General features: G+C 49.3%; 2 protein-coding genes across 2 annotated transcripts in view; both read right to left on the minus strand.

The window, feature by feature from the left end:
- Positions 1 to 6,259: 6,259 nt before the first annotated feature.
- Positions 6,260 to 49,144, minus strand: MAPKAPK2 (MAPK activated protein kinase 2). The gene is made up of 10 exons (XM_054290825.1): positions 48,893 to 49,144; positions 16,108 to 16,247; positions 13,370 to 13,434; positions 12,158 to 12,237; positions 10,737 to 10,863; positions 9,264 to 9,339; positions 9,010 to 9,134; positions 8,656 to 8,741; positions 7,970 to 8,050; positions 6,260 to 7,278 (listed from the first exon to the last, which is right to left on the minus strand). Exons 1-10 carry the CDS (start codon positions 49,142 to 49,144, stop codon positions 7,135 to 7,137), a joined length of 1,176 nt encoding a protein of 391 aa, XP_054146800.1. The 3' UTR covers positions 6,260 to 7,134.
- A 21,454-nt stretch (positions 49,145 to 70,598) lies between these two features.
- DYRK3 (dual specificity tyrosine phosphorylation regulated kinase 3) overlaps positions 70,599 to 71,889 on the minus strand; it is a 7,964-nt gene continuing 6,673 nt past the window's right edge. The window contains exon 3 of the mRNA XM_054290823.1: positions 70,599 to 71,889. This exon is cut by the window's right edge and continues 2,183 nt beyond it. The gene's annotated coding sequence lies outside the window, so the exon portion shown is untranslated.

Raw genomic sequence — 71,889 nt, forward strand, 5'->3', positions numbered from 1 at the left:
AGCAACCAAACCATCTCCTTTGCTCCAGAGCTGGACTACAAAGTTCCTTTCCTGGCAGCAGCACCAGATTTACTTTTTTTTCTGAGCTGAAATTCGGTTTCCTGGCTCTTTTGCAACGCTGGGCCCAGCTGCTGTGACTGGCACATCTCACACACCATCTCCACAACCTGCTGGAGCTGATTTTCAGAGCTTTGCCTTTCCTGGCTGGAAAAGCCCAGAGCAGGATTCCTGTGGGCCTGTTACACTTGGATGGAGCCATTTCTGAAGAAAACCTCACTTTGAGTGAAAATCACATCTCCTTCTTCTGCTTTTCCAGCCAGATTTCCATCACAGCTGTCCTTTTACAGGCTGATGCCAATGGATTTTCAGAAATCCAGCATTTTCCGAGCATTAACCAATTTAACCATGTGCAGGCCAAGCTTTGCATCAGGAATTCCTGACATTCCCCTGATGTTCCTGCTCTAATCCTTAGTAAAAATACAACCATCAGCTGATTTTGCGCAGAATTTTTGCCTTTTTGAGTTGTGCAGCTTACCAGGAGGTGTTCCCAAGGTAGAAACCAACCCAAAGCAACCAAGCCAAAGCTTCCTTGGCCAAAAGGAGCCCAGGCACGGAAAAACAACCACCCTCATGGAAAAACAACCACCCTCAGCGCTAAATCAGGGCAATGAACAGTAAATAATCACAAAACAAAGGGCAGGAGTGAAACAGCAACCAGCTGAGGGCTCCTCATTGCCGTTGCACAACGCTCCTTCCTCCTGCGCATCCACACCAGCCACAGGACATTTTGTGCTCCTGGGGCTGTCCAGAGTTGACCAACACCATGGGAGCAGAGCAAACCACGGCTGGAGGAAGGGGCTTCACCCCCATCCTTGCAAGAGCAGCAGAAACTTCTGGTGAGCACAGATAAGAACAGAGATCTTCGTGATTCATCCCCTCCCCAGTGATCAGCCTGGAGCACAGCCAGATTTTTTGATCAAAATCACCCCAAAAGCAAGAAATATACATTTTTTTAATTTTTTTTTTCCTTAGCAGGAAGCTTGCTGCTAAAAATAAAGCAGGTGGGCTGAGGAGAGAGGGGTTATTTTTCTACTAACCACTAAAAATTTCAAATGTTGCACTGAATTGTTCACTCATTCCCCTGGAGTCAGCAGGTCTTAGGTCCCCCCAGGTTTCCATGCAGCTGACTCCTGCAAATCATTGTGGCCATCACCTCCCTCAGGTCTCAGACCAAGATTTTGGTTCTCAATCCAAGATTTTGCTCCTCAATCCAAGATTTGATATACTGGCTGTCCTTTGGTTGTTTTTCCCAAAGGTGATGGAACCACAGAATGATCCTGGAAGGGATCTTGAATCTCATCTCCTTCCAGCCATGATGTGTGAATCCATCCCATCTTCCCCAGCACAAAACTGAATTCCTTCCTGCTGCTTTTCCCATCCTTACCTGCACAGAGCCCCCAGAATCCCAGCACCTCTCCTCTTCCCTCTCCAGCCAATTTATTTACAGCTCCCTGTGAGCAGATCTGCCCCAAAATTCGGGTTTCAAACCCAAAAGCACCAAAACACGGCCCAGGGTGAGTAAAACTGTTCTCACCCCACCCACACTGCCCCAGCTATTCCTTTTAGCACCAGCAGCTTCACAGAAACAGCCCCGGGTTTCACCCACCCAGGCACCGAAAGCAGTGACACAAAGAGAGAGCCTGAGGCCAAAACCCCTCCAGGGGGACAATTCTGCTGGGGAGGGAGGGACAGGGGAGGGTGGAGGGGGTGACACCGTGGGCAGCCTTCTTCTCCAGGGGTTGGGATGTTCATGACCATCCTGGAAAGCTCCAGGACCACCCTGGAAAGCTTCAGGGCCATTCTGGAAACTCCAGAGCCACCATGGGAAGCTGCAGGACCATCCTTGGAAAATCCAGGACCACCCTGGGAAGCTTCAGAGCCACCATGGGAAGCTCCAGCATCATTCTGGAAGCTTCAGGACCATCCTGAGAAGCTTCATGGCCACCATGGGAAGCTTCAGGACCATCCTTCGAAGATCCAGGACCACCCTGGGAAGCTCCAAGGCCACCCTAGGAGCTCCAGCACCATCCTGGAAGATTCAGGACCACCCTGAGAAGCTTCATGGCCACCCTGGGAAGTTCAGGACCATCCTGGAAGCTTCAGAGACATCATGGGAAGCTTCAGGACCACCCTGAGAAGCTCCAGGACCACCCTGGGAAGCTTCAGAACCACCATGGGAAGTTCCAGGACCATGCTGGGAAGCTCCAAGACCATCCTGGAAGCTTCAGGACCATCCTGGAAGCTACATGACCACCCTGGGAAGCTCCAGACCCACCCTGGAAGCTCCAGGACCACTCTGGAGACCTGGTGTCCACTCTTGGCTTCAATCCAGTGCTCAGCTGTGGGGAGTGGAGAGGGAAATGAGCCGTGGGTGCCCGCTCTGCTCTTCCCTCCCCAAACACGCACAGAAAACATCTCAAGCCACACACCTTCCCACGGGGGTTGAGGTTTGTGTCAGTGAGCACCGTAATTTCCAAAACAGGATCTCTGTAACAAAAGAAACCCAAACCTCATCCCCGCCCTGAGGCAAACTGAGGGTTCACTGCCAGGATTTGCGTTTGGTGAGAGAATCTTTGTTTGGGTTTTTTGGTTTTTTTTTTCCAAAACGTGGAACCTGCGCAAGGCCGCGAGACCTCGGGGGATGGAAACTGCTGCGGGTGCTTCACAGCTTCCACACATCTGGGTGCTGTGTCTGACACCTCCGGGGGCTGCAGCAGCCACGGGAGCGGCAGGAACCGAGCCTGGGCAGTGCCAGGGACCAGCCCCCGGCTGGGCAGCCCCGGGTGTTGGGATATTTACCAGTATTGGAATATTTACCAATGGGAAAATGAGATATTAGAATATTTTCCAATGTGAAAAATGCAGTATTAGATTATTTACCAGTGTGAAAAATGCAATATTGGAATATTTACCAGTATTGAAATATTTACCGGTATTGGAATATTTGCCAATGTGAAAAAATGGGTATTAGAATATTTACCAATGTGAAAAATGCAGTATTGGAATATTTACAAGTATTGGAATATTAACCAGTATTAGAATATTTACCAATATGAAAAATGCAGTCTTGGAATACTTACCAGTATTGGAATATTTACCAATGGAAAAATGAGATATTAGAATATTTTCCAGTGTGAAAAATGCAGTATTAGAATATTTACCAATGTGAAAAATGCAATATTGGAATATTTCCCAGTATTGAAATATTTACCGGTATTGGAATATTTGCCAATGTGAAAAAATGGGTATTAGAATATTTACCAATGTGAAAAATGCAGTACTGGAATATTTACAAGTATTGGAATATTAACCAGTATTAGAATATTTATCAATATGAAAAATGCAGTCTTGGAATACTTACCAGTATTGGAATATTTACCAATGGGAAAATGAGATATTAGAATATTTTCCAATGTGAAAAATGCAGTATTAGAATATTTACCAATGTGAAAAATGCAATATTGGAATATTTACCAGTATTGAAATATTTACCGGTATTGGAATATTTGCCAATGTGAAAAAATGGGTATTAGAATATTTACCAATGTGAAAAATGCAATATTGGAATATTTCCCAGTATTGAAATATTTACCGGTATTGGAATATTTACCAATGTGAAAAATGCAGTATTGGAATATTTACAAGTATTGGAATATTAACCAGTATTAGAATATTTACCAATATGAAAAATGCTGTATTGGAATACTTACCAGTATTGGAATATTTACCAATGGGAAAATGAGATATTAGAATATTTTCCAATGTGAAAAATGCAGTATTAGAATATTTACCAATGTGAAAAATGCAGTATTGGAATACTTATCAGTATTGGAATATTTACCAATGTGAAAAATGCCTATTTTATGATTGGCTTCTCGCAAATATTCAAGTGAATATTTTATGGGTTGTGTTAGAAAGTGATGCTTTGTTAATTCTCTTAAGTAGTGTGTTAAATATAGTTTTAGGTTATAACAAAATGTCGAAATAGAAACTGTGCTGTGTAGGATACTTTTTTTTTAAAGAAAGGACTCACACTGAGATAGCAGCCACAGGACGCCTGAATCTTTCAGAGAAAGAGAATTTACTGCTCCATTATCAGGAGAAATGAACTTCTTCCTGCCTCACTCAGGCAGGATGACGCTGTCAGGATTGAGAGGAAGAAGCTGACACTGACCAGACAGAATCCTGTGTTTGAATGGAATTTATGCATCATGTGTGAGGTGTATGAATATGCAACAGGCTGTTGTTTTTAATGGTTAATCCTCTGTTAACGTGGGGCCTTTTTCGGGCTTATTTTGCCCAGAGTGCTGGTGCAGCTTCAGTGTAGATGTAGTGTAATATAGTATAGAATAATATAGTATAATAAAGTCATTAATCAATTAATTAGCCTTCTGATATCATGGGGTCAGATACATCATTTCTTTCCAGATGTTTTACAAGGAGCCCCTTCCTCATCTCCTGCAGCAGCGGCAGCTCCTGCAGCCCCGACACCGGGCAGGCACAGTGTCTGTCTGTCTGTCTGTCTGTCTGTCCCCTGCCGGCACCCGGGCATGGCACCCGCGGCCCCGTGTGCCACAGCATCACCCACAGCATCACCCACAGCATCCACAACATCCACACCATAACCCACAGCACCCACAGCATCACCCACAGCATCCGTAGCGCTCCACATCGTTCAAAGCACTCCACATCGTTTCACATCATCCACAGCACCCCACAGCATCCCACATTACCCCACAGCACCCCACACCACCATCCGCATCATCCACAGCACCCCCATCATCCTACATCAACCCACAGCACAACACATCACCCCACATTATCATCCACAGCATCCACAGCACCCCACAGCGTCCCACATTGTCCCACAGCCCCCCACAGCATCATCAAGATCCACAGCATCCCACAGCACCCCACATTACCCCACAGCACCCCATACCCTCCCAAAGCATCCATCATCATCCACATCATCCACAGCACCCCTCATTATCCTACATCACCCCACATCACCCCACACCCTCCCAGAGCATCCAATATCACCCCACAGCAGCCCACAGCATCATCCCATACAATCCCATAGCACCCCACACCATCCCATAGAACCCCACAGCATCCCGCAGCATCCACATCACCCCACAGCATCATCCCATACAATCCCACGTCACCCCGCAGCATCCACTGCACCCCACATCACCCCATCCCCTCCCAAAGCACCCCACATCACCCCATAGCACCACACAGCATCATCCCAAACAAACCCATAGCACCCCACACTATCCCACATCACCCCACATCACCCCATACCCTTCCAAAGCATACCACAGCACCCCACATCATCATCCACAGCACCCCCATCATCCTACATCAACCGACATCCCCCCACACCCTCCCAAAGCATCCCACATCACCCCATAGCACCCCACACCATCATCCCACAGCATCATCCTATACATACCCATAGCACCCCATAGCATCCACAGCACCCCACAGCATCATCCCACAGCGTCATCCCATACAATCCCACAGCACCCCATACTCTCCCAAAGCATCCTATATTACCCCATAGCATCCCACAGCATCATCCCATACAATCCCACAGCACCCCACACTGTCCCACAGCACCCCACACCATCATCCCACACCATCATCCCATATAATCCCATAGCACCCCACACCATCCCACAGCACCCCATAGCATCCACAGCACCCCACAGCACCCTATCTCCTCCCAAAGCACCCCATATCACCCCATAGCATCCACAGCACCCCACACCATCATCCCACAGCATCATCCCATGCAATCCCATAGCACCCCACACCATCCCACAGCACCCCACAGCATCCACAGCACCCCACATCACCCCATGCTCTCCCAAAGCACCCCATAGCACCCCGCAGCATCATCCCACACAATCCCACATCACCCCATAGCATCCTACACCATCATCCCACACAATCCCATAGCCCCCCACCCCATCCCACGTCACCCCACAGCCCCAGCCCAGAGGTGACACGTGCTGGGCAGGGATGTCCCTCTGTCCCCAAGCAAAGGGTTGTTGTGTCCCCAGAGAACACCCAGGGGGGCTCAGCCTTTCTGGTGGCAAAAAGAGCAATTTTAGGGCACAGGGAGAGAGCAGCTGGAGCACTGTGGGTTCCTCACAGCCACACAAGCAACAGGAGAGACTTTGTGACTCTTTAAGTGTCTTTAATCCAAAGGACTGAAGAGCAGACTGGGAAGATTAGTATAAGCCAACAGACAAAAACAATTTAAAAAAATTAAAAAAAAAAAAAAGGAGGGGGGGACAAAAACCAGTTTTGCAAAACAAATTAAAATTCCATACAGTGTCTAAAAAGATCACCTAAAAACTAAACCTTAAAAAATTGGTTTTCCCCATTCAAAAACATTTAACGAAGTGACAAAATAATAATAATAATAATCATCATCATCATCATCCATGGACTAAAGACTTCAGAGCAGCTGCAGGCCCACAGACAGACACACACCCCACACGGACAGACAGACAGGGAGGGCTGGGGTGCTGCTTTTTGGCTCCTGTGCTTGATTTGGGACCCTCCCCAGGACAGCAGGACAGCTCTCTGTCCCTGGAGCCTGTTTCTAGCCAGCATCCACACAGGGAACACTCTGTCTGGGTTTCAGCTCTACAGTAGTTTTTAAAAAATATTTATATGTTCTATACCCTAAAAAGGTCACCACAGGAGTTTCCATGTCTTTGGAAGGAAGGAGGAGGAAAAGAAAAAAAAAATATACATATATAAATCAGAACTGTTTCACAAAAGAAAAATAAAAATCCAATTATTGTCGGCGTTCACCTACAGGACAAAAATATCCCTGGCTGCAGGTGTGGATCTGAGGGGGGAGGATCTCACCACCTGCTCCAGAAAGGTCAGAAACACAGGTGAGTAGCTAAAAATAACTAGTCTGGTATAAATGTCTGAATTCCATGCGCTCGATAGAACAGTCTGTTTCTTTTTGTCTTTTTTTTTCCTTAAAAAATATATATATATATATATATTTATAGTTATTGCTTTCTGGAGGGCTGGTGGGCAGGGCCCTCAGTGGGGCAGCGTGGTGGGCTCGGGGGGGTTGGCTTTCTTCCTCCTCTTCATCAGCAGAGGGTTCGAGGAATCCTCGATTTTCTTGATCTTGATTTGTTCGTAGTCCACTCTCATGGTGGCCAGGGCACTGGTCATCTCCTCCTGTGGGGACACAGAGACATCAGCAAAGCCCCTCCAGGGTGAAATATGGTCTCCTCAGGCCTGGTCTCTGAGCTCCTGGAGATCTGTTTCACACCCAAATAGCTCAGCTACCTCAGAAGGCAAAAAATGAGCAGGATGGTGTGACAGAGTTCACTGGGGTTGTTGGATGAGGGAAGAGATGAGGATCTGACTCCATGTTTCAGAAGGCTGATTTATTATTTTATGATATATATATATTATATTAAAACTATACTGAAAGAATAGAAGAAAGGATTTCATCAGAAGGCTGGCTAAGAATAGAATAGGAAAGAATGATAAGAAAGCTTCTGTCTCGGACTCTCTGTCTGAGCCAGCTGACTGTGATTGGCCATTAATTAGAAACAACCACATGAGACCAATCCCAGATGCACCTGTTGCATCCCACAGCAGCAGATAACCATTGTTTACATTTTGTTCCTGAGGCCTCCCAGCTTCTCAGGAGGAAAAATCCTAAGGAAAGGATTTTCATAAAAGATGTTAACCCAACACAGCCACTCCATCACTACATCATGTCCCAAGTGCCACATTTATGCAGTTTTTGAACACTTCCAGGGACAGTGAACGAGCCTGGTCTGCAGCACCCAGGGGAGGACATTCCCCAGATGACAGAGGGGTGCAGAGCTTTGCAGACAGGGTCAGGGAGAGGTTTTACCTTCACATCCTCCCACAGGTCCTTCTCCTCCTTCAGCACACGGCTGGTGTGCAGCGGGGTCTGGGGCACCTGCATGGATTGCTGCCAGCAGAGGGGAGGAGCGTGAGCTGGGATGGATCCCATACCATCCCATTAACCCATCCCATGGATCCCATGGATCCCATGGATCCCATGCCATGCCATGCCATGCCATGCCATGCCATGTCATGCCATCCCATCCCATCCCATCCCATCCCATCCCATGGATCCAATGCCATCCCATGGATCCCATCCCATCAATCCCATACCATCCCGTTATCCCATCCCATTATCCTCTGGATCTCATCCCATTATCCCATGGATCCCACACCATTATCCCATGGATCTCATACCACTATCTCATCCCATCCCATAGATCCCATCCCATGGATCCCATCCCATTGCATGGATCCCATCCCATTATCCCATCCCATCAATCCCATCCCATTCCATCTCATCCTATCCCATCAATCCCATCCCATCCCATCCCATCTCATCCCATCCCATGATCCCATCCCACCCCATCCCATGATCCCATCCCATAGATTCCATCCCATTATCCCATTCCATGGATCCCATCCCATCCCACCCCATGGATTCCATCCCATCCCATCCCATTCCATGATCCCATGATCCCATGATCCCATGATCCCATGATCCCATCTCACCATGATCCAGGGGTGGTTCATGAACTCCGTTATCGTCATGCGCTGGGTCGGGTCTGTCTTCAGCAGGTTTCGGATCAGCTGCTTCACTGCAGGGGTTGGGGCAGGGTCAGGGGCCTGCAGCAGCTCCTGGGGGGCTCTCCTGAGCTCCAGCCCCAGCCCCAAAACCCCTGAGTGCCCTCCCGTGTGCCCTCTGAGTGCCCTCCCCTGTGCCACACACCTGACCCTGCACAAACCCTTCAGCAAAAGGTGCAGATGCTGAGAGGTGACCCCCGACCCAGCCAGGGGTCTGAGCTCCTCCCAGCCCTCCAAAGGAGACCTCAGCCTGGGCACAGGCCCCACAGGGACCACGGTTACCTTCCTCTGACACCTCGGACCACTCGGGGTTGGGGAACTCGTACTGGCCCATCCGGATCCTCTTCTTCATGCCAGGAGAGATGGCCAGCCCGTGGTTGGAGTAGAAGGGGGGGTACCCGCATAACCTGCACCAGGAGGGGGAACAGAGTCAATGTGGCACCCCAAAAACCTCCCCAGGAGCACCCACAGGGCACAAGGCAGTGCCAGGAGCAGGAGCTGAGCCCTGCAGGAGGGACAGGAACCCTCAGACTTACAGAATATACATGATGACACCCAGGGACCACATGTCACAAGACTTGTCGTACTTCTCTGGGCCCAGCACTTCTGGGGCTGGTAAAAACAGAAAGAAAATCCTAAATCTGAGTGTCAGCACAGGGTGAGAGGGCTCTGACACCCCATGGAGGTACCAAGAGCCACTGTGGGAAGCTCTGCCTGGAGCAGCCCCCAGCTCCCTGCTGCAGGGTCCAGGGAACAAAAGATGGCTTTGTCACTTTTAACAGGGGGCACACTCCTACACCAAACCCCAAGGCCAGCCCCCAGGCACTCACCTGTCGGGGAAAATGAAACGGGAAAACCTTATAAATATGATTGCTTGGCGAAAGATTTTGAGAATATGGAAACTATAAGTGAGATTGAAATGAAAGCAAGCTTTGAGATACCTCAGTTACTGAACAATGAGAAAACAATGGTGCGGCCAGCTGAAGGTGATCCCCTTTGGATGGAACAACACCCTCTGCTTGCAGACACGCCCAAGGCTCAGAGCAGACCCTACAGCTTGGCAGAAGGGCCCAAAGAGGAGCTTTTAGGGTTTAAAATGTAACACAGTGTGGTAATGTAATGATTCTTATAGGCTGTATGCAAATGCTGTAGGATTTGTATCTTGGACTAGATTGGTTAGTGGGAATCAGAATATTCAACACAGAAGAAGATTTATTGTATTTTAGTGGGAACCTTGCTCTCTTACCCTCTTATCCTCTCTTTTACTCTCTCATCCTCTTTACTACACTTTTGCCTCCTCTCTCTTTACTTCTCTCGGGCCTGCCCCGAGCTGTGGCTGGCAGCTCCCAGCAGGGCCCTGCACCCAGGCCCTTTGCAATAACCCACAAGTTCCAAAACCAGAAGAAGATTTATTGTATTGGAATGGGAACCTCACTCTCTTTCTTACACTCTTATCCTCTCATCCTCTCTCTCCCATCCTCTTTACCTCTCTCTTTACCTCGCTCTCCCTCTTTGGGGCCTACTCTGAGCTGTGGCTGGCAGCTCCCAGCAAGGCCCTACACCCAAACCCTTTGCAATAAACCACAATTTACAAGACCAGAAGAAGATTTATTGTATTGTAACGGGAACCCTGCTCTCTCATCCTCTTTAGCAGGCTCTTGCCTTCTTTCTCTTTAGCTCTCTCTTCACCTCTCTCCTCTTTGGGGCCTGCTCCGAGTTGCGGCTGGCAGCTCCCAGCAGGGCCCTGCACTTGGCCCTTTGCAATAAACCCCAAGTTCCAAGACCAGAAGAAGATTTATTGTACTGTAATGGGAACCTAGCTCTCTCTCTCTTTACCTCTCTCTTTATCTCTCCTTCTCTCAGTCCTGCTCCAGCTGTGGCTGGCAGCTCCCAGCAGGGCCCTGCACCCAGGCCCTTTGCAATAAACCCCAAATTCCAAGCCCTGGCTGCAGAGATCTCTCATCTCCATCCATCCCCAACCATCCCACCCCTGATGTTCCTCCACTCACCCACGTAGTAGGGCGTGTAGCAGGGCGTGGCCAGCGAGTTGTGCGTGGTGGTTTCCTTGGCGAAGCCGAAGTCGGTGAGTTTCAGCACGGCGTTGGGCCGCTTGGAGGTGTACAGGAGGTTCTCTGGCTGGGAACACACAGGGACAAGGAGTGAGCAATCAATGAGGGGGACCCCAACACCCAACACAGATTTCCTGGGGAATATTCCTCCTGAGGTATCCAGGATTTAGGCCTGTGCCTTAGCTTAGTGCTGAGCTCTGCTGTTGAACCCAGTCTGTGACCGTGTTCACAGGGGTGTTAAGATGAGGGAAGAGATGAAGAACTGACTCCATGTTTCAGAAGTCTGATTTATTATTTTATTATATATATTATATTAAAACTATACTAAAAGAATAGAAGAAAGGATTTCATCACAAGACTAGCTAAGAATAGAAAAAGAAGGAATGATAACAAAGGTTTCTGTCTCGGACAGAGAATCTGAGCCAGCTGACTGTGATTGGCCATTAATCAGAAACAACCCCATGAGACCAATCACAGATGCACCTGTTGCATTCCACAGCAGCAGATAACCATTGTTTACATTTTGTTCCTGAGGCCTCTCAGCTTCTCAGGGGTAAGGAATCCTACCAAATCCTAAGGAAAGGATTTTTGATAAAAGATGTCTGTGACACCAGTCCTCTCGGACCCACCTTGGGTCACAAGCAGGAAATCAGGGATATGGGATTGAGAGGAATGGTAGATTTGTCTTTACAAACAAGCTGTGGGGCTGCTGGTAGATAAAACCTCTGGAGCAGCTCTGCCCCTTGGAGCAGAGTGAGCAGGGGGATGTGGAAACATATCCCCACCCTGAAGGAAACAGCAGGTTTGGCCATTTTACCAAGATTTAGACATAAAAGGTAAAAGAAAGAGGTACCCGGACTGTCCATAACTCTTTGTTCTTATTGTCTCATCTTGAACTAAATCCTAATTGTCCAAATTTTTATTACTCTAATTATATTACTATTTTTATAACCATTTTATTACTATCAAACTTTTAAAATTCTAAAAACAAGTGATTGGCGTTTTTCACACTACACTAAAAAGATACTACACTAAAGAAATGCTACAGAAAAACCCATGGCTGTCTCCAGACAGTCACAACACAGCTTTTTTCTAATCAATCAGTCTAAACAGTTATTTTTTCTAATCAATCAGTCTAAACACCCATCTTCTTCACTAAACAATCCCCATAACACATTCCACACGTCCTAAACAACAGGAGCAGCAAGCAGAGATAAGAATTGTTTTCCTCTGAGCTTCTCACTGCCTTCCCCAGGAAAAATCCTGGGAGAGAGAATTATTATCTCTGTTCAGAAGATGTGAATGCCTCATGGAGCAGCAGGGCTGGGCCCTGGCACTGCCAGGGGGGCTCAGGGTGGTACCTTCACGTCCCGGTGTGCGATGTTGATCGAGTGCAGGTACTGGATGGCTTCCCCAATGCTCTTCATGATCTCCGAAGCCTCTGAAGCAGCAAAGAAACCATCAGAAGCCTTCAGAAGCAAGTTAAAAAGGGCACTGCTCCCTGGGGAGCTCTACAAACCAGCAGCCAAAGAGCCTGGCTGCGGTCAAAGGGGTTTGCTGTGCTTGCAGTTCCCCTGTCCATGGAGTCTGTGCCACTCCCCATCCCTGGGAAAGGAGCCTGCAGCTCCCAGAAGCTCCAGGGGAAGGGATGGGGCAGAGCCCAGCCCCTGGCCCTAACACCAAGGCGGGGCTTGCACTGTTTAGGACACCCAAGCAGCAAGGAATGCAGCTGGGAAAGGTTTCCCCTTAGGATGGGAAGCCAAGGGGGCAACGGGCTCAGAGTTTGGGGTGTGTGGCTGCTTTTCCTCGCCAGAGGAGGAGAGGGAATGAGATCAATGAGATCTGTGAGAACCATGAGAACCACAGCCAACAGTCTTAACTTTTTGAGGGAGGTGGGTGTTTCTGACAGGAGTGTGATGGACAGGAGTGTGAGAGCAGCTGAGAAAATACCCCCTAACCCTATTGTCAAGCAAACATGAAAAGCAGGGCCCCTTGCACCCACATCCCTCATTCCCTGAGTGCAGAACTCTGCTGGGGATTCAGAAGGGCATGGAGGGGACTGAAAGGCTAGCAGGGTGTTACACTGAGGGGATGGAGAGGACTGAGGGGATGGAGGGGATGAAAGGCCAGGGTGTTACACTGAGGGGATGGAGGGGACTCAAAGGCTCAAAGGCCAGGGTGTTACACTGAAAGGATGGAGGAGATGAAATGCCAGGGTGTTACACTGAGGGGATGGAGGGCATGAAAGGCCAGGGTGTTACACTGAGGGGATGGAGGGGACTCAAAGGCCAGGGTGTTACACTGAGCAGATGGAGGGGACTGAGGGGATGGAGGGGACTGAAATGGCAGGGTGTTACACTGAGGGGATGGAGGGGACTGAGGGGATGGAGGGGACTGAAATGGCAGGGTGTTACACTGAGGGATGGAGGGGATGAAAGGCCAGGGTGTTACACTGAGGGATGGAGGGGATGAAAGGCCAGGGTGTTACACTGAGGGATGGAGGGGATGAAAGGCCAGGGTGTTACACTGAAGGGATGGACTGGACTCAAATCCAGCAGGGTGTGGGCTCATACCCCGTTCAGTGAAGGCCTGGTCTCCCCTGTCCTGGATTCGGCTGAAGAGCTCCCCACCATCCAAGCTGCAAGAGAGGACCTGCTGTTACACACTGTGGCTTGCTGAATTTGCAGGCAACTTCCACATGGGAAGAGATAAGAATCTTGACTCCATGTTTCAGATGGCTGATTTATTATTTTATGATATCTATTATATTTAAAAATACATATTATATAAAATTATATATTATATTAAAATATATAAAATAATATATAATTATATAGTTATATAATATATTTAAATATATATTTTAATATAATATAAAATTATATATGATATTGAGATATATATTATCTAAAATTATAAATATATTATTATATAAAATATACATTATATAAAATTGTATATAATATTAAAATACATATTATATAACATTACATATTAAAACTACACTAAAAGAATAGAAGAAAGGATTTCATCAGAAGGCCAGCAAGGAATAGAAAAGAATTATGATAAAATCTTGTGACTGACCAAAGTCTGAGACAGCTGGACTATGATTGGCCATTAATTAAAAACAACCACATGAGACCAATCAAAGATGCACCTGTTGCATTCCACAGCAGCAGATAATTATTGTTTACATTTAATTTCTGAGGCCTCTCAGCTTCTCAGGAGAAAAAATCCTAGCAAAAGGATTTTTCACAAAATATATCCATGACAGTGCCTCCATCTCCCACCAAACCCTCGGCTGCTGAGCAGGAATCAATTCCCTTGTCCATGCAGGACTTTGGGTGGTGTTCTGGGGCGTTTCAGAGCCTCCTCCTTCCCGAAAGGAGCAGGGCAGAGGCTCAGAGCTGGGCGGGCGTGGCCGCCCCAGCAGCCACAAAAACACATTTACAGTAAAGGCAGCAAATGTGGCTTGAAATTGGTGAGAGCACTCCCAGCACACGTGGCCTCCTTTTGCTCACGAGCCAACCTCCTCAGCAGCACCATGACCCAGCACAGAAGTGCTGAGCAAAGCTCAGGGTGAGGCACCAGCAGTGTCACAAAGGCTCCCCAAGCTGGGGCTCAGAGGCTGGACGCCCCTGCAGCACAGTCAGGTCCCATGGAGGTGCTGGAGAACCACTGGTGGGTTCCCTCCCCACGTACCCTCAGGGGAAATGCAGCTCCCACAGAGCTCAGGACTGAGGTGTGGGAGAATTCTCCATGAGAGCAGGGATAATGGCACTTCCTGGCCCTGCCTTATCTGCCTGAAGCAGGAACAGTTTGGCTTTCTCAGCGCTGATAGCATCTCCCTGACATTCAGTGACATCTGCAGCAGCAATAGCCTGCAGCCCCTGGGACCCTGTGCTGCACAGAGCCTGGCAGGAGGGATCCAGAGCCTGTCAGAAAGGATTCAGAGCCTGTCAGGAGGGAACCAGAGCAGTCAGGAGGGATCCACAGCCTGTCACAGGGACCCAGAGCAGTCAGGATGGATCCTGAGCCTGAGAGGAGGGATCCAGAGCCTGGAAGGAGGGACCCAGAGCAGTCAGGAGGGATCCAGAGCCAGTCAGAAAGGATTCAGAGCCTGAGAGCATGGATCCAGAGCCAGTTAGGATGGAACCAGAGTATATCAGGATGGATCCAGAGCAGTCAGGAGGGGTCCAGAGCCTGTCAGGAGGGATCTAGAGCCTGTTAGGAGGGATCCAGAGCCTGTCTGGAGGGATCCAGAGCAGTCAGGAGGGATAGAGAGAAGGATAGAGAGAAGTCAGGAGGGGTTCAGAGCCTGTCAGGATGGATCCAGAGCAGTCAGGATGAATCCAGGGCCTGAGAGTATGAATCCAGAGCAGTCAGGAGGGATTTAGAGCCTGTCAGGATGGATCCAGAGCAGTCAGGAGGGATCCAGAGCCTCAAAACATGGATCTAGTGCATCAGGAGGGATCCAGAGTGGTCAGGACCGATCCAGAACCTTTCAGGAGGGATCCAGAGTCTCAGAACATGGATCCAGAGCCTGTCAGGAGGGATCCCGAGCCTGTCAGGAGGAATCCAGACCCTGCTCCTGCTGGAAATCAAATCCTGCCTTGCCATGGACGTTACCCCAGGGCATCCCTCAGTCACACTGACAGTCCTGGGCACTCTCCTACCCCTCAGCCATTCTTTCTTTCTCCCCCCACTGCCTCCCCTTGCCCATCCCTGGCTGCCCAGCGTGCCAGGGTGGTTCTCAGTGCCTGTTTCGCCGCAGGAGCTGCTCTGGGGGTGCTGTGCCACGTGCCCTGGCACCGCTCCTGCACCCGCTGCCCCCCCGGGCGATCTGCCAGCTTGCCAGGGGAGAGGTTTTGGCAAGGAAGCTGCATCAAATCACAGCTGCGGTTGGGATGTGGTTTCAATACTTTCCCCTTCATCCCTCCTCCTCGTCCCCAGGTTCATACCAAGCTCCTACCCAAAGCAGAGCTGCTGCTGCTGCTGCAGGCGGTGCCAGGGCGGCACCAGCGCTGCCAGCTCGGGCACTGCCCCACCACAGCCTGCCAGGAGCCTGCCAGGAACCTCCCCCAGCTTTTACTGGCCAAAGGCAGTTTGGTTATGACCCACCTGTGAGAACCACAGGCCTTGAGCTGAGCATTTTCAGGATGACTCAGAGCCAGCAGCCCTGGCTGTCCCCATCCCTCCAACGCCACCCTGCCCAGGCTGCCATCCCCCTGGCATCCCCAGGGCTGGAAGGTGCCCACCCCACTCTGGCAGCCCCCCAGCACCCTGCAGTGCCCACGGGCCGGGCTCTCACCACTCCATGACGATGAGCAGACACTTCCTCCCCTGGTAGAGGTTCTCGTAGACGTCCATGATGCGCACGATGTGCGCGCACTGCGACGCTCGCCAGTGCAGTTCCACCTCCCTGCGGGCCTTGGGGCAGTCCTGCAGCATCTGCGGGAGAAGGGACACCCTGTGAGCCCCGAGACACCCCCGGGCAGCGGGGTCATCACCCCCGGGTGGCTCTGTGACACGGGGACGAGCACCGGGCGCTCCCTGCGGGCGCACGGAGCGCTCTGACAATGCCTCCATCCCCATCTAGTGGGAACTCTGAGAAGCCGTTTGCCCTCGGCTTGCCCTTCCTGCCAAGGTTCATAAAAGCTTATTCGGGCTCCCTGCCACCTCCCAGTGCCCCACCAGCGAGATCTACTGCGCTTAGGAGCCATTCTGCACGCTGATACCTCCATTGCTGCACCCCTGGGTGCCACCAAGCATCCTCATCCTCACCCTTGCTGTGCTGTCCCCCATCATTTCCCAACCATCCACAAAAGCTCCCTCACCACAAATTCAGAACCCACCAGCACCCGTGCCTGGGGAAGGGACAAAGCAAACATCCAGATGTTCCCTAAATTACAGCTCTTTAATGAGCCCCCTGCCCTTCCCAGAGACAACTCAGGGTTCCCAGGTGCAGGAAGGATTTGTTTGTCTGCCATAGCCTATTAGTTATGATGTTTGTCAGGATAAACAGCCAGCCTTAATTATTGTGTTCCTAAATATAGAACAACAAACGTGTCTAGCTTGAGCCCAGCTCGTTTTCCTTCCTGTCTCCAGCAGCTTTGGGGCCGGGCTCAGCCTCTGGAGCAGCTCTGCCCCTTGGAGCAGAGTGAGCAGGGGGATGTGCACACACACCCCACCCTGCAGGAAACAGCAGCTTTGGTCATTTTACCAAGATTCAGACAGAAAAGTCATTTTACCCCTCTGAGCTCTCCCCAGGAGCAGAGGAGCATCAGCCCTGGGATGCTCTGCAGGAGCCAGGGGGGTTCTCAGTGCAAGGGGATCTCACAGGAACAAGGATTAACTCCCAAAATCCACACAGTGCCCATTTCCAGATGGAACACTCACTGATGGTGCTGCCCTGGCAGGGTACCCCTGCTCAGAGCAGCAGGCATCCCTTGCCATGGGGAAAGGCACAGAGAGGATGTGCCCTTCAGCCACCCACCCAAAGCACCATCCCTGGCTCTGGTCACACCTCTCCTTTCATCCAGTCACCCAAAACACCATCCCTGGCTCTGGTCACACCTCTCCCTTCAGCCACCCACCCAAAACACCATCCCAGCTTTGGTGGGGATGGAACACTCACTGATGGTGCTGCCCCTGGTGATCTGCATTCCTGCCCAGAGCAGCAGTTGTCCTTTGCCACAGGGAAAGGCACAGAGAGGATGTGCCCTTCAGCCACCCACCCAAAACACCATCCCAGGTTCTGGTCACACCTCTCCCTTCAGCCACCCACCCAAAACACCATCCCTGGCTCTGGTCACACCTCTCCCTTCAGCCACCCACCCAAAACACCATCCCAGGCTCTGGTCACACCTCTCCCTTCAGCCACCCACCCAAAACACCATCCCAGGCTCTGGTCACACCTCTCCCACCTCCTCTCCTGCTTCCCCAGGCAGAGGAAACCTGTGGGAACCTGTGGGAAACTGTTGGCACCAAACCACCAGAAGCTCTGTGCAAAGCCAACCTTTGCACAACTTGAAATTGCTCACACCAACAGCCTTGGGGCAAGGGAAGACAAGGCAGGAGGTTGGACACCCTCTCCTTGCTCCTCTATTACTTAATTACCCGAAAAACTGCATCCTGCAGAAGCCAAAACCATAAGCAAGAGTAACACCAGCCCCTGAGGAGCCATGCAGAGGGGGCTGCAGAAAAGCCTGGCTATTTTTTGCAGCCCCACTCTGAAGAGCCTTGGCATGGGGAGCCAGGAAGCTGAAGAGAAAAGAGAAAAACAAAACAATTTGCAATTATGCTGCAGGAAAATGGAGCAGCAGGAAGCAGCTAGTTAACATCATTCTGCACAAGACAAACAGCAGAGGTACAGCAAAATACATCTCGTTTTCAGAGGTCACTCTGAGTGCTTTTATAGGAGGTTAATTGGATTTCTAATGAAGCAGGAGGCAGCAGCAGCCTCCATTACCTGCCCCAGCACAGCCCTGAGGTTTGTTTTTGTACCCAGACAAGCTCTGGGAGCAAAGAGCTGCCCTGGTGCTCTCAGCACACCCAGCTGTGATCCAGCTGCTCCCTCCATCCCCTGCTGGCTCTGCATGTACAGGGGATGGAGGGGCCTCCAGAGGAGCAGATTCGGCCTCATTGAGGCAATGGTTTGGTTAATTTTGGAAATGTTCCTGGTGGCAGCAGGGTGAGGGGGAGCTGAAGGCCACATGCACTCCCCACTGCTGCTGCAGGAAGGATTGAAAAGTAGATTTGACTCTTAGGACCTAACTATCAAGTTGTAAGAATATTTCCTCTGTGATTTTAATGAACTCTCAGTATATTTTATGATATTAAGAATATTTTGTCTATGATTTTAATGAACTCTCAGTATATTTTATGATATTAAGAAAGCTGATAGGCCAAGAAACACGTATAGTGTATTGTAATTAGGAAATAGCTAATTTCTGATTGTGATGGTGTGAATTATAACATCTGCATGTCTCACCCTTGACAGACTAAAAATGGAATAAAAATTTTTAAAACACCTCTCAGTTGCCCCATCACTGGTTCAGAAAAGAGCATAATCCAACAGGCAAGCATATTTCCTCTATGATTTTAATGAATTCTCACTATATTTTATGATATTAAGAATATTTCCTCTATGATTCCAATGAACTCTCAGTATATTTTATGATACCAAGAAAGTTGATAGGCCAAGCAACACTTATAGTGTGTTGTAATTAAGAAATAGTTAGCTTCTGATTGTGATGGTGTGAATTATAACATTTGTGTTGTCTCACCCTTCACATGAGATTGAAAATGGAATAAAAGTTTTTAAAACACGTCTCAGTTGCCCCATCTCTGGGTCAGAAAAGAGCATAATCCAACAGGCAAGCATATTTCCTCTATGATTTTAATGAACTCTCAGTATATTTTATGATATTAAGAATATTTCCTGTATGACTGTAATGAACTCTCAGTATATTTTATGATATTAAGAAACCTGATAAGCCAAGCAACACTTATAATGTGTTGTAATTAAGAAACAGTTGGCTTCTGATTGTGATGGTGTGAATTGTATATGAAGGGTGCATTGTCTCACCCTTCACATGAGACTGAAAATAAAATAAAAGTTTTTCAAACACCTGTCAGTTGTCCCATCTGTGGGTCAGAAAAGAACACAATCCAACAGGCAAGCCATGGCATGTCAGGATCCAGAACATCCCTCTGGCTGTCCAGGATGGCAAAACCCCTGCCAGGGGGCTCAGAGACCCTGGCACGGAGCCCCAAACACCTGTGGGTTTGATTATGGAGCAAATTACCAACCTTGTATGAAGATCAGCAAGCCACAACAGTTTAAGCAGAATAATAGTGAAGTTATCACGATGTGAAAAAAAGTAGATTTTGGGGTTTCTAGAATGGGGGTTCAAGGGGCAAGATGGAAGGAACTGGTGTGCCCAGCCTTTCTCCTTCTCCTTCTTGGCCTCCATCTTCTGCTGTGATGTTGGATGAATCCAGGATGACACCGTCAGGATTCAGAGGAAGAAGCTGACACTGCCCAGGCAGAATCCTGTGTTTGAATGGAATTTATGCATCATGTATGGGATGTATGAATATGCAACAGGCTGTTGCTTTTAAGGGTTAATCCTCTGTTAACGTGGCTCCTTTTGTGCTGCCCAGAAAAAGGTACCTGGACTGTCCATAACTCTTTGTTTCTACTGTCTCATATTGTCCTCATCCAAATTGTCCAAATTATTATTACTCTAATTGTATTACTATTTATATACATATATATATATATAACATTTCTATTTATATTATTTATATTTATATCTATATTTATATTTATAGTTATATAAATATTTATATAAATATAAATTATATATTTATATAAATACACATACATATTTATATATGAATAAATAGATATATTTATATAAATAATTATATTAATTTGTTTATATTTATATAAATAAATATATATTTATATAATGCATATTTATATAAATATATATAAATGTTATATATAACATTTATATTTATATTTATATTATATATTACTATCTTATATTTATATATTACTATTTTTATTACTATTAAACTTTTAAAATTTTACAAACGAGTGATTGGCGTTTTTCACACTTCCAAAGAAGGGCTCCTCAAAGATCCAACTCTGCATTATTTCAGACAGAAAACGCTGCATTTCCTGCCTGCTCCTGCTGGAGAGGAGGGCTGGGCAGCCGGAGGGCAGTAACCGGATCCTTGTGTTACACAAGTGTCCCCGGGCAGGGCACAAGGGCAGCGCTGGCTGCAGAGGAAGCTCTGCCACCAACTCTGAGCAAACCGGGCAGGAATCAGAGCTGCATCCCCTTGCTGGGTGCTCCAGGTGTTCACATCTGCAGCCACTGCTGTAGGAGCCAGAATGAGAGATATGGGACTCCATGGGCTCTCCAAAATGCAGTTTATTCCATCCAAGATGTCACAGCAGTCCAGAGTCATGGGTGACAGAGCTGTGCCTACAGCTGTCAGCCCCAGCTGCAGGCAGGCCTGGAGACCCTTTGGTTTTGGTTACAATGCATTGTATACCTTTCTTTTGGTTACAATGCATTATATACTTTTCTTTTGGTTACAGTGCATTATAGACTTTTCTTTGCTCAGCATCTTAATACAGTAGAACCAATCTGTGAAAAATGCATGTGTTTTATGATTGGCTTTTCGCAAATATTCAAATGAATATTGTATGTGTTGTGTTAGAAAGTGATGCTGTGTCAATTCTCTTAAGTAGTGTGTTAAATATAGTTTTAGGTTATAAAAATTGTTAAAATAGAAACTGTGCTATGTAGGATATTTTTTTTAAAGAAAGGACTCACAGTGAGATAGCAGCCACAGGACACCTGAATCTTTCAGAGAAAGAGAATTTACTGCTCCATTATCAGGAGAAATGAACTTCTTCCTGCTTTGAAGGCGCTGTCAGGATTTGGAGGAAGAAGTTGATAACAGAATCCTGTATTTGAATGGAATTTATGCATCATGTATGAGGTGTATGAATATGCAACAGGCTGTTGCTTTTAAGGGTTAATCCTCTGTTAACGTGGGTCCTGGTAGCCGGACTGTCTGTAACTCTTTGTCTCTATTGTCTCATATTGTCCTAATTCAAATTGTCCAAATCATTATTACTCTAAATATATTGCTATTTTTATAACCATTTTATTACTATTAAACTTTTAAAATTTTAAAAACGAGTGATTGGCGTTTTTCACACAATCTATACCTTAACTATTATCTATAGCCTGTCATAACTACTATAATTACCATATTCATGTTGCTATTCTCCAATCACTAAAAGTCAGTACATTACAGTTTAAGCTAGAAGTTGTTTTTCAGTTTTCTTGCTGTAGAAAATTCTGAGACCTTTTTTCTACTTGCCACATTTGCTGCCTTGTTTGCCTGTGCTATCTTTCTGCTTGGTAAAAACATCTTCTTGTTTGGGGTGAGTTTATCCTTTGCTCTGAGCCATAAAAACCCTTTCTAACTAACACACCTTTTGCCTCTTTAGTTATCCAGTAAAACTGGCTCAGCAATTCTTTTCTTCTCTATCAAAACTTGCTTCCATCTCTATTCCTTCATCAGACTCTACAGTTAAAAATCTTTCTGCCAAGCACACATATCTGTGAGACTTTCTTGTCAAACTTTCATCCTTCCCAACACACTGCACATGTCCAGACACCAGCTCATCATCCCAGAGCATGCCAGTGTCCCTTCAGCCTGGCAGGGGACAGGGGACAGCCAGGGGAGCTCTGCCCCATCCCATCCCTGCTCCCCACTGGGGCACCTCCCTGCAGGAAAGGAGGGAGAGCAGGGACAGAGCCACTCCACCCTGCTGCTGGCAATTCGGGAGGAAATTCAGCTTTCAGCCTCATTCCAGCCCCCCTCCCAGCAGCCTGACACCTCTGAGATCTGGGCAGGCAGCGTTTGCTGCCATCCCGAGCCTTGGCTCAGCCCTGCTCCCCCAGGAGCCTTTCCATGCTGCCAGAGAAATTAGTTCTGTGCTCCTCTAAACACTTCATTAGCTTCATTAGAGCTGCCACAGTGCTGCCATCAGAGGGTGGCACAGCCCAGCCTGATGTGCTCAGGACCAAAGGCTCCTCACGAGCTCCAGCAGCACCTCTGGGCTCTTCCCACATTGGAAAGAAACCCTGGAAGGAGATCCTAAAAACACAACAGCGCATCAGGGTTTCTGCAGGAAAACAGCATTCCCTGAGCAAACCCAACCTCAAATCCTGCCTCCAAAAATCAGCTTCAGCTCCAAGGAAGAGCTCAGCACCACACAGAGCAGAATTTCCCCCCATCACCTGAGGACAAGCACAGCACAGCACAGGTGGGAAAGGAAAGGAAAGGAAAGGAAAGGAAAGGAAAGGAAAGGAAAGGAAAGGAAAGGAAAGGAAAGGAAAGGAAAGGAAAGGAAAGGAAAGGAAAGGGGGAGGGAAGGAAGGAGGGAAGGAAGGAGGGAAGGAGGGAAGGAAGGAGGGAAGGAGGGAAGGAAGGAAGGAAGGAAGGAAGGAAGGAAGGAAGGAAGGAAGGAAGGCAGGCTAAAGCAGGGGCTGCAGCTGCCCACGCTCACGTTCTCTCTCCAGCGTGTCCTCAGGCACCACTGATTCAGTCTCGCCGCCCCCTCCTGGGATGATGCTCCATGAGTCACGACAGACAGGTTGGAAAAGGAAGCTCCCTCCTCCCCAGGCAGGAGGTCGCTGAGGACACTGTCCCACTGTCCCTCCTGTCCCTCCTGTCCCACTGTCCCTCCTCACTGCCATCCCAGCCCCAAACGCTGCTGCCCCTCAGCAAGCCAAGCACACTCAGATGGGCGAGAGGGAAAACTCACCTCCCACGGGTAATTTCCATGGAAAGTGAGGATCAGGCTCCCACTGGGGCGTGTGTTGAGCTGTCCATTTTCCAGCACTGCCCCATGCTCACCCCAGGCTCTCCAGCTGCTCTTGCAGGCAGAGTGGTTTTATTTTCGTGTGTATTTTGATCCCACCTGATTTCCTCAGTCCCCAGCAGAACAGCACCCACCCCTCCAACAGTGGTAGCCCCAAACCACCCCCAAAAGCCCCCCTTAGGACCTGTCTGCAGCTCAGGGGTTAAAATAAACTCTTCTGGAGTTGCAGTAAGAATAAACCTACAGTGAAGACAGGCAGGCTGTCATCCCCCAAATTATCAGCAGGGAAGCAAAGCAGAGCTTCCCCCAGCCTGGATCACACACACACAGCCTTTGGATTCCCCTGACCCTGCTAGCACAGGGCAAGGAGCATTTTTTCCTAATAAAGCAAAAGGGTTTCTCTTCAAAGGATTTTCCTCTTCTAATCTTCCCCTGCAAACTCGCTGCCAACTGGCGTCAGCTGCTTCACACATTTGTGGGGCTGGAAGCTCTGCACAGGCTGTTCCCACCTCTCCCTGCACTCAGCTGAGCCTGTAATGCCAGAATATTTTGGGAACTCACAGGTAATGAGCCCAAAGCCACCCCAGACAGGGCTGGGAGGGAGAGGGCAGCAGAAGGACACGGAAGCAGCAAAGCTCGGTTCCGCTTTTGCTGTTTATGAGCTACTAAAGAGAAATAAAATCACGAGCCCCAGAGCCTCTGGGAGGAATTGTGTTACCAAACAGAGGGAAATTCATGGTTGAACCACAAGGCAGTAACAATTAAAGGTGCAGCTCAGGAAGCCTCCCCCACATCACCGTGGCTCTTACATAAATCTTTACATTAACCCCATCCCCGCTGCTTCCACCCACCACAACCTGCCCTGCTGCCCTGGTGACGGGACTTTCCCAAGCTGGGCTTCATTTCTGCTCTGCCCACGCCCCAAGAGCCACAGAAGGAGTCTGAACCCCAACAGAAGAGGTGAAAGCCTCATCCTCACGTTTGTTTTGCCTGGGGAAAGCCAGAGAGCAGAGGTGACGTGTCTGGAGGAGGAGCACACGGGTCCAGCAGCATCCTGCCCACAGCGTGCCCTGTCCTGCCAGCCCAGGTAAAAAGGGTAAGAGTGCAAAGTTCCCATTACAGTACAATAAATCTTCTTCTGGGCTTGGAACTTGGGGATTATTGCAAAGGGCCTGGGTTCAGGGCCCTGCTGGGAGCTGCCAGCCAAAACTGGAGCAGGACTGAGAGAAGTAAAGAGAGAGGTAAAGAGAGAGAAGGCAAGAGAGTGGTAAAGAGGATGAGAGAGTAAAAGAGAGGATAAGAGAGTAAGAGAGTGAGGTTCCCATTCCAATACCATAAATCTTCTTCTGTGTTGAATATTCTAATTCTCACTAACCAATCTAGTACAAGATACAAATCCTACAGCATTTACATAGAGCCTATAAGAATCATTACATTACCACACTGTGTTACATTTTAAACCCTAAAAACTCCTCTTTGGGCCCCTTCTGCCAAGCTGGCAGGGTCTGCTCTGACCCTTGGGCCTGTCTGCAAGCAGAGGGTGTTGTTCCATCAAAGGGGGATCACCTTCAGCTGGCCGCACCATTGTTTTCCAGCTGTTCAGCAACTGAGGTATCTCAAAGCTTGCTTTCATTTCCATCTCGCTTATAGTTTCCATCTTCTCAAAATCTTTGGCCAGACAATCATATTTATAAGGCTTTCCTGCTTCATCTTCTCCAACAGAGAGGGATGGGGCAGTGCCACCAGAGCTGGGTGGATACTGAGGAAACGACCCAGAGGAGCACAATCAGCTCCATCCTCCAGGTTCTCCCGCCTCGGGGAGAATGGAAAGGCTGGAGAAAGGATCCCAGTGAGAGAGAATTGTTTATATTGGAAACAAGACAGCAGAGGCAAGCGAGGCTGAGCAGAGGTGAGCTGACAAACACACAGACACACACACAGACACACACAGACACACACACACACACAGAGACACACAGACACACACAGACACACACAGACACACACACACACACAGAGACACACAGAGACACACAGACACACACACACACAGAGACACACACACACAGACACACACAGACACACAGAGACACACACACAGACACACACAGACACACACACACAGACACAGACACACACACAGACACACACACACAGACACAGACACACACACACACAGACACACACAGAGACACACACACACAGAGACACACACAGACACACACAGACACACAGAGACACACAGACACACACACACACAGAGACACACACACACACAGACACACACACACAGACACACACAGACACACACACACAGAGACACACACAGACACACACAGACACACACAGACACAGACACACACAGACACACACAGACACAGACACAGACACACACACACAGACACACACACAGACACACACACACAGACACACACAGAGACACACACAGACACACACACAGACACACACAGACACACAGAGACACACACAGACACACACACACACAGACACAGACACACAGACACACACAGACACACACACACAGAGACACACACAGACACACAGAGACACACACAGACACACACAGACACACAGACACACAGACACAGACACACACACACACAGACACACACACACACACACACAGACACAGACACACACAGACACACACACAGACACACAGACACACACACACACACACACACACAGACACAGACACACACACACACAGGCAGTTCTTACACACACACAGAGGCAGCTCTTACACACACAGAGGCAGCTCTTACACACACACAGGCAGCTTTTACACACACACACACACACACACAGAGGCAGCTCTTACACACACACGCAGCTCTTACACACACAGAGGCAGCTTTTATACACACACGCACACAGGCAGTTCTTACACACACACAGAGGCAGCTCTTACACACACGCTGCTTTCACAAGGAGCCTCTCTCACCCCCCAGCATTGCACAAGCCCCTGTGCTCCCCTGCTCGTGGGGTCCCTGCCCGGTGGGCGACGCTCAGGACCCCCCACCCCACAGCCCCCCCTGCCCGGGGCATCTGCTGAGCATTTCTGTCCCTCGGTGACAGATGCAGCAGCCATTCAGCCTTTTCAGGCAGCAACAAAAGCCTCTCGAGGCACACAAAGGAGGGCAGCAGAAGAGAGGCCTGGGTTTAAATGAGAGCCACCTGCCAGGGGCCCGTGCCCCCCGTGTGCTGCAGAGCCCATTTCCCAGCAGCAGAAATGTTCCTGCAGATGAAATGTCCAAGTGGGGATCCAGGAGCAGCACCCTGGATGCTGAGGGAAGGGTGTCTCAGTGTGGCAGAGGCTTTGGGGCAGTGCACAAACTTCCAAAAACACCAGAGGGGAAATTTCCCCCCTGTTGGTGTTACCAAGGCTGGGCTCGAGGCAGAGCAAGGATCACTGAATGGGGATGAGGGGATGAGGCTGGAGGGAGGAGATGGAGGTGGGTGGGAAGGGGCTGTAAAATTCCCGGGGAAAAGTCAGAGCAGGTAAATGGCAGCCAGGCAGCAGCACGAAGCATCCCCGCTGACTCACAGCCAGCAACAGGCTGGGGCTGGTGTTTAAAGGAGACAAATAAAGAGTGTTGGCTTCATTTCTCTGAGAAAAACAAAATTAGGGGCCTATTCAGTTCCTATGTTTTTGTTTTGGGAGCCTCCTCTTCCTTCCAGCCCCCAGCAGCAGCCAGGGCTGGGTTTGGCTGACTCACCCCTGCTCATCTCCTCAGGAGGCTCTGGGTGAGGAGCAGCAGCAGCCCAGGCACGAGCCACGGCCACGAGGTGCCACGTCCTGCTGTGCCACATCTGGCTGGAGTGACAGAGCCACCACCCTGCCAGGACCTCCCGGGAACCCCACAGGGACAAACGGGGTCATGACAGCCAAAATGCTCCAGCCCTGTCTAAAGACATCCCAGATGTCACTGCCCACCTGGGCGCGAGCAGGGAAGGGACCCCACTGCCTTGGGGCCAGAAGGAGCCACAGCCCAGCCATGGATGGAGCCATTCCGGGCAGGGATCTGCAAACCAAACCCCTGATCCCAGCCATGGATGGAGCCAATCTGGGCAGGGATCTGCAAACCAAACCCCTGATCCCAGCCATGGATGGAGCCAATCTGGGCAGGGATCTGCAAACCAAACCCCTGATCCCAGCCATGGATGGAGCCAATCTGGGCAGGGATCTGCAAACCAAACCCCTGATCCCAGCCATGGATGGAGCCAATCTGGGCAGGGATGCTCAGATCTGCAAACCAAATCCCTGATCCCAGCTCTGACTGGAGCCATTCTGGGCAGGGATCTGCAAACCAAACCCCTGATCCCAGCCATGGATGGATGGAGCCAATCTGGGCAGGGATCTGCAAACCAAACCCCTGATCCCAGCCATGGATGGAGCCAATCTAGGCAGGGATGCTCAGATCTGCAAACCAAACCCCTGATCCCAGCTCTGACTGGAGCCAATCTGGGCAGGGATGCTCAGATCTGCAAACCAAACCCCTGATCCCAGCTCTGAATGGAGCCAATCTGGGCAGGGATCTGCAAACCAAACCCCTGATCCCAGCCATGGATGGAGCCAATCTGGGCAGGGATCTGCAAAGCAAACCCCTGATCCCAGCTCTGAATGGAGCCAATCTGGGCAGGGATGCTCAGATCTGCAAACCAAACCCCTGATCCCACACAGCTCTGCAGGGCCTTCCATCCACACAGCACACAGTGAAAGGGAAATAAGGAGCCAAGGGAAGGGCAGAGATGTTCCCAGCCACACTCAACACCTTCACCTTCCCCCTCTGCAGGGCTGAGGGCTGGGGTCAGCCCCTCCTCTCCTTGCCAGATTTGCTATCAGAGCTGCCAGCAGCACGAAGGGAAAAGCACACATGTGCTTTTATGATAGGAAGTGGTTGATATTTGCAGGTGTGATTAACACTGAAGTAAACACTGATGTAAACCATTAACTCAGGGCTGACCTATGGCCTTTGTGCTTCTAAAAAAAACCCCTTATCACCAGCACTGCATGGTGCTGCCTCCCTGTACCCACAGCCAGGGCTTCCCCTCATGTCAGAGGGACCCCAGAGCATCTCTCTGGGTTCTGGTCCCACCAACCCCAGGGACAACCCTGCCTGACCTTCCTGCTGCCTCTGATCCCAGCTGTGACCGTGCTCACAGGGGGTTTTGGATGAGGGGAGAGATGAGGATCTGACTCCGTGTTTCAGAAGGCTTGATTTATTATTTTATTATATATATTATATTAAAACTATACTAAAAGAATAGAAGAAAAGGTTTCATCAGAAGGCTGGCTAAGAATAGAATAGGAAAGAATGAGAACAAAGGTTTGTGGCTCGGCTCTCTGTCCGTGCCAACTGGGCTGTGATTTGCTATAAATTACAAACATTCAACATGAGACCAATCCTAGATGCACCTGTTGCATCCCACAGCAGCAGATAACCGTTGTTTGCATTTTGTTCCTGAGGCCTCTCAGCTTCTCAGGAGGAAAAATCCTAATGAGAGGATTTTCCATAAAAGATGTCTGCGACACCCAGGGACAGCTCTGGATGCTCCACACCTACATCCCAGAACTGTTTTTATTTTTGGATGTGTCCACCCATTCCCCGAAGGTTTCAGTGATTTTGGGGAGAGGCCCAGACCCACCACACCTGCAAGCACAGCAGCCAGGAAGCCCTGCCAGCAGCAGCCCCACAGCTCTCACTGCTTCCCAGCAGCTCCTGGGCTTGAACTCTGCCCAAAAATGAAATTTCTCAGGGTTCACTCCATGGGCAGGACAGAATTGAGGCTGACAGCCACCCCCCCAGCACGGGGATCCTGCCTGAGGCCTTTCAACACAGATCTTTGCCAGAACTCAGTGCATCCCTCTGGGTGTCCAGAGCTGCTCAGGATCCCGTCAGGGGGCTCAGAGACCCTGGCACACAGCCCAGAACACCTGGGGATTTGATTGTGACCCCTGGAGCAAGTTACCAGCTTTGTATGAGGACCTGAAAGTCACAGAGGTTTGAATGGTGTAATAACAAAATGATCACAGGGTGAAAATATAGATTTTAGGATTTTTGGTATGGGGGTTATGGGGACAAGATGGAGGAATCGGAGCATGTCTAGTCCTTCTTCTTCTTGTTCTCCATTTTCTGCAGTGATGTTGGCACTTTGGGACTGGTTTAGAGTAGAAGCGCACTGTCTAACATAGGTGATAGGTATTGGGAATTAAGTGTAAATATGTTATACGTAGTTTGGAGTATAAAAGGACAACTTAGAGTGCCTTTGGCTGCCCTGCTGAGCAGACCTCGATTGGGCAGAAAGAAAATTTTATAGATAAGAATTAATAAACAACCTCAAGACCAAAAAGTGAAAAGTCCAGACTCGTTCTTCAGTTAAACAGAGACATCCTGCACATCTCGGGGCAGCAATTATCAACAGCAACCCGAGAGATCTTCATGCAGCATAAATAAATACATGTATGTTTAAAGAAAGGCAAAAAACCAAGCTGAGACACAAAGCTGCACCAAGGCCAGCCCCTCCTGAAGAGGCACTGGGAGCAGGATGGCCTTGGGATGTGATTCCTCCAGCCTGAGCAGGCTTTCACTGACGCACCCGCCAGGCTGGGTGACGACAGCCCCGTTCTGCACCAGCCCATCTGCCCCAGCTGTTTGTTTAACACAGCTTCACCCCTGCCACGGCTCTGTCAGCACAGGGCACAGCAAACACCGTGCTGAGATAAGGGCAGTCAGAGCAGGGATGCAGAGCAGAGCATCCCACCCTGGCAGCAGCCAGCAGTGCCAGGGGGGCTGGAGCCACGCTGAGCCCACAGCAGGCACCGTGCCCGTGCCAGCTGGAGGCTGCCAGGCTGCTGGGAGCAGCAAAAGGCTGGGCCAGGAGCAGCTCAGGGGTTTCATAACAGGGCTTTGTGTGTGCAGGTGCTCGGAGAGGCAGGGGCCACCAACAGCCCTCCTCCTCCTCCTGCTCCTCCTCATCCTCATCCTCCTCCTCCCCTCACAAACTTCTGTCACCACCCAATGCCCAGGGCAGGGAGAGGGGCAGTGTGTCAGGAGAGGGAATGGCAGTGATGGGGCAGAGGGACAACAGGGGACAATCCAGAGCTGGTCAGGGACACAGCCCCCACCAGCCTCTCCTTTGCCATCTCCCCGAAGCTCTCAGTGCAATCTCCAGGGCTCCCTCCTCATCCTCATCCCCTCACAAACCTCTGTCACCACCAGCCCTGATGCCCAAAGCAGGGAGAGGGGCAGCCATGTGTGTCAGGAGAGGGGATGGCAGTGAGGGGACAGAGGGACAAGAGGGGACTAAACCTCGCTGGGTGATCCAGAGCTGGTCAGGGACACACAGCCCCCACCAGCCTCTCCTTTGCATCTCCCCAAAGCTCTCATTGCAATCTCCAGGCCTCCCTCCTCCTCCTCCTCCTCCTCCTCCCCTCACAAACCTCTGTCACACTCTGATGCCCAGGGCAGGGAGAGGGGGAGCCACGTGTGTCAGGAGAGGGGATGGCAGTGAAAACTCAGAAGGACAATCCAGAGTTGGTAAGGGACACGCATCCTCCACCAGCCTCTCCTTTGCATCTCCCCAAAGCTCTCATTGCAATCTCCAGGCCTCCCTCCTCCTCCTCCTCCTCCTCATCCTCCTCCTGCTCCCCTCACAAACCTCCGTCACCATCAGCCTTGATGCCCAGGGCAGGGAGAGGGGCAGGAGAGAGGGAATGGCAGTGAAGGAGCAGAGGGACAAGAGGGGACAATCCAGAGCTGGTCAGGGACACACAGCCCCCACCAGCCTCACCTTTGCTCCTCTCCAAAGCTCTCAGTGCAGCCTCCAGCCTCCCTCCTCCTCCTCCTCCCCTCACAAACCCCTGTCACACCAGCCCTGATGCCCAAAGCAGGGAGAGCAGCAACCATGTGTGTCAGGAGAGGGGATGGCAGTGAAGGAGCAGAGGGACAACAGGGGACAATCCAGAGCTGGTCAGGGACACACAGCCCCCACCAGCCTCTCCTTTGCCATTTCCCCAAAGCTCTCAGTGCCATCTCCAGGCCTCCCTCCTCCTCCTCCTCCTCCTCCTCCCCTCACAAACCCCTGTCACCACCCAATGCCCAGGGCAGGGAGAGGAGCAGCCACGTGTGTCAGGAGAGGGAATGGCAGTGAAGGGGCAGAGGGACAACAGGGGACAACCCAGAGCTGCTCAGGGACACACAGCCCCCACGTTGCCACTTCTCCAAAGCTCTCAGTGCAGTCTCCAGCCTCCCTCCTCATCCTCCTCCTCCTCCTGCTCCCCTCACAAACCTCTGTCACCACCAGCTTTGATGCCCAGAGCAGGGCAGTGTGTCAGGAGAGGGGATGGCAGTGAAGGGGCAGAGGGACAAGATGGGATGATCCCGACACAGATCCCTCACCAGGCTCTCCTTTGCCACCTCCCCAAAGCTCTCAGTGCAGTGTGCAGGCTGTCCCTGCCCCACAGGGCTCCCTCCTCATCCTCCTCCCATCACACTGAGTTTGTACAGCCCCAGCAGCCAGCAGGAGCTGGTGGAAACCCCCGTTTGTCACCAACCCACCTGGGTGAAGGGCCAAGCAGCACCCCAAACTCGACATCCAGCACTACCTAAGGCTGTGCACTTCTGCAGCAGGCAGGATTTTAGGGGAAATCCTGAGCTCTGAAGCAATGCAAAAAACCTGAGAGCCTCCTGTCAACCCAGCAGCCACCGCGAGACTCCTCCAGCCAGCAGGAAAACACACACAGTTGTGTTTCTATTTTAAAAAAAGCCCTTCTGTGCATCCTGCTGGCACCACATGAAAGCCCTCAGGACACAGTGGCTATTCTCAGCTCCCTGCAGGCTTTTCCAGCCCCAGGAGCCTCCACAGCACCTGTTGGCAGCAGCAGCAGCCGTGTGGCCCCAGGGCTGGAGAGCTTTGGTGGGGCTGGGGCAGAGCCTGGAGCTGCAGGGTCACCTCAAGGCACCATCACCTCCAAACACCTCCAGCAAGGGTGCAAAACTCACTGCAAAGTGCACAAACTTCCAAAAATACCAGAGGGGAAATTTCCCCCCTGTTGGTGGTACCAAGGCTGGGCTCGAGGCAGAGCAAGGAGTCACTGAAGCATGGAGTGGTTTGGGTTAAAGGAACCCTAAAAGAAGTCATTGAATCATGGTTAGGGTTAAAAGGAACCCTAAAAGGAACCCTAAAAGGAGTCACTGAATCAAGGTTTGGGTTAAAAGGAACCCTAAAAGGAGTCACTGAACCATGGTTAGGGTTAAAAGGAACCCTAAAAGGAGTCACTGAAGCATGGAGTGGTTTGGGTTAAAGGAACCCTAAAAGAAGTCACTGAATCACGGTTTGGGTTAAAGGAACCCTAAAAGGAGTCACTGAACCATGGTTAGGGTTAAAAGGAACCCTAAAAGGAGCCACTGAATCATGGTTTGGGTTAAAAAGAACCCTAAAAGGAGTCACTGAATCAAGGAATGGTTTGGGCTAAAAGGAACCCTAAAAGAAGTTACTAAAGCATGGAGTGGTTTGGGTTAAAAGGAACCCTAAAAGGAACCCTAAAAGAAGTTACTAAAGCATGGAGTGGTTTGGGTTAAAAGGAACCCTAAAAGGAACCCTAAAAGAAGTCACTAAATCATGGTTTGGGTTAAAAGGAACCCTAAAAGGAGTCACTGAATGAAGGAATGGTTTGCATTAAAAGGAACCCTAAAAGGGAACCCTAAAAGGAGTCACTGAATTGTGGTTTTGCTTAAAGGAACCCTAAAAGAAGTCACTGAACCATGGAGTAGTTTGGGTTAAAAGGAACCCTAAAAGAAGTCACTGAATCATGGTTTGGGTTAAAGGAACCCTAAAAGAAGTCACTGAATCGTGGTTTTGCTTAAAGGAATACTAAAAGAAGTCACTGAATCAAGGTTTGGGTTAAAAGGAACCCTAAAAGGAGTCACTGAACTATGGAGTGGTTCGGGTTAAAAGGAACTCTAAAAGGAACCCTAAATGGAGCCACTGAATCATGGTTTAGGTTAAAAAGAACACTAAAAGGAGTTACTGAAAGAAGGAATGGTTTGGGTTAAAAGGAACCCTAAAAGAAGTTACTGAAGCAGGGAGTAGTTTGGGTTAAAAGGAACTCTAAAAGAAGTCACTGAACCATGGAGTGGTTTCGGTTAAAAGGAACCCTAAAAGAAGTCACTGAATCATGGTTAGGGTTAAAAGGAACCCCAAAGATCATCTCATTCCAGCTCCTGCCATGGGCAGAAACACCTTCCACCAGACCAGGCTGCTCAGAGCCCCATCAAACCTGAGCCAGTTCTGTACTCTTATTTTTTCAATGTACAGCAAAACCTCGTGTGGGGAGCTCACAGAGTCACTGATACCCCCATGACGCTCAGCCCCCCACTGCCTGACAGTGTTTAACCAGCAGGCTCCTTGATTTCCTCCCAAATCCCACAGGCAGCAAAGTGGTTTGGACTCGTTTTGCCTGCTCGATTAAAAGGGAAGATGGGATAAAAGGATAAAGGCACGGATATTTAAACAAACCAACAGAAAAATCTCCTCCTGCAGCTACTGCTGCTCCCTTGGCAGACAGCCTGGACTCCTTGGGCATTCCCATAGCCAGCTTTTAAAAGGAAATCTTTCCCCTCAGCCAGCCTCAATGCCAGGGCAGCGTTATCCAGGACCCCAGGGCAGGGTGAGCAGGGGGCAGCTGCTCCCTCGGGGTCAGCCCGGGGCTCCTGGGCTCTGTTTTGTGTGAATTTAAGCTTTTTCAATCCCACTTATTCACCAGAGGAGCTCAGGGCTGGGGGAAGCCAAAGAGCAGACAGGGCAGCCTTTGTGTGGCTGTGCCACCCACCCCAGGCTGGGCAGCCCCTGCAGCAGAGCCTGGGGCGCAGGGCTGGCACAGGGCTGGCACAGGGCTGGCACAGGGCTGGCACTGCCCCACAGAGCCTGCAGCAGCACCCTGAGGCAGCAGAGACTCATTTCAGGGAGAAATGAAGCCTTGAAGAGCCCCTGTGCAGGGCACCCACACTGCACTGCCCCATCTCTCACACAGGGCAAGGTGCCCGTGCTCAGCTGGGGCTGGGCTCTGTCTGCAGGCACTGACACAGCCACAGCACACAGCCTCAGCTGCACCACGGGAAATACAGGCTGGATATCAAGAAAAAGTTTTTTCCTGAAAGAGTGACACAGTGTGGGAAATGAATTTGTAGAGAATGAGGCATTTACAGCACGGTGTGGCAAAAGCTGATAGGCCAAGAAACACTTTTAATGTATTGTAATTAAGAAATAGTTAACTTCTGATTGTGATGGTGTGAATTATAACATCTGTGATGTCTCACCCTTCACATGAGATTGAAAATAGAATAAAAGTTTTTAAAATGGCTCTCAGTTGCCCCATCTGTGGGTCAGAAAAGAGCATAATCTGACAATAAAGTTCTGGAATGTTCTGCCAGGGGAGGTGGTGGAGTCGCCATCCCTGGGGGTGTTTAACCAAGCCTGGATGTGGCACTGGGTGCCAGGGTTTGGTTGAGGCGTTGGGGCTGGGTTGGACTCAATGATCTTGAAGGCCCAGTGATTCTGTGATTCTGTGAATTTGGGGGAATTTTGGGAATTCCCAGGGACTGGGGAGGTGGTGGGGTCCCCATCCCTGGGTGTGTTTAACAAAGTCAGGGTTTAGTTGAGGAGTTGGGGCTGGGTTGGATCCGATCTTAAAGGTCTCTTCCAATCTGGTGGTTCTGTGATTCTGTGTTCCCCAGCCAGCATTATCTGAGCTTGGATGTGTTTAAAACAGCCTGGATGTGGCACTGGGTGCCAGGGGGGAGTTGAGGTGTTGGACATGGGTTGGATTTAGTGATATTGAAGGTCCCTTCCATCCCAGTGATTCTGTGCATTCTTTCTCCAGGGCTGCACTCAATGTGGGTACAAGATCCAGCTGTCAGCAGTTCAGTCACTAAAACCCTCCAAGCATCAGCACCATGGCCCAGCCAGCCCTGCTGCAGTGACATTTGGTTGTTTCAGGGCAGTTTTTGAGGAGAAGGAAACATGAAAGGAACGTTTTGGTTAAAGCCAGAGGTGCCTGACCTGCTAAGAACACGCTGCCCTTGCTGCCAGAGCCTGGCAAAACTGAGCTAAAGGGATCCCTGAGCTTCCTAAATCCTCTGGGGCCATGCCTGACCTGCAGCTCCTCCAGAAGTGGCAATATCACCCCAAAGCACTGCCCTGAGGCACTCCAACATCATCCCCCAGACTGTGGCAGAGGCAGAACCTCAGGGCTGCTCCACAGCTCCCAGGAAAAAGCAGCTCTGGCTCCCACCCAGCCCAAACTGCTGCTCAGTGGCACCCAACCTATTTTAACCCGTTCAGAACCTCCTCATCATCTTCCTCACCCAGCTTTCATCAGCCCAGCATCACTGGCTGTCTCCTCCAGCAACAGACAGCTGGGACCACCAGGACACTTCCAAAAACTCCCAGGGAGCTGAATCCCAGCACCCAGGGGACATCTCATGTCCAGGCAGAGCTGTTCTTTACAGGAACCTCTCCTCACCACAAGAGATTGTGACGGTGCTCACAGGGGTCCCAGGATGAGGGAAGAGATGAGGATCTGACTCCATGTTTCAGAAGGCTGATTTATTATTTTATGATATATATTACATTAAAACTATACTAAAAGAATAGAAGAAAGGATTTCATCAGAAGGCTGGCTAAGAGTAGAATAGTAAAGAATGATAACAAAGGTTTGTGGCTTGGACAGTGAGTCTGAGCCAGCTCATTGTGATTGGCCATTAGTTAGAAACATCCAACATTGGCAAATCACAGATGCACCTGTTGCATTCCACAGCAGCAGATAATCCTTGTTTACATTTTGTTCCTGAGGCTTCTCAGCTTCTCAGGAGGAAAAATCCTAAGGAAAGGATTTTCCATAAAAGATGTTTGTGACAAGAGACTGTGAGTCTGAGCGCTGAGGTGGAGCAAGCAGGGTGGGAGGGGATGGAGAGGAGATGTCAGCGTGGGGCTGCACAGCCCCTCACACCTGCAGCAGGGCAAACACTGAGGACAGAAGCAAAAGGCTTCCCAAGGCTCCTCCAAGCTCCAGGGCCAGCAAGGGGCAGATGTTGTCTCCAGGAGCCTGGGCAGATGCCCAGCAAGGGCTGAACACCGCCAGGCTCCCCAGACAGCCCTGTCCCCATGTCAGCACTGCTCTGCCCCAGGCACGGGAGGCAACCAGCCCAAAATGCCAAACTCCCAGCTCTGATGCCTTCCAGGAGATAACCTGAGCTTAAACTTCCTGGCAAACCCTCCCTCCCCAGAGCCTCTTGCGCAAGAACCGCCTGCCCTGCCTGGGGCTCCTGCAGCAAATCTGCCCGGCACAGAGAGGCTGGGAAACGGCCCAGGAGGAAGAGAGAGTCACACCAGAGCCCCAGGGGACAGCAGGAGGCTGCCACAGGTGACACAGGCTCCTTCAGCCCGGCTCTGGGAGCCACAGTGAGTGCCAGAGGCGTGGTGACAGCTCAGTGACACCCACAGTGGTCTGGTCACTAAATGGAATAGGAATAGGAATAGGAATAGGAATAGGAAAGGAAAGGAAAGGAAAGGAAAGGAAAGGAAAGGAAAGGAAAGGAAAGGAAAGGAAAGGAAAGGAAAGGAAAGGAAAGGAAAGGAAAGGAAAGGAAAGGAAAGGGATAGAAATAGAATAGAATAACTGGAGTACACCACAGGAGTAACAAACTCCAGGCTTCTGCTCCCCATCATGAGGAGCTTGGAACACAAACCCTGTGAGAAAGCCCTGAGGGAGCTGGGGGTGCTCAGCCTGGAGAAAAGGAGACTCAGGGGTGCCCCCATCACTGTGCAGCTCCTGAAAGGTGCCCGTGCTCAGCTGGGGCTGGGCTCTGTCTGCAGGGACTGACACAGCCAGAGCGCACAGCCTGAGCTGCACCAAGGGAAATACAGGCTGGATAGCAGGGAAAAGCTTTTTACAGAAAGGTGATAAAGTCTGGAATGGCTGCCCAGGGAGGTGGTGGAGTCTATTCACCATCCTAGAATGGAATGGAATGGAATGGAATGGAATGGAATAGAATAGAATAGAATAGAATAGAATAGAATAGAATAGAATAGAATAGAATAGAATAGAATAGAATAGAATAGAATTTGAGCTGTTCCTAACACTGAGCTGGGAGATGCCATCAGGCTCATTGCTGCTGGAATTCAAAACCATCCCTGCTACCACACACCTCCCCTGCTCCTGGTTTTATTTACTGCTCTTGTTAGACTAAGCTGAGCATAACACACATACTTTTGGGTTTGTTTGGAGCTGATTGCATCTGCTTTAGCCCCAGTCTGGTGGAGATAGCCAGGATTCTGCTGGAACCCAGGACATTCCTCTGGCTGCCCTGGAGGACTCAAGACCCTGGCAGGGGGCTCAGAGACCTTGGCACGGCATCAAAAACATCTGTGCCTTTGATTTTAACCCATGGAAACAATTCCCAACTTTGTGTGAAGAGTTACAAGCCACAAGGGTTTGAGTAGAATGATAGTGAATTTGTCACTGGGTGGAAAAGTAGAATTTTGGGGTTTCAGAATGGGGGTTCAAGAAGCAAGACAGAGGAATCTGGGTGTGTTCTGTCTTTCTCCTTCTCCTTCTTGTTCTCCATCTTCTGCTGTGATGGTGACACTTTTGGGTTGGTTTAGAGTAGAGACAGACTGTCTAATATAAGTGACAGGTATTGGAAAATTATTGTAAATAAAGTACACATAGATCTTAGTATAAAAAGTTAACATCAGCCCAAGGGCAGTCATTGTGCCACAACCCGACCTGCCAGACAGATCTCAGCAGGTCAGAGAAAGAATTTCATAGATAAGAAAAAATAAACAACCCTGAAAAGCAGAACCAACAAATCTCGACTTCTTCTTCAGTCGCAGGGCTGGGAAAAAAGATTTTCTAATACCTGGGGGTCATCCCAACCACAGAAATCCCAAAGCATCACTGGGAAGGGGACACAGGATCCACTCTGCCTGCTGTGACACAGGTTTAGTGTGAGGCACACAAAGACCCCAAACCCGCCTGAACCCCAAATTCTGGGGCCAGCAGATCTGGAGTTTTTTGAGTTCAAAGCAGGCATCCACCTGCAGCCAAGGGCACAAAGCAGCAAATTTAATTATCTGACAAAGGAAATGAATCCATGGCTCCCCTGATCCCCAGCCCAGGCCAAACCGGATAAGGACACCAAGAGCAGAGCAGCAAAGCCCCAGCCTGGCTGGGAGCCCCAGGAACATTCAGATCTGGGTTTGGATTTTGGACTTTATCTCTGGTTTAGGCTGCAGCTCGCAGGGCAGGAACCACGTGCAGCCCTGACGCCAAGGGCCTGAATAATCTCATTACACATGACAGCCCAGGCTGTGCCAGCTGCACAACCCTGGGCCACAGAGCTCACCTGCCCTCCCCATGGCACGGGGCACCTTGGCACTGCACTGAGGGAAGGCCCTTACCCACAAGGAGATGCCACCATCCTGTCCTGTCACTACAGGTGGAGGCATTATTATTATTATTATTATTATTATTATTATTATTATTATTATTATTAACTATTTATTACTATCATTAACATTAGCATTATTAATATTATATAATATTAATAAATAATATTTAATAGTGTATGTAATATAATATTAAATATAATACAATATAAAATAGAATATAATATAAAATATAATAGAATATTATATAGAAAATTATATAGAATATTATATAATATATTATATATTATATAATATATTATATATTGTATATTATATATAATATCACAGAATATAATAAATACATTATAATAAATATAATATAATGAATATATTACAATTAATATAATATAATGTGATATATTATGTGATTTATTATATGATATATGATGTGATATATGATATGATATATATAGTATGTTATATATAGGATATATTATATATAAGATATATTATAATATATCATATGATACATCATATCGTAAGGTAGAGGCAATGAATATTAACAATAATCGGAATACACCACAGGAGTAACAAACTCCAGGCTTCTGCTCCCCATCATGAGGAGCTTGGAACACAAACCCTGTGAGGAAGCCCTGAGGGAGCTGGGGGTGCTCAGCCTGGAGAAAAGGAGACTCAGGGGTGCCCCCATCACTCTGCAGCTCCTGAAAGGTGCCCGTGCTCAGCTGGGGCTGGGCTCTGTCTGCAGGGACTCACACAAACAGAGCGCACAGCCTGAGCTGCACCAAGGGAAATACAGGCTGGATAGCAGGGAAAAGCTTTTTACAGAAAGGTGATAAAGTCTGGAATGGCTGCCCAGGGAGGTGGTGGAGTCACCATCCCTGGGGGTGTAGGAAAGTGAAAGGAAAGGGAAAGGGAAAGGGAAAATGGAAAAGGAAAGGGAAAAGGAAAGGGAAAAGGAAAGGGAAAAGGAAAGGGAAAGCTCACCATCCCTGGGTAAGTTTAACAAAGCCTGGATGTGGCACTGGGTGCCAGGGTTTAGTTGAGGTGCTGGGGCTGGGTTGAACTCTTAAAAGTCTCTTCCAACCCAGTGATTCTGTGAATCCTCAGCAGCACCAGAGTGAAGATGGATCCACAGGGCAGCTCTCAGAGCAGATCCTGTGTCCCCCTCCCAGTGATGCTCTCCACGTGACATTTTAGTGCCTCACAGCACCTCCAGCAAAACTTTTCATTTCAGGTCATCTCAGGCCAGCAGCACTCAGGGACTGGGTGCCTCAGTTCCCTCCCCAGGCCACAGAGGAGCAGTGAGTTAATGCAGCCATTAAACCTGCCAGCCTCTGTAATCCCCACCTCAAATTGGTAGGATCTTAAAAGGCTGAAATCTTTGAAATGACTCAGCCACGGGGTACAAAGGCAGAACAGTTTAAAAGGCTGTTACAGCTCTCTGCATTCAGACCTGCTCTTGCTCCAACCCCTGCATTCTGTTCCTCATCCATTTCCTTTGGGGAATGGGCACGGAGCTGAGAGCTCTCCCCAAAATGAGCCCCAAGGCACCAGAAACACTCACAGCCCTTGTTCTAGCCAGAGCTGAAAGAAAAAGATATTTCATATATCATATTTTCAGAGAGCAAGAGAGCCACAAAATGGTTTGGTTGGAAGGGACCTTGAGGGTCATCTCCTTCCAACCCCCTCAGGTGGGCAGGGACACCTCCCACCAAACCTGGCATTTTTCACCTTGCAGCAATGAGGATGGGACCCACCTTCAGTGGGACACTGTCACAGACATCTTTTATCAAAAATCCTTTCCTTAGGACTTTTTCTCCTGAGAAGCTGAGGCACCTCAGGAACAAAATGTAAACAATGGTTATCTGCTGCTGTGGAATGCAACAGCTGCATCTGTGATTGGTCTCATGGGGTTGTTTCTGATTAATGGCCAATCACAGTGAGCTGGCTCGGACAGAGAGCCAAGCCACAAACCTTTGTTCTCATTCCTTTCTATTCTATTCTCAGCCAGCCTTCTGATGAAATCCTTTCTTCTATTCTTTTAGTATAGTTTTAATGTAATATATATCATAAAATAATAAATCAGCCTTCTGAAACATGGAGTCAGTTCCTCGTCCCTTCCCTCATCCTGGGACCCCTGTGAGCACGGTCACAGGACACAGACCCCAGGGTGATGTTAAATCCCACACTGTCACCCCAGAGATGACCACGCTGCTGACTCAGTGCGGCTGCCCAGGCTCCAAACTGGTTTTTGGGGAGCGGTGATGCCAAGCTGCATTGCCATGCCAGCGTCTGGAGCTGGTGTTGGGATCACCCTGGTGCTGCTTCAAACTCTGCCTCCTCCAAAATCGGCCTGAAAGATCAGCCAGGTCCTGCAGAGCCTCCACAGCTGCTCCTCACCTGTGCAGCCCACAGAGGAGCTGGGCAGCCTGGGGTGGGCAACCTGGGACACCTGGCACAAACCACAGCCATGGGGTGGGCACAGGGATACCTGGGACACCTGGCACAAGCCAGAGCTATGGAGTGGGCAGGGGGCTACATGGGACACCTGGCACAAGCCAGAGCTCTGGGATGGGCACAGGGACACCTGGCACAAGCCAGAGCCATGGAGTGGACACAGGGTGGGTATGGAGCTACCTGGGACACCTGGCACAAACCACAGCCCTGGGGTGGGCACGGAGCTACCTGGGACACCTGGCAAATGGCAGAGCTCTGGGGTGGGCAGAGGGGTACCTGGGACACCTGGGACAAAACAGATCCATGGAGTGGGCATGGGGCTACCTGAAATACCTGGCACAAGCCAGAGCCGTGGAGTGGGCACAGGGTAGGCACAGGGATACCTGGCACAAGCCAGAGCCCTGGAGCAGGTCTGGGTGAGCACAGAGATACATAGGACACCTGGCACAAACCAGAGCCATGGAGTGGGCACAGGGCTACCTGGGACACCTGGCACAAACCAGAGCCATGGAGTGGGCACAGGGCTACCTGGGACACCTGGCACAAACCAGAGCCATGGAGTGGGCACAGGGCTACCTGGGACACCTGGCACAAACCAGAGCCATGGAGTGGGCACAGGGCTACCTGGGACACCTGGCACAAACCAGAGCCATGGAGTGGGCACGGGGCTACCTGAGACACCTGGCACAAACCAGAGCCATGAAGTGGGCACAGGGCTACCTGGGACACCTGGCATGAACCAGAGCCATGGAGTGGGCATGGGGATACCTGAGACACCTGGTACCACTCAGATCCATGGAGCAGGTCTGGGGTGGGCACAGAGCTATCTGGGACACCTGGCACAAGGCAGAGCCATGGAATGGGCACAGGGTGGAAACAGGGCTACCTGGGACACCTGGCACAAGGCAGAGCCATGGGGTGGGCACAGGGTGGGCACAAGGCTACCTGGGACACCTGGCACCACTCAGATCCATGGAGCAGGTCTGGAGTGAGCATGGGATTACCTGGAACACCTGGCACAAGGCAGAGCCTGGAGCAGGCACAGAGTGGGCACATGGCTACCTGGGACACCTGGCACAAGCCAGAGCCATGGAGCAGGTCTGGGGTGGGCATGGGGCAACCTGGGACATCTGACACAAATCAGAGCCCTGGGGTGGGCACGGGGCTACCTGGGACAAACCAGAGCCATGGAGTGGGCACAGGGCTACCTGAAACACCTGGCACAAACCAGAGCCATGGAGCAGCCTGGGGTGGGCACAGGGATAGCTGGCACAAGGCAGAGCCCTGGAGCTGGCCCATGCCAGGCTGTGGCCGGCACCCCGGCCCCGCAGGCAGCCCCAGCACAGCCAGGGGAGGCACAGGGGAGGCACAGGGGAGGCAGCACGTTATTCTTGGAAACCAGGAGGTGAGGTCATGCTGCCTGAATGCTGCAACTTGAGGCCAGACGAGCGGGGCCAGTTGTGCTTGGAGAGGAGCCTGGGTGTGCAGCCAGGGCCCTGTGCAGGTCGGAGGCTGGAGAGGCAGCAAAGCCTTTCTGAAGGAACGGGGCTCCTCCCCCTCAGCTCCTGAGAGACAGCAAAGCCTCAGTGAAAGGATGGTCTGAAAAGAGCCAAGCACGCTGGTGTGGGGCACAGGAGGCCAGCAGGAAGGCTGAGGAGATGGCAGATCATAAAGCTGGAGAGATGCTGCTCCTACGGCCACTCCTCTGGATGCCTCCCACGTACCTGCACCACCCTGCAGCCCAGCAAGAGCTCCTCCATCTCCTCAGACACCACAGCACAGCCCAGAGCTGTGTGTGAGGAGAGGAGTCACCAACTCCATCCTTGAGGCTTCCTCAGCTGGAACCTTCTGGGAGTTTTCATCTCCTGTGCCCACCAAACGTGCCAGGAGACCAGGCTCTCAGGCTGCACTGCTTCATTTATTATTCCATTTATTATTCCTGTATTATTCCATTTATTATTCCTGTATTATTCCATTTATTATTCCATTTATTATTTCACATATTATTTCACGTATTATTTCACGTATTATTTCAGTTATAAATTCAGAATTATTTCAGTATTATTTCACTATTATTTCAGTTATTAATTCAGTTATTAATTCAGTTATTAATTTAGTATTATTTCAGTATTAATACAGTTATTTCAGTTATTAATTTAGTATTATTTCAGTCTTATTTTCAGTTATTTCATTTATTATTCCTGTATTATTCCTGTATTATTCCTGTATTATTCCTGTATTATTCCTTATTCCATTTATTATTCCATTTATTATTCCATTTATTATTCCTGTATTATTTTACATATTATTTCATGGATTATTTCAGTTATAAATTCAGAATTATTTCAGTATTATTTCACTATTATTTCAGTTATTAATTTAGTATTATTTCAGTATTAATTCAGTTATTTCAGTTATTAATTTAGTATTATTTCAGTCTTATTTCAGTTATTATTTACACATTGTTTTGGTTGTTCCAGAGCCTCTGCCCTGCATCACTCACTGCTCAAGGCACAGCCATCACCTGCACAGCCCCATACCCAGCACTGCCCTGTAACTGAGGTTCTCCTGCTCTGTGTGTGGAACTGATGGCACAGCCAGCACTAATCTTGCCAAAGGCCAGCAGGGCTCAGTGTGAATGGCAAAATCATGGTTTTACCTGGTGGTGTTTGGCTATTAAATCACACATGCAGGGGCTGTGCTCTCATCCAGCTCAGCTCCTCAGCCTGGTGCCGCCTCTGACCTTCAGTAAATCACTGCACCTCAGTTCCCCGCCCCTGAAAACATGGGAGACGTCTTTTGCAAGCCCCATGGCTGATGGCATTAGATCATTAATGAGAGGAAGAGCCCCACCACTTCCTGAGCACGTACCAAAGAGAAAACCCCTGCTCCTTATCAGCCCGTCACAGCCCCAGCTCTGACTGCCCAGAACATGTGAAGTGTTTAACAGAGATTATGGCAAATCCTAAATGGTTTAAACAAACTCCAACCCCAAGTCAGTAGACTCCTTTGGTCAATGAGATAATAAACCACAGCTTTGGAAAAGTCCCAGTGATGTCACTGCAGTTTCCACAGCTTTTCAACCACATCTCGCACAGAAGGCCACGGCGAAGACATTTGTGATTATATAAAATACATGGCAGAGCTAATTAAAAAAACATCACTGAGAGAGGGGCAGAAGAACAGCAGACACAGCAAGCTGCTTGCCATGAGCACGAGCCCAGGGTCTCATTACTCCCTCACTTCAGGGGTGTTTGCCCAGATGGATTTTTGGGGGGACACGGGGTGCTCTGGCTACACAAACTCACTCATCCACTCACTCAGCCACCAGCTCCGAGCTGCCTGCCCTAATTCCACACCAGGCACTTCCCAGAACAGCAAACCACAAGCATCATCCTCCTTCCTCCTTCTCTATCAGGGGAACCATCACTCATGGGTTATCAGATGAGGCCAAGAGCGAGGCAGAGTTTCGCAAACACACCCTAAAGCACCGAGGATGCTACAGAAAAAAATCACCAGCCCTGAGCTCCTCCAGCCCTTCCAAAGCTCACCAGAGTCCAGGTGAGGATCTCCTGCTTTGAAGGTGAAGCCAGCAACGAGGTTTGTTCATTTATTTTAAAGGAAACCTGCTCCACAAACAGAGAAAAACTCATCACCTGAAACACCAGTCCCCACTCTCCAGCCTGGCTCAGCTGCCATTTCCTCCTGGAATTAAGGCAGCCAGCCCAAAGATTAGTCTTAAAAGTGGAATTTGCAGCAGGCAAAGAGCCCTCACTCCCAGCCCCACCACTGCAGCCTGACCACAGCCAACCCTGCCAAGCCAGGCCAGCAGTGACCTACATACAGCAGCCTCCACAGAAATTACAAGCCTAATTTTGCCTGCTAATAAATCACAGCAAGGCACAAGGAAGAAAGGGGTAAGGAACCAGGCATTTCAGCTCCATTCATCACCTCTCCCCAGGCTTTCTGTTCCCAGCCTGCAGCAGATCATCCTGCTTCAAACAGGGGCAGGGCACTGGGACCATCCCTGGCTGCTCCACACCAGCTAATTCAGGGATGTACCAAAAAAACCACAATAAAATTGGGGGTGGGAAACAAAAACATGAACAAGAATCTATAAGAAAAGTAGAGGAATACCTTGTTTTCACTCCATTCATCACCTCTCTGTTCCCAGTCTGCAGCAGATCATCCTGCTTCAAACAGGGGCAGGGCACTGGGACCATCCCTGGCGGCTTCACACTGGATAATTCAGGGATGTCACACTTCAGGTACCAAAAAATACAATAAAATTGGGGGTGGGAAACAAAAACATGAAGAATCTATAAGAAAAGTAGAGGAATGTCTTGTTTTCACTCCATTCATCACCTCTCTGTTCCCAGCCTGCAGCAGATCATCCTGCCTCAAACAGGGGCAGGGCACTGGGACCATCCCTGGCTGCTTCACACTGGATAATTCAGGGATGCCACGCTTCAGGTATCAAAAAATACAATAAAATTGGGGGTGGGAAACAAAAACATGAACAAGAATCTATAAGAAAAGTAGAGGGATCTCCTATTTTCACTCCATTCATCACCTCTCCCCAGGTTTTCAGTTCCCAGCCTGCAGCAGACCATCCTGCTTCAAACAGGGGCAGGGCACGGGTGACTGGGACCATCCCTGGCTGCTTCACACTGGATAATTCAGGGATGTCACGCTTCAGGTACCAAAAAAACACAATAAAATTGGAGAAAACAGAAAGATGAACAAGAATCTGTAAGAAAAGTAGAGGAATCTCTTGTTTTCACCCAGGTGCTACACAGCAAGCAGAACTACCATGCATTAACTCTCACACAGCAGTGTTTTATTTAATGATGTGCCTCTGCCATGGACTGTTGCTCTGGAAGGAGAAGAAAATTGGCCCTTATGTTTTCACTGCTGCTAGAACACTTTCCCCAAGCTCAGACTCTCTTGGAGCACTGAAAAGTTCTCTTCAGCAAAGTGACTCTCAGCAAAATCCTTACCAAAACCAGCTCTTGGTTTGGGAGGAAGAGCTTTAACAACACAACAGTGGCTTGTGACCCAAGAGGAAGCACAACATGACCACAAAACACCAAGGAGGGACACAACTCCGTCTCATCCTCCAGTGAAGGATTGCATTGTTATACAAGATTTTGGAACAGCAAACCTAAAGAATGACACTCCAAATGGAAAGGTTCACTGCACAACCAAAGCAGGCAGCAGACAGATTTCAGCTGTGGCTCCTGGCCATGGGCCATCAGGATTCTTTTAAGCATCATCTGAAACATGACAACTCGATGCAATCACTTCTGTGGATCCTGCTTTAGGTCATCTTTCCACTCTGCTGCAGCCCATGAGTAATTTGGACCCAAATACCTCCCCACAGGTCTCTAGCAGAGACGTCAGCCCGGCTGTGTACTGAGCAGGGGATGAAGTCAGCACTCATCATGTCTGGGGCAGTCACCCACACCAAGTTTGGGCTCTGCAGCTCAGCCCAGACATCCCAAAGGAGCAAGCCAGGTTTGGGCTCTGCAGCTCAGCCCAAATATCCCAATGGACTAAGCCAGGTTTGGGCTCTGCAGCTCAGCCCAAACATCCAAATGGAGTAAACCCAGTTTGGGCTCTGCAGCTCAGCCCAAACATCCAAATGGAGTAAACCCAGTTTGGGCTCTGCAGCTCAGCCCAAACATCCAAATGGAGTAAACCCAGTTTGGGCTCTGCAGCTCAGCCCAAACATCCAAATGGAGTAAACCCAGTTTGGGCTCTGCAGCTCAGCCCAAATATCCCAATGGACTAAGCCAGGTTTAGGCTCTGCAGCTCAGCCCAAATATCTCAGTGGAATGAGCCAGGTTTGGGCTCTGCAGCTCAGCCCAAATACCCCAATGGACTAAGCCAAGTTTGGGCTCTGCAGCTCAGCCCAAATATCCCAATGGACTAAGCCAAGTTTGGGCTCTGCAGCTCAGCCCAAATATCCCAATAGAGCAAACCAGGGTAGCTCACATCATGAGGGCAGGATGAGCACCCCTGGGTTCAGCCCAGAGCCCAAACTCCCAGCGCAGCAGTCTGGAAGGTGCTGGAGGGAATCACTTACAGTAGCAGCTGTGCTGCTCTTTGAGAAGCCAGGGACACGTCCAACCACTCAGCTGAACCCGTCCCTCCCCGTCAGGGACGCCAGGAGAGGCCAGGACAGGGGACAGGCAAGACAATCCCTTTGCCTACAGGAGATTGAGTGTCGAATATTCCTCGCCCCGCATGAGCCGCACTGTGTCAGCCTCCTACAGCCCAGCCCTGCACTCCAGGAGGTTCCCAACAAGCCAAGGGACCCGTGTGACATGTGCCACCAACCCTGACCCCTCGCTGTGGCACGGGCAGGGTGACAGCACCAGTCCCGTGCCCCAGGCAGGGCGGGCAGAGGAAGCTCCAGCCTCCTCCTCCTCCTCCTCCATCCTTCCTCTTTCAGGGCTGCGAGAGGGAAGTGCAGGGATCTGTGCTTTAAATATGTGACTCAACTTCAGAGGCGAGGAGGAGCCCGTCTGTCAAAACAGGAGAGGATTTCGCTAATTTTCAACCCAATGAGATGACAACACAATGTCACCCCGGAGTACAACACAGGGGCAGCTCATGAACAATGTCTTTGGCATTTCTGAAGGAAAATCCAAACTTCTATCACCTAACCGACCCTAATTCCTTAACCACAGACATTCAGCACCGTACCTTGTCCACCCCACCACCTCTGCAGCACAGCTTGTACCCCCAAAGCCCCATCTTTGTTCCCTCACTCATGTTAGAATCCCCAAACACCAACAAAAGGGCAACTCTGAACACAAAAGAAGTGGGGTTACGGGTTTAGGTGGGAGTTAGAGGTTTAAGAGAGGGTTATGGGTTTAGGTGGGGTGTTTTCAGCCTTCCCAGCTCTCGGGGTAACGCCAAGGATTGGAACAGCTCATGTGTGGGCGCAAATTGCACGGATGCTGGAGAACACGGCGCTCCCACCAGCAGCCAGCCCTGCTCCCGCCTCACCCGGCGTGCCAGGAGCCATCCAAACTTCCCCAAGCCTGCCTGGCAGGGACACACGCTCCCCTCCTTGCCCAAAAACCTCATTTTAAAACAAGAAGGGCCGCATCACCTAGAGCGGGCTCAAACACACCTCGAAGCCAATGTTTATCCACGCCTGCCAAAGAGAAGCAAGTTAGAGACAAGGGGCAACATCGTAACGCTGAAATATCGCCGGTGGGAAGCGGGGCACGGCAGCAGCTCGGTGTTAGAGCCGGGAGGGGACACGGAACGGGGACAGCGAGTGTGGGGTGCTCACAGCACACAGCACGGAGGGAACCCCACGTTCTTCGGCGTCCCCTACCTCGGGGATGCACCCCAAGATGCGCATCCCCTTGGGGGCATCCCAGCCAGGCTACGTCTCCTCTCCATTCCTACCCCCCCTCAAACCCCCTTCGGGCTACCAAGATGTCATTTCCAGCTACAAAGCAGCAAAGCCGCGTCTCGCTGCTCGTAAAGAGGGGGGAAAAAAACCGAGATTAAAGCGCGGCCGGAGGGGCGGGCGGCAGCTCATTGTCCGGGCGGCCCCGCTGCCGCCCATGGCCCCGGCGGGACCCCCTTGGCCCGGCAGCAGCCACCTTCCATCACTGTCACAGCGCCGCTGCCCTGCCCGGCCCCTCCCGGCCGAGCGCCCGCGCCGGCCCCGCGTCCCCCCCGGCGCCGCTCCCGGTGCCCGCTCCCCGCGCACCTTGAGCGCGAACTTCTCGCCGCTCTTCTTACTGAAGATCTCCAAAACTTTCCCGTTGATGCCGAGCCCCAGCACTTGCGTGGTGACCTTGTAGTCGTCCGTGATGGCATTCTTCCGGATCTGCAGGCCGCCCTTGCCCGGGAACGGCGGCGGCCCGTGAGGGGGAGCGGCGGGCGGCGGCGGCGGCGGCGGCTGAGGCGGCGGGGCCGGGCTGGGGAAGCCGGCGGGCGGCGGCGGCGCCCCGGAGAGCATGGCGGGCACCGGGCGGGCTCCGGGCGGGCTCGGCGAGGGCTCCGGGAAGGCTCCACCGAGCGGGAGGGAAGGCGGAGGAGCCCCGCGGGCCGTGCGGGATGGGCCGGGGGTGCGGGGGGTGAAGCAGCAGCGCCGCCGCCGCCGCCCCCCGCCGGTGCGCCCCGGCCCCGACAAGAGCGATGGCTCCGGTGCGGCGGCGGCTCCTCCTCCTCGTCCTCCTCCTCCCGCCGGGCCGGCTCTGATGTCAGCGCCCCGGCCGCCGCCGGGGGAGGGACGGGGCGGGGCGGCCCCGGGGCTGAGCCTGCGCCCGCCGGACCGGCCCCGCCGCTGCCTGAGGGGAGCCGGGGGCCTTGGTGCCACAGGGGTACCGGAGACCGTCGGTGGGTCCCCCAAGGGTACCGGAGGGGATTGGTCACCCAGGGGTACCGGAGAGCCCCGGTGGTCACCCAGGGGTACCGGAGACCCCCGGCCCCGCCACCCCCGGTGTCCCCGGTGCCCTGGAGCCGGCGGTGCGGTGGCAACAGGTCGCGGTGTTCCCTCCGGTGACAACAGGAAAGAATGTTGGGAAAAGCGTGGAGGGACAAGACAAGGGGGAATGGGGTCAGGTTGGAAGGTTTAGGCTGGATATTAAAGGAAAAATTCTTCTCTCTCCTCCTCAGGGAGGCCCTGGCACAGGGTGCCCAGAGAAGCTGTGTGTGGATGCCCCATCCCTGGAAGTGTCCCAGGCCAGGTTAGAGCAATGTGGGACAGTGGAAGGTGTCCCTGCCCATGGCATGGGTGGAATGAGATGATCTTCCATGTCCCCTCCAACCCAAACCATTCTATGATTGTATGATTCTACCAGTAACAGCTTCCCACCCGTGCCTGGCCTCTCCTCGCTGCCCCAAGAGCATCCTGAGGAGACAAAGGGCTGCTCTGAGGGTGGGTGACTGCTGGTGCCCAACACCTCATCCACCATCGCTCCATCTTCTTCTGCCCAGGAAGGCAAGAGGTGTAACCAACACCACAGCACAGAGAGCATCAGGGGATGGGGAGCAAGTCCAAAAAGAGAAACACCTGATAACAGCCTGATATCATCAGTTATGTCCTGATGATAACAAATTAAATCCTATGTCCGTGTTCATCCCATAATCCAACAAAGATGCGGCTCAAAGAGAAGAGATCCACACCGAGGTGCAACCTGCTCTTGAGCTGCCTGACAGCCACTAAAATCCAGTGAGCATTCCTTCTGCTAGAGTGCCACAGGAAATCAAGGTATTTCATTTATGGATATAAAAGGCACACTGATAATCCCTGTTTTCTAAGTAAAGGACGTGTTTTTTGACATACACGTTTTTTGACATCCATCCCTGTCGCCCAGCTGTCCCACAAAAGGCAGGGAGTGTGCCCTGGGGAAGGGATGAAGGAACATCACGGTGTACATGTGACACACTGTGTCCTCCACAAGCAGCTGCCACCACCAGAAAGAAGAATCCAGGTCCCAAAAAGGCACAGGACAGCGAAGGGCAGGACAGGGAAGGGCACACAGTGGCCTCTGAGTGTCCCCACACACAGGCAAGGCCACCCCGCAGCAGGAGCCATCTGCTCCACCTCTGCCACCTCAGCACCTTCTGAGATCAATAAAATCCTCTCAGGTTTTTTAATCAAGCCAGCAGGACTGCTCCCAGTGTCACACAGGCAGTGGCTGATCGATGGCTGGGTGAAGCAGCACATCCAGCTAATCAAAGCACGTCATTAGCAGCAAGAGACTGAGCGTCTGTCAGGAGGTGGCAGTGACAGTCACCAGATGGGAGAGTGAGTAAACCTACACCAGGCGCTGGCAGCTTTATAAATAAAACTCTTGTCGAGCTCCCCGTGCCTCTCTCACTGAGTCCTGAGTTTCCCTGAGAAACCTGGAGAGCAGCAGAGCCTTCCCCCGCTCCTGGCAGAGCGTTGGCTGAGAGATTTCCCTGTCACGGATATGTTTGGTGAAAAATCCTTTTGTTAAGATCTTTTCTCCTGAGAAGCTGAGAAGCTTCAGCTTCTCCATGCTTTGGAATGTGATTTAGAGAATTGTTTCCCCAGCGTGTGAAATTGTTTTTACTTGGTGACCAATGACAGCCACAGTGTTGAAGCTGTGAGCAGTCACAAGATTTTATTATCTTTTCCTTTTCCTTTTCCTTTTCCTTTTCCTTTCCTTTCCTTTCCTTTCCTTTCCTTTCCTTTCCTTTCCTTTCCTTTCCTTTTCCTTTTCCTTTTCCTTTCCTTTCCTTTCCTTTCCTTTCCTTTCCTTTCCTTTCCTTTCCTTTCCTTTCCTTTCCTTTCTCCTTTCCTTCCCTTCCCTTCCCTTCCCTTCCCTTCCCTTCCCTTCCCCTTCCCCTTCCCCTTCCCTTTCCCTTCCCCTTCCCCTTCCCCTTTCCCTTCCCCTTTCCCTTCCCCTTTCCCTTCCCTGCCTTCTGATGAAATCCTTTCTTCTAGTCTTTTAGTACAGTTATAATATATCATTTTCTTTTAATATATATCATAAAATAATGAATCAGCCTTCTGAAACACGGAGTCAAGATTCTCATCTCTTCCCTCGTCCTGGGGCCACCACATTTCCCACTTGGAGAATGGATTCATTCTGGGCCTTGCAGCATCTCCCAGATCCTGCACCCTTCACCCCAGCTAACAAGGGGGTTTTTGGGGTGGGAGTTAAATCCTACAGACCCTGCAAGCACAGATCAAAGCTGCTGCTCTGTGGGGTTTTCCCAGCTCTGGCGTCCCCTTGCTCGGGCTGGTCTCGGCACGTCTGGGGAAAGGAGCCTTTTAAAAGCCAAGTTTTTTTTCTCCGCAGAGGAATCTGGTCAAAGGAAAAATGACTGACCCATTTCGTGGCTCCGTTTCCTTTCGTTTCATTCATATTTGCTTTGTAACCCGAGCCTTGAGCTATTTCAAAGATAAACAGCAGCCCAGAGGAGGCACAGTTTGGGAGCCTCGGGTCCTGGCTTTCCCATGGAGTTTCCTCCTTGGTTGCTCACCCGAGGCCAGGGCTGGGCCGGCTCCTGGAGCTGGGGCAGCACAGCCCCACTTCCCTCTGCCTGCAGGCTGGGGGGGCAGGAAACCACATCAATTAATCACAGAATTAATTGGTTTGGGTTGGATGACTTTAAAGCTCATCCAGTTCCACCCCTGCCATGGCAGGGACAGCTTTCCCTATCCCAGGGTGGCCTTGGACACTCCCCACCCTCACAGGGAAGAATTTCTTCCCAATATCCAATATAAACATCCTATCTTTTAACTCAAAACCCTTCCTCCTTGTCCTGTCACCAAGCCTCTTCAGCACCTTTTAATTGACCTTAATTTCTGAGGTAAATCTGATGCTTGCAGGGAGTTTGTCCTTGCTCTGTTTCAAGTTGTGCTTGTTGATAAACTTTGATAAACTTAAGATTTCTGCTATAAAATCCATGTCATGGGGACAGATGTTTCTGTCCATCATTGCACCTTTCACAAGGTAATTGCAATGAAAATCTTGTGCTGGGGCCAGTGGGAAGCGATGAGCTCTTCAGTGTGAATTTATTAAGAAATAACCGTGGAGGGGCAGGCAAGAGAAGGCCCAGTGTTTCAAGTTGTGCTTGTTGATAAACTTAAGCTTTCTCCTATAAAATCCATGTGATGGGGACAGATGTTTCTGTCCATCATTGCACCTTTCACAAGGTAATTGCAGTGACAATCTTCTGCTGAGGCCACTGGGAAGCGATGAGCTCTTCGGTGTGAATTTATTAAGAAATAACCATGCAGGGGCAGGCAAGAGAAGGCCCAGTGTTTCAAGTCGTGCTTGTTGATAAAGCTTTCCCCTATAAAATCCATGTCATGGGGACAGATATTTCTCTCCATCATTTCACCTTTCACAAGGTAATGCAATGACAATATTCTGCTGGGGCCAGTGGGAAGCAATGAGCACTACGGTGTGAATTCATTAAGAAATAAAGAATTTAATAAAGAAATAACCATGCAAGGGCAAGCAAGAGAAGGCCCAGTGTGACCATAAATATTTAATCTAAATAAAAATTTAATTTCTGTGCCCCTGAGCAGCGGAGCATCGGTGATGCAGAATTAGAGAGATTTCCCCAAAATGATCCAATCTACGGTACAGAGGGGATAGAGGGGTGCCAGGTCCCTGTCCCGGGGTGTCGGGTGTCCCTGCCCCGCTCGGAGCTCAGCTCGGAGCCGCCACGAGGTGGCCCCCGGGTCCCGTCGGGTCCCACTGTGCTATAACGGTGTCCTTATAGGGCACGGGATAAAATAACGCTGATGCTGGTGTGGAAAATGCCTATTTTATGATTGGCTTTTTGCAAATATTCAAATGAACATTATATGTGTTACGTTAGAAAGTTATGCTGTGTTAATTTTCTTAAGCAGCGTGTTAAATCTAATTTTAGGTTATAACAATGTTAAAATAGAAACTGTGCTATGTAGGATACTTTTTTTAAAAAAAGGACTCGCAGCGAGATAGCAGCCACAGGACACCTGAATCTTTCAGAGAAAGAGAATTTATTGTTCCATTATCGAGTTCTTTCTGCCTCACTCAGTCCTGAAGACACTGTCAGGATTCAGAGGAAGAAGCTGACACTGCCCAGACAGAATCCTGTGTTTGAATGGAATTTATGCATCATGGATGAGGTGTATGAATATGCAACAGGCTGTTGTTTCTAAGGGTTAATCCTCTGTTAACGTGGGTCCTTTTTCACGCTTATTTTACCCAGAAAGAGGTACCCAGACTGTCTGTAACTCTTCGTATTTGTTGTCTCATATTGTCCTAATCCAAATTGTCCAAATTATTATTACTCTAATTATATTGCTATTTTTATAACCATTTTATTATCATTAAACTTTTAAAATTAAAAAAAAAAAACACTAGTGATCGGCGTTTTTCACACTACAATGGTAAGGTAAGAAGAAGGGAAGTTTCTTTTCTGATTCCAATATTTATAGACATTCAAAAGTGACAGTGGATGAAAGTGCTGCTTCTCCAATGACACTGGACAAACCAACAGTCCATTAAATTTCTCCTCCTCTAGAGAGGAATGTAGAAACAATAATTATTTACATTAAAAAGGCAAACATCAGAAGGCTCAGAAGAACAGGGTGACACTCTGGGGTCCCCAGCCCAGCCCAGGGTGGGACCCTGAGGTGCCACCTCTCCCCTGGATCAAAGGGAACCATCCTGGTTCTCCCCACAGCTCTCATTCCCAAGGGAATGGGGTCAGAGGAGAGTTAGGCTGAACCTTTTGGACCTTCTGGATATCAGAAGGTTCTTCCCCAGAGGGTGTTGGGGGCCCACATCCACCCACTGCCCTTCCCACACACCCCACAGCTACACACAGCAGAGGAAGAGCCACCATGTGGGGTCCAGCATGGGAAAAACCCACCAGATTTTGCTCCCTTTTTATCAAAAAACAAACAAAAACCCCCAAAATTTTTTAAAAACCCCAAAGACCAAAAACAAACCAACAAAAAAATCCCAAACAAACCAACATAAAAAACCCGCTATGAACACCAAACCCAGCAGCAGTGGCCTCCAATTCTCAGCCAGGAGAAAAATCATCCACATGGGAATGGAAACTGATGTTTCCCTCCTTGCACTCCCATTTCCACTTGGGAACAGGCACTGGCTGGTAGCTGATCCATGAACGTGCTCTCCATGGCAAGTAATAAACCAGATTGTTATTAGATTTTAGCAGAGTTGCCAGGAAAAAATACACCACAAAAATGAGGATAATGATCATTAAGGCTCTGTGCATCCTGTTCTTCTCCCTGGGTGGATCTGTGAGAGCACAAGGCTGGTGAAAAGCCACCTAAAAAATGATAATTCCTTTAAATAATCTTTTTAGGAGAGGGGTAATAGAGTTGAAAAGATGCTGTTAATCACCATTACAACTCTCAGTGCCATCTGTAAGGCAAAGGAAGGACTGAAATGAGCACAGGAGGCAGCACTGGAAGTTGCACCGAGGTTTTTGTCCAGCCCAGCTCCCGGCAGCGGCTGCATCCCAGTGCCTGGAAGTGATCCTCGTGCATGGCCAGCAAATCTATTTATAAATCACTGTGGGATCCTCCAGGATGAAAGCAGCGATTCTGACTCGCGTTTATTTCCCAAAAACACAACCACGAACTTTCTCACGCTGCTCCGCCCAGGGCGAGGCTGAGAAATCTCATTTTTATGGACACCCTCTGTCCCATTGGGGCACGGGCTGGGTCCGACTGGCAGCACCAGGGATATTTACCCCTGGCAGCACCAACCTGCGGCAGCAGGGGATGCAGCGATGCCCCTTTGTCAGGATCATTAGCTGATCAGAGTGACCCCGAGAAAAGTTCGAAAGTCTCTTTTCCCAGCCCAGCGCTTGAAGAAGGAGTCAGGGCTCTTCGTTTCTCTGTCTCAAGGTTGTTTATTTTATCTTATCTATAAAAAAATTTCTCCTGCCCTGACGAGGTCAGCTCAGCAGGACAGTCTGAGGCACTCTGGCTGCTCACAGGGAGGTGCTATGTCTTTATACTAAAAACTACGTGTACAATGTTTACAATTACTTCCCAATACCTATCACCAATGTTAGACAGTGAGCTTCTACTCTAAACCAATCCAAAAGTGCCCACATCACAGCAGAAGATGGAGGCCAAGAAGAAGAAGGAGAAAGGCTGGACACACCCAGTTCCCTCCATCTTGCCTCGTGAACCCCCATTCTAAAAACCCCTAAAATCTACTTTTCCACCCCATGATAACTTCACTGTTATTCTACCTAAACTGTTGTGGCTTGCTGATCTTCATACAAGGTTGGTAATTTGCTCCACAGGTCATAATCAAACCCACAGGTGTTTGGGGCTCCGTGCCAGGGTCTCCGAGCCCCCTGGCAGGGGTCTGGGCTGCACAGGACAGCCAGAGGGATGTCCTGGCTCCTGACACCCCTTGGCACCCGGTGGGAAGAGGCAGCAGCTCCAGGGCCGGGATTCCCGTTGGGGATTATCGCCCGGCAGTGCTGACATTCCCGGGCAGGGACGGCTCCCGGCCTGTTCCCGCTGGGCATTCCCGAGCTGACACGCAGAGCCATGATTGTGAGACACGGCAGGGAATGCTGCTCGGGATTAGAGCTGTCTGCCCGCTGGGGAGGAGGATTTTCCTGCCCCTTTCCCGGCCAGACTGGCACAGGGCACAGGGCAGGGAACACAGCGCTGGCCCTGGACTCAGCAAGACCTAAGGGACAAACCAGCGTGTCCTGGTGTCCACCTCAATGAGTGACCCCATCCAGGGAGGGTTTAGCACAAGGCAGGAGAACACTAAAATCCCCCTTAGTCTGCTTTTCCCAGCACAAGGATTTTTCCACCTAAAACTGGAAACTGCTTCATTGCCCACCTGATGATGCCAAATATACTTCCACAAGTCAAAGTCACAAAACACACCACTCACAAACGCAGAAATGTCCAGGCCCTGGAATAATTGGCTTTTAAAGGGATGGAGCCCAGCTGACAGGTGAAACCACAGATCCCACACCAGCAAAACCCAAGGCTGGGGCAAAGGGTTTAGGGCCCGGTTTTAAGGCCAGCACTGCTGTCCCTGGACACAGCAAGACCTAAGGGACAAAACAGCGTGTCCTGGGTTTCCACCTCAATCTGTGACCCCCCCATCCAGGGAGGGTTTAGCACCAGACAGGAGAACACTAAAAACACACCAAATCCCCCAACACTGACCCCTTACTCTGCTTTTCCCAGCACAAGGATTTTTCCACCTGGAACTGGAAACTGGAAACTGGATGCTGATTCATTGCCCACCAGATGATGCCAAACGTACTTCCCCCAGTCACAGTCACAAAAACAAACACAGAAGTGTCCAGGCCCTGAAATAATTGGCTTTTAAAGGGATGGAGCCCAGCTGACAGGTGAAACCACAGATTCCACACCGGAAAAAACCCAAGGCTGGGGCAAAGAGTTTAGGACCTGGTTTTAAGGCCAGCACTGCTGTCCCTGGCTGGCAGGTCACAGAGAGGTGACAGATAGGACCCTGGAGCAGGAGGAGGCTTTTCCCACCTCTGAACCCAGCCTGGCACTGCCCCCTGAGCCCTGCCTGTGCCACCTCCCAGAGCCCTTCTCCCTGCTGGCATCCACACAGAACCCAAATCCCTCTGCTCTGCCAGCAGAGAGGAGGCATCTGTGTGACAAGATTATGGAGATTGGCCCCATCAGCATAAGCAGCTCCTGGGCTGGCCCTAATCCAGAGGGACAGATGCAGCCCGTGCTGCTGGCCCCAAGGACCTGTGGCAGCTGGGGGACACCACTGTCACCAGTGTCCCTGTGTCGGGGGGGCACTGTGAGCCAGCAGGGAGCCAGAGCCCAGCCCCTGCAACAGGCTGGAAACACTGGGGCAGGGAGCTGGGGACAATCTGAGGGGTGGCAGTGACCCCACCCCACCAGCACAGCCCTGGGTCAGGTTTTGGGGACAATCAAGGGGTGGCAGTGACTCCACCATGGCAGCACAGCCCTGGATGAGGGGTTGGGGACAATCTGAGGTGGCAGTGAGGGATCTGGGGACAATCCTAGGGGTGGCAGTGACCCCAGTGCAGCACAGCCCTAGTTCGAGGTTGGGGACAATGCCAGAGGAGGCAGTGACCCTACCCCAGCAGCGCAGCCCTGGGTGAGGGATCTGGAGACAATCCCAGAGGATTTGGGGACAATCAGAGGTGGCAGTGACCCTGCCCCACCAGCTCAGCCCTCCCGCCCCGCACAGGGGCAGCGGGGCTGTACCGGGTCTGTACCGGAGCTGTACCGGGGCTGTACCGGGGCTGTACTGGAGCTGTACCGGGGCTGTACCGGAGCTGTACCGGGGCTGGCCGGGCTGTACCGGGGCTGTACCGGGGCTGTACCGGGTCTGTACCGGAGCTGTACCGGGGCTGTACCGGGGCTGTACCCGGGGTTGTGCCCGGGGCTGTACCCGGGGTTGTACAGGGGCTGTACCGGGGCTGTACCGGGACTGTACCGGGGCTGACCGGGCTGTACCGGAGCTGTACCGGAGCTGTACCGGGGCTGTACCGGGGCTGTACCGGGGCTGTACCGGGGCTGGCCGGGCTGTACCGAGGCTGTACCGGGGCTGTACCGGGGCTGTACCGGGGCTGTACCGGGGCTGTACCGGAGCTTCTGCCCCGGCTGGAAGAGCCCTCGGGCCAGCGAGGCGAGGCCAAAAGCGGCCGGGTCAGGGCGAGCAGCTGCGGGGCCGGGCTGGGAGCTGCGGAGCGGCCCCGGTGCTCAGGATTGCATTGCACAGCCCGGGCTGGCATGCGGGGCCGCCAGAAATAAACCTGTGTGTGTAGCAACTGCAAACACAGCAACGGCACCACCCAGCTGGGACGCTCTTCTCTGGGGGTTTGTTCAGGGGTTTTTTGGTGGTTTCTTTTTTTGGGTGAGAGAGATTTGTTGGAAAGAGTTCCCTAAAGCATCCACAGGCTGCATGTGGCAGCAGGATGGTTCCATGGAGGTCTGGGGCTCCCTGCAGCATCCTCATTTTATGTACCAAGATGGGACTCTCTTTTTTGGGTGTTTGTCCGAGTTTTTTTTTTTTTTGGTGGTTCTTCTTTTGGGTGGGGGAGATTTGTTTTAAAGAGGTTTTTGCTTGGGGTGTGAGCTCCCTGGGGCATCCACATTCTGCAAGTTTCAGCAGGATGGTTCCATGGAGGTCTGGGGCTCCCAGCAGCATCCTCACTTTATGTACCAAGATGGGAATCTCTTTTTTGGGTGTTCGTTCAAGCTTTGTGGTTTTCTTTTAGGGTGGGAGAGATTTGTTGTAAAGAGGTTTTTCCTTGGGATGTGAGCTTCTCAGAGCATCCAGATGCTGCAAGTGGCAGCAGGATGGCTCCATGGAGGTCTGGGGCTCCCTGCAGCATCCTCATTTTATGTACCAAGATGGAAATCACTTTTTTTGGTGTTTGTTTAGGGCTTTTTTGGTGGTTTTTTTTGGGCAGGTGGGAAAGATTTGTTGTAAAGAGGTTTTTGCTTGGGATGCAAGTTCCCTAAAGCATCCACAAACTGCAAGTTGCAGCAGAATGGCTCTGTGGAGGTCTGGGGCTCCCTGCAGCATCCTCACTGCCCTTTATGTACCAAGAAATCACTTTTTTGGGGTGTTTGTTCAGGGTTTTTTGGTTAGTTTTCTTTTGGGGTGGGAAAGATTTGTTGTAAAGAGGTTTTTGCTTGGGGTGTGAGCTCCCCGGAGCATCCATGGGCTGCAAGTGGCAGCAGGATGGCTCCATGGAGGTCTGGGGTTCCCTGCAGCATCCTCACTTTATGTACCAAGATGGAACTCTTGTTGGGTGTTTGCTTGGGTTCTTTTGTTGTTGTTGTTGTTTTTGTTTATTTGTTTTTGTTTTGTTTTGTTTTTTGTGGGAGAGATTTGTTGTACAAAGGTTTTTCCTTGGGATGTGAGCTCCTCAGAGCATCCAGATTCTGCAAGGGGCAGCAGGATGGTTCCATGGAGGTCTGGGACTCCCTGCCGCATCCTCACTTTATGTACCAATATGGGATTCTCTCTTTTGGGTGTTTGTTCAGAGTTTTTTTGGTGGTTCTTTTTTTGGAGGGTGGGAGAGATTTGTTGTAAAGAGGTTTTTCCTTGGGGTGTGAGCTCCTCAGAGCATCCACAGGCTGCAAATGGCAGCAGGATGGTTCCATGGAGGTCTGGGGCTCCCTGCAGCATCCTCACTACCCTTTATGTACCAAGATAGAAAACCAAGATGGAAATAAATTTTTTAGGTGTTCATTCGAGCTTGGCTTTTTTTTTGTGGTTCTTTTTTTGGGGTGGGAGAGATTTGTTGTAAAGAGGTTTTTGCTTGGGGTGTGAGCTCCCTGGAGCATCCACGGGCCACAAGGTTCAACAGGATGGCTCAGTGGAGGTCTGGGGCACCCTGCAGCATCCTCACTTCATGTACCAAGATGGTAATCACTTTTTGGGTGTTTTTTTTTTTTTGTTTTATTTTTGGTTGGGACTCTCTCTTTTGGGTGTTTGTTCAGAGTTTTTTTGGTGGTTCTTTTTTTGGAGGGTGGGAGAGATTTGTTGTAAAGAGGTTTTTGCTTGGAGTGTGAGGTCCTGGAGCATCCACGGGCTGCAAGTGGCAGCAGGATGGTTCCATGGAGGTCTGGGGCTCCCTGCAGCATCCTCACTGCCCTGTATGCACCAAGATAGAAAACCAAGATGGAAATAAATTTTTTAGATGTTCATTCGAGTTGGGTTTTTTTTTTGTTTTTTTTTTTTTTGTGGTTTTTTTTGGGGGTGGGAGAGATTTATTGCAAAGAGGTTTTTCTTTGGGGTGTAAGCTCCCCGAAGCATCCACGGGCTGCAAGTGGCAGCAGGATGGCTCAGTGGAGGTCTGGGGCTCCCTGCAGCATCCTCACTGCCCTTTATGTACCACAGGCTTTGGGATGCTGGGGTGGGTGAGGAAATGCTGGGTACAGCACAAAGCAGAGCCAGCAGGGTGCACGGACAGGCTGGAACCAGGTGTATCCCAATATTTGGGAGGCACCACTGACCTGGCTGTGTTCTAGTCCCTTCCCAGCTGTTTTTGCACCTTGTGGGCAGGGAAAGGGAGTCAGGAATGGTCTGGGTGTTTCAGAAGGACCCTCAGGAGCCAGGATTGTGCCCACAGACCCCAGGCAGGAGGGCAGAGCAAGCTCCAAGGTCAGCAGACAGAAAACAGAGAAGATGGCCTGACTGAAGTGTCCAAATGAGCTCTGTATAAAACATCCACCCTGCAAGCACAGGATGGAGCACAAGGTCACCCCGGGGCTGGGACAGAGCAGTGACAAAGCTCCCACCTCCCACACCTGCTGCTGGTGGCACTCAGTCCCCTGGCAGGGCCATGTGGGAAGAGCTCTGCAAATGGCATCAGGGAGGTGGGAAAAGGGAAAGGACTGAAACTGGGCACACCAAAAGCTGCTTTTGTTGTGGCCCCGTGGGAAGGTAAAAGATCTTTCTGTAACAGTGCCAGAAAGGGCTGTGGAATGAGACCAGAACCTGAGAAAGCAGCTCACAAAGGCCAATTTCTCCCGACCCAGCAGTGCAGGGGATGCATGAAGCTCTGGGTTTAGTTTAATAGGGAAAAAAAATCATCAAAACATCATCAAAGAATATTTAGGAAGGTTTGTGTCACTGGTGCATTTCCCATCACATGGGGATGTGTCTAAGACCACGCTCAGTCCTGCCAGTGATGAAGATGGGCCTGGAAATAGTTCTAGCAAAGCATGTGATCATTAGACAGGGGGAAAGGAGAAGAAAAGGCAGATTGGAGATTCTTTCTTACCTCTCCTGTCACCTTTTTCTCCTCCTGGAAGCACAAACATGCCCATGATGGGGAATGAGGTGGCCAGGGAGGTGACACGCTGCGGCCAGGCTGTGTCACCGAGGCCTGGTCAGCTCAGCTCCACGCAGCTGGCACTGCTGAACCCTCCTGAATCAGCACCAGCTGGCTGGAAAATGAAAGCTGGCCTGTTTGCTGCCCTCCTGCACCTCCCAAAATAACCAGCAGCTCCCCTCTGACCACGCACACCCCCAGCAATCAGCTGGCACAGCCTGTCCAGCCCCCTGTGCCCCACCAGTGACCACATTAAATGGGAATTTTTGAAGATCTGCAAATTTTTGAAGGCTGCAAATGTCCTGTGGTTGTGAGGTGCTGTGGGGCACATCCAGCAAGGAGGAAAATCATCTCAAACCACCCTCATTGTTTCTGCTTTTATCTCATCCGGAGAACAAACAGAGCATGAAAAGGTGGGCAGCACATTTCTCCAGGCTCCTCCAGGACTCTGAGGAGCTGCAGGAGCTGCACAGCTCCAGCCTCACACAGGACTCGACAGCATCCAGCCCAAACCACGCCAGGGGCTGAGCTCCACACGGGGAAACAGCAGGGAAGGGAATTGTGCAGGGATCCAAATGGATCTGCAGCTCCTGTCTCAGATTAAAAAAATCACCCCACTCTGCTTGCCTGACTGATTTAAAACAGCAATGAAGGCAATGGTGCAAGGGATCCAAGGGAATCTGCAGCTCCTGTCTCAGACAAAATAAAATCATTCTCCTCTCCTTGCCTGACTGAATTTAAAACAGCAGGGAAGGGGATTGTGCAGGGATCTACAGGGGATCTGCAGCTCCTGTCTCAGAGGCCTCAGACCAGAAAAATCATCCCATTCTCCTTGCCGGCCTGATTTAAAACAGCAATGAAGGGAATTGTGCAGGGGATCCAAAGGGATCTGCAGCTCCTGTCTCAGAGTCAGCCTCAGACCAAATAAAATCATCCCATTCTCCTTGCCTGCCTGTATTTAAAATGAAGGGAATTGTGCAAGGGATCCAAGGGGATCTGCAGCTCCTCTCAGAGAGTCAGACTCAGATAAAAAACAAATCATCCCCCTCTCCCTGCCTGTATTTAAAACAGCAGGAAAGGGAATTGTGCAGGGATCTGCAACTCCTGTCTCAGAGGCCTCAGACCAAAAAAATCATCCCATTCTCCTTGCCTGCCTGATTTAAGACGGCAATGAAGGGAATTGGGCAGGGGATCTGCAGCTCCTGTCTCAGAGAGTCAGCCTTAGATAAAAAAAAATCATCCCTCTCTCCTTGCCTGAGTGATTTAAAACAGGAACAAAGGGAATTGTGCAGGGGATCCAGGGGGATCTGCAGCTCCTGTCTCAGAGAGTGAGCCTTAGATAAAAAAAATCATCCCATTCTCCTTGCCTGCCTGATTTAGAACAGCAATGAAGGGAATTGTGCAGGGGGATCTGCAGCTCCTGTCTCAGAGAGTCAGTCTCAGATTTAAAAAATCATCTCTCTGTCCTTGCCTGCCTGATTTAAAATCTCAGGGAAGGGAATTGTGCAGGGAATCTACAGCTCCTGTCTCAGAAAGTCACTCTTAAATAAAAAAATCATCCCCCTCTCCTGCCTGCCTGAATTTAAAACAGACATGAAGGGAAATGTGCATGGGATCCAAGGGGATCTACAGCTCCTATCTCAGAGAGGCAGCATCAGATTAAAAAAATCATCCCTCTCTGCTTTGCCTGCCTAAATTTAAAACAGCAATGAAGGGAATTGTGCAGCTCCTGTTCCAGAGTCAGCCTCAGACCAAATAAAATCATCCCCCTTTCCTTGCCTGCCTGTATTTAAAACAAAGGGAATTGTGCAGGGGATCCAAGGGGGATCTGCAGCTCCTGTCTCAGACAAAAAAAACCATCCCTCTCTCCTTGCCTGACTGAATTTAAAACAGTAACAAAGGGAATTGTGCAGGAGATCCAAGGGGATCTGCAGTTCCTCTCAGAGAATCAGCCTCAGACCAAAAAAATCATCCCAGTCTCCTTGTCTGCCTGTATTTAAAACAGCAGGGAAGGGAACTGTGCAGGGGATCCAAAGGGATCTGCAGCTCCTGTCTCAGAGAGGCAATGAAGGGAACTGTGCAGGGGATCCAAAGGGATCTGCAGCTCCTGTCTCAGAGAGGCAATGAAGGGAATTGTACGGGGGATCTACAGGGGATCTGCAGCTCCTGTCTCAGAGGCCTCAGACCAAAAAAATCATCCCCTCTCCCTGCCTGCCCGAATTTATCTGCGTTTGTGGCTCTGGGGGCAGAGCAGCTCTGGTGTAAATTACTTGCACGACCTTTCCTGTTTGATGGCTTTACAGCTGGCTGCTCACACCTCACGTATAATTCCATTTATGCCATCCATCATTAGCACCTGCTGGAGAGGCTGGCAGCTCCTGGGGCTGCTGCTGCTGGCACAGGGGGCTGTGGAGGGGCAGGACACGGGACAGGGTCACAGGGGGTGGCACTGCCCTGCAGAGCCCCGGGCAGGGCAGGACACGGCCGAGGACCTCGGGATTCCTGGGCAGACCTGGCACAGGATTAAGTTAAATCCTTCTTTGTCTTCTCCTCATTTTCCACCCACTTTGGCCAAGCTCTGAGGCTCTTGCTGAGTGTGGCAGGCTGGAAATGATTTTCCCAACTCTTTTCTCTGCCCTACAAGATGATCCTCACGTGGGTGCCCACCACAAAGCCCTTGAAGGCCACAGCTGAACTCCACTCTGCCAGCAGCTTCTTGGTTAGGAGTTCTTGCATTTCCATGTCCTCAGCAGCTGTGGAAAAAAAACCACCCAGGGCAAGGCCTGGCTGTGTCATTTCTCACCTGGAGAGACCCTTGCTCACATTTATAATTTCCATTTTAATTGTGGCAACACTTCACCTGCACTGTGAGGTGTTGCCATGATTAAAATAGAAATTATAAAATAAAATATAAATATACTTATAAATATATATTTATATATATATTTTATATATAAATATATATACTTATAAATATATATTTATATATATATTTTATATATAAATAAACATTAATATTATAAATATTATAAATTATATTTGTCAATATATAAAAATCTGCATATAAATATATATAAATATATAAATATATAATATTTATAGCTATATTTATAAATAGCTATATTTATTATATATCTATATACAGCTATATAAAAATAATAAATAACATATAATATAATAAATATAATATAATTAATATAATATAATATAATATAATATATTATAATATAATATAATATATATAAATAGCTCTATATATAATATTTATAGCTATATTTATAAATATAGCTATTGTTTATATCATATGTTTCATAAATATAAACATTTATAAAATATATATGAATATATTTATATATTTATGAATATATTTATAAAAATATTTTTATAAAATAAAAATGCTTAGAAATTTAAAAAAATAAAATTTTAATTTTTTTATTTTTCAAATTTTATATTAAAAATTAATTTTAAAAATTTAAAATTTTAAAAATCTTTCATTTTAAATTTCAAAAAATTTAAAAATTAAATTAATTTAAAAAAAAAATTAATTATTTTTAAATTTTATTTATTTAATACCTATTAAATCTAGCCCGGATTGTGTCACCCCTCCGTACCTCCAGCAGCCCTTTCTGCGGGCTAATCAGGCACGTGCTTTATTGCTCTCAACCCCTTTCTCGGCTATGCTTAATTACATTAATTATTGTAATCCCTGTCTGTGCCTTCCTCCCTCCATCCCAGCCCATCACTCCGGGGACAGCGCTGCGCTTGTAGAGCGGAATTCCAGAGCTTCCGAGCCGGGCAGGAATGCAAACCCTTACATGGCTCTGCTGCTCTGCCAGGCCTGCGGCTGCTCCCCTCGGCTTTAGCGAGCTCCTCTCAGCGCCTGAGAATGGGCAGACTCAATTCGGGCAGCTACTCCATGCCCGCAGACAAAGGGAGCGAGCCGAGCACACTTCAGGAGCGATTATTTAAATCCCCCTGTCTGAGAGCGGAGGGGAAAGCGGCTGGTGCCAACAATCCCAAACTCTCCTGCCGCTCCTTATAAGTTCAGCTTTGCCCAGATGTCTCTGTCTGCATCGTGCACCCAGGAAATCACATTTATCATTCCCTGTAAACTCTGCAGGGAGAGGGATGGGACCACAGAAATATGAGTCGAGAATGTGGTGTGCTCACAGGGGTGCCAGGAGGAGGGAAGGGATGAGAATCTTGACTAATCCATGTTTCAGAAGGCTGAAATATATGATATGATATGATATGATATGATATGATATGATATGATATTATATTATATTATTATGTTATGTTATGTTATGTTATGTTATGTTATGTTATGTTATGTTATGTTATGTTATATTATATATTATATCATATCATATCATATCCTATTATATCATATTATACTGTATTGTATTATACTGTATTGTATTGTATTGTATTATATTATATTATACTATACTGTATTGTATTATATTAATCATATAATATATATAATATTATATTGTATTTATTATATTATATTGATATATTAAAACTATACTAAAGTAATAGAAGAAAAAAGATTTCATCCGAAGGCTGGCAAGGAATAGAAAAGAAATGGAATGATAATAAAATCTTGAGGTTGGATATCAGGAAAAAGTTTTTTACAGAAAGGGTGATGAAGCTCTGGAATGTTCTGCCCAGGGAGGTGGTGGAGTCCCCATCCCTGGGGGTGTTTAACAAAGCCTGGATGTGGCACTGGGTGCCAGGGTTGAGGTGTTGGGGCTGTTTTGGACTCAATGACCTTTAAGGTCTCTTCCAACCCAGTAATTCTGTGAATTCTGTGAATCTTGGTGCAGATTGAGATTTTTACCAACATCCCTCAGCAGGATTTTGCCAGGCTCAGCTCTGCTGTTGGATTCCCCAGCCCTCACTGGCACCGAACATGATTCCCCCTCACAGCTCCTGGTGCAGCTCAGACAGCAGAATCTGGGAGACAATCCCTTATCAAGTTACATCAACAAGCATTACAGCAGGGCAGATAAGCTTATTTTTATAATCTGAGGTGCTGTGCTTGAGAAAATGTCACTCAGAGAGTGTCCTGTGGCTGAACACAGAGCCCCACATTTATATACATATATCACAAACAAAAACATCTAAATCTCTACATATATTTTTTTACTATCTTATCTTGCAAGCTTTTTAATAATCAGGTATTTGTTGTTCACTGACATTAAAATGAGGTAAAAATCCACTGTGTTGTCTAGCACACATGGTTTAATCACCCAGGTTGTAGCTGGAGACCTTTTATTGGAGCATGATTTCATCTTCAAACCATCCCAACATCCACTTGTGTACAGTAAGTTACCCATTTATAGGTTTCTAATAAAAGCAAATCTTCCCTAAGTGGCTATTACTGGATTTCTCCTTTCAGCCTGGGGATAAGCAGGATTCTGGGCTTTAAAAAGCTCTCTAGTGGGCTGAATAAGAAAGTGACAACTGAAGAATGTCATGGCAAAACTCTGGTGTGTTCTAATTACAGCACTGTTAACGAGGGGAACATTTGTCAGAGCAGAGCTTCATCACGTTTAGCACAGAAACCTCCCACTCACACTGTGACAATTTTCTCTCCTCTCCAGGCAGATGCCACAGGAGGTGGTGTCTGCCAGCACAAGGTAAATTCCACCATCTGGAAAGAATTATTTTCTTTTTTTTTTTCATTTTAATCAAGGACTTTAAGGAATTTGCACACTCGATTGCTAAAGAAAAATGATGCATTTATTTTCTTTTTAAAAATGACCCAAAGTACAACTTCGAGAAATCTGCTCATTACATTTAGATACATAGTTTGAGACTTGACTGATTTCCAGAATGTTCCTCCACCGTTATATATCCACATGCACCTCCAATGTTTTCCACCTTCCCCACCCCATCACACCTCATCACAACATTTCTAATAAAAAGGCAAAGCTGCAGATTCTGAGCACTGCTGACATTTAGCTGGAACATCTGCAATGTGTAATAACCCCTGAACAGGAAAGTGGCTGCAGGGAGGCTGGTAAAACCCCGAGTGCTGTGTGTGGGGAGGCTCTGGGACAGCACAGGCTGCCCAACCCTGCCAGCCCCTCTGATTTGGAACAAAAAAATCCAGGAAAATATTCTGGAGCCACCAGATTTCTCCTGGTACAGAGGGAGTTACAGAGCTGGAGGCATCGGTGGTGTTGTGGAACATGAGAGCTCTCTAATGAGATGTAGGAGATGTGTTAATTTCCACAAACTGCCCTTAAATTATTAAAAAAAAAAAAAAATCAAGTGGTGTCTGTGATCTTTAGGCTCTGCACAACTCCTGCCAGGAGGGCACAGCCGGGGGGGATTTGGGATCTTATCCCAGGGAACAGGGACAGGAGGAGAGGGAACGGCCTCAGGCTGGGCTGGGGAGGCTCAGGTTGGACATCAGCAGGAATTTCCTCATGGAAAGGGCTGGAAGGGGCTGCCCAGGGGGGTTTGGAGTGCCCATCCCTGGAGGTTTGTGTCAAGCCCCGTTTGTTATTTCACAGCCCCGTTGGTTATTTCACAGCCCCATTAGTTATCTCACAGCCCCATTGGTTATTTCACAGCCCTGTTGGTTATTTCACAGCCCTGTTGGTTATCTCACAGCCCCATTGGTTATTTCACAGCCCCATTGGTTATCCCACAGCCCCGTTGGTTATTTCACAGCCCCGTTGGTTATCTCACAGCCCCGTTGGTTATTTCACAGCCCTGTTGGCCCTGTGACTGGGTGAGGATCAGGCACAGGTTGGAACTGATGATCCTGGAGGGCTTTTCACAATTCCAGGATTCTGTGAAGCACCAAATACAAAATCACACTGCCCAACACCAAAGCTGCCAGGTAACACAGCTCTGAGCACCCAGCACAGGCAGAAACCCCAGAATTTTTCATTAAAGTCTCTGAGCAGGGTTTGTTTTCAGTCTCAGCTGGTGCTGCACACAAGTCCCACAGATCTTTCCATATTATTTTGCCTCTCCACTTCCACAAGGGAATTACACTTTGGCAGGCAGGGGATTTGCATCATTTCAGCAGAGACCTCAGGTTGGAATTGAGGATCCTGGAGGGCCTTTCCAGCCTCACCATTCCAGGATCCTGTGAAGCACCAAATATAAAATCACACTGCCCAACACCAAAACTGCCAAGTACCCACAGCTCTGAGCACCCAGCACATGCAGAAACCCCAGAATTTTTCATTAAAATCTCTGAGCAGGGTTTGTTTTCAGTCTCGGCTGGTGCTGCACACAAGTCCCACAGATCTTTCCATATTATTTCGCCTCTCCCCTTCCACAAGGGAATTAAACCTTGGCAGGCAGGGGATTTGTATCATTTCAGCAGAGATCTCTGGGTGCAGCATCAGCCTTTTGCTTGTGTGCCTGGGATTAGCAAGACATTGCTGAGATCATCATATACATGTTCCACAGCCAGGACAGCTTTTGGTATCAAACAAGTAAAAAACCCAGGAGAGCTGCACTGAGCAGCCCTTTAGAAAGGACCCTGTGTTTGTTTGAGAGGTAGTTCTGAAGATGATCATCATTGCAAAGAAGTTCTGCAACTGCTTAAAAAGTTTTCAGCTGCAAGAGGTAACAAAGATTGTAAGCAATCACTCACTCTTCCACAAATTTATATTAAATCTGTCCTATTAATCTGCTGTGATTTCTTGGGTCAACCAGGATTTCCATCCCAGCAGGCTGGGAGGATAAAAACACCAGTGAGGTGTGTTTGTGCTACCCAGAAAATCTCTGCATTTAGGTTTAATTCTTTCAGATGTGCTGCTCATGCATTGTCATTGATTTACATAAAAATATTGCTGAGCCAAAGAACTGGAACTGCAGCCAAAGAACATTTGTTATGCGCACCTCTCACAGGGCAGTAAAACACTCCTAAAGAGCATTTTAGAACAGGTTTGGGTGATTTTAGAAATGCAGTGCCTGATTTGCTGTAAACACCAGTGATTTGCATGTGCTCTGTGTAACTTCTGAGGAGAACACAACAGAGGCGCCAGTGCTGGCAGCTCAACAAAGCAAAGCTCCCTCAAAAATAAAAACTGCTTTATATCTCAGACATTTTAAATTTTAGGCCAATCCCAACATTCTCAGCAGCAGCAGAGCTAATGATGTGCTGGTTTCTCGTGATTTCAGAGCTCACCAGGGTTTGGTTTCCCAAAAACAAGTGTGACTTTGAGGTTTGGCCATATCTGGTGAGCACAGGCACTGAGACCGTGCCCAACCCTGATAAATGACAATGACACAGCCCAGGGTCCCCCACGTGGGGCTTAGACAAGTCCTGCTCCCTTTCAGAGGGAACTGAACCACTCCAGGGATGATTCCCCACAGGATATTTATCCTCACAGGATATTTATTGGCTCCAGGGTCTGCAAGAATGATTCCTCAAAGGATATTTATTGGCTCTCCCACTTTGGGAATTCTGCATCAAACAATTCACCGAAAGCAAATGTTTTATGAAGAAATTGGGGATTAGTGGTTGGAAACAAGACCCCAATATTCTCAGCTGTGTCTCCTGGGTTAGGAAGAAGTTTCCAGCCCAGTAAATCTGCTGAGCTGCTTTTCCTTCTCACCCAAATTAGCAATTCACTTAACTACATATTTGATTTTCAAATATGGCAGTAGCAAGTAAGGAAGAGCAAGTCTTAAACAAACACCATGTGCAGTCAGGGCACGCTGAACACATTTTCTAGATGAAAAGCCACACTTTTGCCAGTTAATTGCTTTATCTGCAGCTTCACAGCCCCAGCCTTAAGCAAAATTACTCAGAAGCTGCCACAGGGGGAGTTCCCTCACAGCCACCTCTTCCCACAAGTCACAGAATTATCAATATTATTCTAGTTTTTATAAACAGAATGGTTTTGAACCAGGACCTGCTGTGAGTTCCTGAGCCCTGTTTGTGCAGCTCCCAGCACTGCTCCTTCTCCAGGCTCCACCTTATCTTCTCTATAAAATCCTTTTCCGTGCATCCTGAAAGGTTCCCTTCTCCTCTCTCACCTGGTGTGTTTTGTTAAAAAGAAATGTAAAGGGCAGAAAAGGAAGAAAAAGATTTCTGGCTTCTGAAAATGTTCCAGATCTATTAGATTCTACTAAAATCAATAGTATCTTCTGCCACTTCCCTCCAGAATCCACTTCTCTGGTTCTCCATTCAAATAAAACTCCACTCAGCCTAGCAAAATTAAAAATCCCAGCCATGTGTTGTTGTGAGTGACCCAGGGCAGCCCATCCATGCTGCCTGCTGCAGGACAAGGGCCAGACTGTTATTTTAATATCATTACTAAGCTCACTGAATTGACACTTGCTCAACAAAACAACTCAGAAAAGCTCCACACATGGAACTTCCATTTCAGCTCCTCAGTTTAAAGCCCTTTGGAGCTCTGGCTGAGTCTTTTTGAGGTTTTTTGCAGGGTGTAATGACCCAGAGGGGCCAGAGCAGCCCCATCTCCTCAGGGGAAGGGTCTCCTACTGAACATTTGTTCATTTATCTTTAAAATCACCCTGGTGACTCCTTTGTTTGCATAGTGAGAGTCTCCTTCTTTGAGCATTCAAAACCTGCTGTGGAGAAAGTGATTACATTTCAAACCTTCTGTTCCTAAAAGCTCTAAATTGCATTTAAAGTCCTGCTCAGGCACCTGGCAAGGGATCAGATGGTTCTGGGGATGGACTTGAGCCATGTGAGGCTGCAAGGAACAACCCCAACAAGCTGTGCTGTGCTTGTGACAGGTCACACCACCCTGGCATGTTCTGGGGAGATAAAGGAAGAGGAAATACAAGCTCATGGAGTTCAAGAATGAGAAAACGTAGGCACCCAAAGGCCTGAAGGAAGGCAATTAGAAACAAAGCAGCGCTTCCCATTAAATATTTCCATTTGGATCAGCCAGTTCTTGCACCTTATCAGCTTTTCCTGGTTATGTTTCCAGAGATTTTGTTGGGATTTCAGAGCACACTCCCAATTATTAATGTGTGTTTCCCCACCCTCCCTCATTTTCCAGTCGCAGCCCTGGGCCTGAAAAAGTTCTACTTGTCTGACAGGGGTGGCATGTTTGCATTTTTATTAAAAGAGCTTCATGTAATTCAATGGAATTCACTCTACACAAAGAGATAATTTTTTGCAATTATCAGAATCTCAAACATGGATATAAACCAGCTCTTGAAGTTCAACATTTTTGTTTTAGAAACACAGGAAAAACAAAGAAACACACCTGGCAGAACTGATGATGGCAATCTGAGCTCCAAAGAAACAGAGAATTCAATCATTACCTGAACAAACTGGCCCACACTTGTGATGGAGCAGGCCTGATCCCAAATTCCCCTACAAGCTTTCCATAGATTTTTAGGGGGAAATAGCAAGTGTTACAGAAATTAGTAGTTTTATTTAGATATATC

The sequence above is a fragment of the Melozone crissalis genome, unplaced genomic scaffold (genome assembly GCF_028551555.1).
Source record: "Melozone crissalis strain CALT ecotype California unplaced genomic scaffold, PUWL_Pcris_2 ptg000086l_1, whole genome shotgun sequence".
Classification (NCBI taxonomy): domain Eukaryota; kingdom Metazoa; phylum Chordata; class Aves; order Passeriformes; family Passerellidae; genus Melozone; species Melozone crissalis.

Bases quoted from the DNA above. Each gene is read 5' to 3' on its own strand.
- MAPKAPK2 (XM_054290825.1), bottom strand. From the start codon at position 49,144: ATGCTCTCCGGGGCGCCGCCGCCGCCCGCCGGCTTCCCCAGCCCGGCC. The intron at 10,864-12,157 runs GTACCACCCTGA...GTGTGTTCCCAG, and splicing joins TCGCACACCGGGACGTGAAG to CCAGAGAACCTCCTGTACAC. The intron at 8,742-9,009 runs GTAACCGTGGTC...CAACCCCTGCAG, and splicing joins GTCCGAGGTGTCAGAGGAAG to TGAAGCAGCTGATCCGAAAC.